Source organism: Miscanthus floridulus, chromosome 4, assembly GCF_019320115.1.
Source record: "Miscanthus floridulus cultivar M001 chromosome 4, ASM1932011v1, whole genome shotgun sequence".
NCBI classification, from domain to species: domain Eukaryota; kingdom Viridiplantae; phylum Streptophyta; class Magnoliopsida; order Poales; family Poaceae; genus Miscanthus; species Miscanthus floridulus.
The window spans coordinates 48,955,989-49,027,330 of NC_089583.1; the positions used below are offsets into that span (position 1 = coordinate 48,955,989).

At 44.7% G+C, this 71,342-nt stretch overlaps 4 protein-coding genes across 7 annotated transcripts; 3 read left to right on the forward strand and 1 right to left on the reverse strand.

Annotated features, from left to right (window-relative positions):
• The first annotated feature begins 24,734 nt into the window (after positions 1–24,734).
• On the forward strand, positions 24,735–31,346 carry LOC136549689 (triacylglycerol lipase 1-like). Of its 2 annotated transcripts, XM_066541067.1 has the most exons (9): positions 24,736–25,006; positions 26,178–26,288; positions 26,459–26,599; positions 26,887–26,997; positions 27,069–27,212; positions 27,293–27,333; positions 27,423–27,502; positions 30,392–30,487; positions 30,746–31,346. In XM_066541067.1, the coding sequence occupies exons 1-9, from the start codon at positions 24,815–24,817 to the stop codon at positions 31,069–31,071; spliced, it is 1,242 nt and encodes a 413-aa protein (XP_066397164.1). In that variant the 5' UTR covers positions 24,736–24,814; the 3' UTR covers positions 31,072–31,346. The 2 variants fall into 2 exon arrangements, with proteins under 2 accessions (XP_066397166.1, XP_066397164.1); XM_066541069.1 differs by lacking the exon at positions 30,392–30,487 and having other exon boundaries at positions 24,735–25,006.
• Positions 31,347–31,694: 348 nt separating this feature from the next.
• On the forward strand, positions 31,695–34,842 carry LOC136551497 (RNA pseudouridine synthase 4, mitochondrial-like). 2 transcript variants are annotated; one of them, XM_066543045.1, is made up of 5 exons: positions 31,695–32,044; positions 32,327–32,398; positions 34,097–34,237; positions 34,321–34,370; positions 34,459–34,842. In XM_066543045.1, exons 1-5 carry the CDS (start codon positions 31,712–31,714, stop codon positions 34,508–34,510), a joined length of 648 nt encoding a protein of 215 aa, XP_066399142.1. In that variant the 5' UTR covers positions 31,695–31,711; the 3' UTR covers positions 34,511–34,842. The 2 variants fall into 2 exon arrangements, with proteins under 2 accessions (XP_066399142.1, XP_066399141.1); XM_066543044.1 differs by having other exon boundaries at positions 34,454–34,840.
• Positions 34,843–35,080: 238 nt separating this feature from the next.
• Positions 35,081–38,320, reverse strand: LOC136551496 (pre-mRNA-splicing factor 38-like). Its single transcript, XM_066543043.1, has 6 exons — positions 37,860–38,320; positions 37,606–37,727; positions 37,350–37,440; positions 37,079–37,205; positions 36,917–36,996; positions 35,081–35,678 (listed from the first exon to the last, which is right to left on the reverse strand). The coding sequence occupies exons 1-6, from the start codon at positions 38,147–38,149 to the stop codon at positions 35,216–35,218; spliced, it is 1,173 nt and encodes a 390-aa protein (XP_066399140.1). The 5' UTR covers positions 38,150–38,320; the 3' UTR covers positions 35,081–35,215.
• A 15,915-nt stretch (positions 38,321–54,235) lies between these two features.
• Positions 54,236–56,933, forward strand: LOC136551498 (CAX-interacting protein 4-like). Of its 2 annotated transcripts, none has more exons than XM_066543046.1 (2): positions 54,236–55,552; positions 56,555–56,933. In XM_066543046.1, the coding sequence occupies exon 1, from the start codon at positions 54,414–54,416 to the stop codon at positions 55,533–55,535; it is 1,122 nt and encodes a 373-aa protein (XP_066399143.1). In that variant the 5' UTR covers positions 54,236–54,413; the 3' UTR covers positions 55,536–55,552; positions 56,555–56,933. The 2 variants fall into 2 exon arrangements, with proteins under 2 accessions (XP_066399143.1, XP_066399144.1); XM_066543047.1 differs by having other exon boundaries at positions 56,666–56,933.
• The last annotated feature ends 14,409 nt before the right edge of the window (positions 56,934–71,342 follow it).

Genomic DNA, 71,342 nt, shown 5'->3' on the forward strand with positions numbered 1-71,342 from the left:
TACCCAACGAAGAATGCAATTGTTTCCAAAAGTTGGAGACAAACTGTGTACCCCTATCTGACACAATAGTCTTGGGTACTCCATGGAGACTCATGATTCTTGCTAAGTATATTTTGGCATATTGGATCGTAGGATATATTGTCTTGGCTGGAAGAAAATGCGCTGACTTAGTGAGTCGATCTACAATAACCTAAACTGAGTCAAATCCCTTTGATGTCTTGGGTAGACCAACAATAAAGTCCATACTTATGTCCTCCCACTTCCAAGAGGGAATAGGTAATGGTTGTAATTCACCAGCAGACCTCAAATGTATAGCTTTCACCTTTTGACAAGTATCACACTTTGCTATATATCTAGCAATCTCTATTTTCATTTTAGTCCACCAAAATCTTTGCTTCAAGTCATGGTACATCCTGTTGCTTCCCGGATGGATTGATAACCTAGTAGCATGTGCCTCATCTAGAATTGACTGCCACAACTCAAGAACTTTTGGTACCACCAAGCGATCCTTGAACCACAACACATCTTCATTGTCAATACTAAAGCATTCCGCTTTTCCATTCTTGACTCTTTCCTTGATATGGGCTATACCCTTGTTTTCCTTCTGAGCAGCAATAACTTGATCTCAAATAGTGGCTTCAACAATTATGTTGGTCAAACTTCCTTGTTGAACTACTTCTACATTCAACCTTTCCATTTCTTGACATAAATTCAAACCCATTGTTCTCACTGTCAGACAATTACAATAACTTTTGCGACTGAGGGCATCTGCAACTACATTTGCTTTACCAGGGTGATAATGTACTTCCAAATCATAATCCTTAATCGGTTCTAACCATCTTCTTTGTCGCATGTTCAACTCTGATTGAGTAAAGATATACTTTAGGCTTTTGTGGTCTGTATACATATGACACGTATTACCAAGTAGGTAATGCCGCCAAATCTTTAGAGCATGAACCACAGCTGCTAACTCCAAGTCATGAGTTGGATAATGTTCTTCATGTTGCTTAAGTTGCCTAGATGCATAGGCAATGACTCGGCCTTCTTGCATCAACACACATCCAATACCAATACCTGAAGCATCACAATAAACATCAAACGGCTTCTCGATATCAGGTTGGGCTAATACTGGTGCCGTGGTTAACAGTCTCTTCAAAGTCTGGAAAGCCTCTTCATAATCTGATGACCAGACAAACTTAACTTGGTTCTTCAACAATTCAGTTATGGACTTTGATATCTTTGAGAAATCTGGAATAAACCGACGGTAATATCCCGCCAAACCCAGAAAACTCCGAACTTGATGAACGGTGGTTGGCGGTTTCCAATCAAGCACATCCTTCACTTTGCTTGGATCAACTGCAACTCCTTCGGCTGACAAGACATGTCCAAGAAATTGCACTTCCTTAAGCCAAAAATCACACTTGCTAAACTTGGCATATAGTTGATGTTCTCTCAAACTGGGTTAGAATAATTCTGAGATGTTCTGCATGTTCTTTCTTATTCTTGGAACATACTAAAATGTCATCAATAAACACTACTACAAACTTGTCTAGTTCAGGCATGAATACTGAGTTTATTAGATACATGAAATGAGCTGGAGCATTTGTCAAACCAAAAGACATTACCAAGTATTCATATAATCCATATCTTGTGGTAAATGCCGTTTTGGGAATATCCTCAGGTTTTATCTTGATTTGATGATATCCTGATCTAAAATCTATCTTGGAGAAAACTTTGGCTCCGGCCAGTTGATCAAAAAGTAGATCTATCCGAGGTAATGGATACTTATTCTTGATGGTCACTTCATTCAATGGACGATAGTCAACACATAACCTCAGGGTCTCATCTTTCTTTTTCACAAAAATTGCCGGACATCCCTAAGGTGAAGAACTAGGTTGGATAAACCCTTTCTCAATCAATTCTTATAACTGAGTTTTCAACTCGGCCAATTCCTTAGGTGGCATCCTATAAGCTCTCGGAGAAATCGGAGCTGTTCTAGGTTGTAATTCTATATTGAACTGTACATCCCTATCAGGTGGTAGACCGGGTAAATCTTCAGGAAACACATCTAGAAATTCACACACTACCGGAATATCTCTAATCTCTTTGACAACAGTTGCACAAATCTTGCTCACTGATCTTCTTAGGGTTAGAAGTTGGATAAGAAGTTGAGAATTACTATCAGACAAATTCACTCGTAAGGTCCTATTCAAAGCATCTATAATAGCCTTATGCTGATACATCCAATTCATTCCCAAAATTACATCTATATCCTGATCCTTAAGGATAATCATGGTAGTAGGAAAAATATGCCCACCCAGGTTTACGGGTACCTAGTATACCATTTCCTTAGTAAATAGACGTCCCTCGGGTGACTGTATAAAGAAACTTTCCTTTGTTGTCCCAATCGAGATTTCATGCTTCACGACAAATGTTCTATTGATGAATGAATGCGATGCGCCAGAATCAAAAAGTATAACTGCAGGGTGATTGGCAACAGGAAACATACCCATCATCACTGGCTCCCCTTCCAGAATTTCTCCAGCTTGAATATAGAACACCCGTCCTGTCTTCCTCTCATCTTTGCCCTTTTGAGCATTCTGATTGTTGTTCTTGTTTGGTGCCTGACCCTGTTGTTGATTGGCAGGAGCCTTCTGATAATTTTGATTAGTCTGCCTAGGATATGGACATTCCCTGGAGAAATGACCAGTCCTTCCACAATTATAGCATGGATAGTTGTGACCCTAGGATGTTGGAGCATTGCCACTAGAAGCATTGGTTGACTTTGAACTCGGATAGGTTATAGCAGGACGGACATTTGACTGTTGCCTGGCTTGGAACGGCGGCGGATGATAAGGAGGACAATTATGATGTACTGGATGATAAATCACCCTCTACCTCTTCTGATTTCCCCCCAAAAGATCCAGACGGTACACTCTTTTTCTTTTTGAGCTCCTTATGCTGTCGATACTTTGATTCTGAAGCAATTGCAATATTTACTGCCTCATGGTAAGTGACATTGGTGCAAGTGGTCATCATAGTCTGCAACTTGGTATTCAGGCCTCTCATAAACCACCTCTTCTTCTTGGCATCAGTATTGACATGTTCGGATGCATATTGGGATAGATGATTAAATCTTCCCACATACTGCATCACGCTTTGATCTCCTTGTTTCAAAGCAAGGAATTCATCTAACTTCATAGCCATCACTCCTTCAGGAATATAATGGGCTCTGAAGGCTGTACGGAACTCAGCCCAAGTTATTGAAATGCCAGCTGGCTGCATAGCCACTAAGTTTGCCCACCAAGCACTTGCTGCTCCTCTAAGTTGTTGGGCGGCAAACGTAGGTTTCTGATACTCCATGCATGGGATAAGGTCAAATTTCTGCTCCATGGTTCGAAGCCAGTCATCAGCCTCCAATGGTTCATCTGCCTTGGTGAACACCGGGGGTCTTGTGTCTGTAAAATCAACATATGTAGCCTCCTGTCGGTTATGGTGGCGTCCACGGTTTCCGTACATCTGATTCTGATTACTCTGAGCCATCTCATGAAGCAAACGAGAATTTTTAGCCGTCACATTGACAAGTGTAGTTATAGCATCAGCTAAATTGATTGGAACTGGTGGTGGATCTGGAATACCGTCCTCATCTTGTGAAGTTCCCGGAATAAACGAACCCCGTGTACGACGCATCTGCTCATAACAAACCAAACTTTATTCACATGTCTTTATTGAATTGTACCAAAGCTTACTCTAGACACCTTACATAGAGTTTACTAATGTACAAACAAACCCATGAGTACGAAAACAGAACTACATAGCTTAACTAGAGCTACTACTATACAACTCTACTCTTCTCCTCAATTTCTTCAAACTTCAGGCTCGGTATCTATTCCGGAATTATTACCGCCTTCATCATCACTTTCATCAATCATTACTAATTCTTTAGGATCTTCTTCTTCTTCCTCTCCCGATTCATCATCATCGGCAAGGATGACACCGGGGTCCATGGCATCAGCTTGAGGCTCATGATTCGGATTTAATAGATTGCTAAGCCTATGAACTTCCTCATGTAGATATGTGTTATGTTCTTCTAAATCTTCTACATAGAATTCTAGCTGATGAGTTCTAGCTCTAGCTACATTTTCCCTGTGCCAAGCTTCATTTCTTCCTTCCACCGTATGAACTAACATACTTTCGCAGTTCCTATGCGCTGTGGTGAGCTGCCTCAATTGACCCTGTAATTCTCCTATTTGTATAACATCCAAAGCCCTATCTCTAGTAGATTGTGCTAACTCCATAGAAACCCTCAGTATCTCTGCCTGGGGATCAGGCCTAGAGCTGCTACTGCTAGCACCATCATTTCTCAGGGGCAAGTTGGTGACGAGGAACTCCTTTGGGTCCAGTTGACTTACGGGGCGTCATCTTGGCACAAGCCATACTGTAGGAAGCCAGTTTAATCCAAGTAAGCCCATTTGATCAAAATCCAAAGAGTAGCTAAGATGGATTACATTCCTCCAACCAGACTCACTACTTAATTCCAGACTAAGAGGTGAAGGAAGTAACAAGTGAATTATTCCTGATGCATGAATCGTTCTTACGAACAAAAACATCAAAGTTTATAATGCACATAAACAACATTTATTTTTATATAGGGCATAGTATGATTACTACTCCACCACACAAAAACCTTTTAATCAAATAGGGAATGGTGAGAAAGAAATAAGATAAGTCAGAAGCAATTTGGACTAAATTACCAAGTTAAATTTAGTCATCCAAATCATTTTGAAGTTTTTGTAAAATAATACAACAAAAACCTTGTAACGATGGCTTCGATACCATTCTGTGGCAGAACCTCCTAAGTTATAGGGCCCACATGCACCTGTCACTGTCCGACGACCTTTGACATTTATGCATATGTTTCCATTAACTTAAAAAGACTGTCGGGTGTCCTCGGGGAACCCCGAATCATCCATGATTTCCGAGCAGGATCACATTACAGAGTCATTGCAGTATTACAACATTTATTCAAATATCAAAACCAGAGTAAAAACAGCGGAAGTCTTACGATAACATAGCTTACAAACCAGTTGTTCAAACCTTACAAACTAAGTTCGATAATTATTACAAACCATAGTAGTAGTGGAGTGGCATAATTAATATACACATAGCACACAAAATAAACATCCTGCCCAAGGATCACACATTTACTTCTCATCGTCAGAACGAACGATAGTCATGCAGCACGATCCAAAACAGATCTGCTCATGAGGCTCACCTGCAACAAGGGGTCAATGAACCCTGAGTACAAAAGTACTCAACAAGACTTATCCGAAATATTAACTGATAAACTCAGGAATGCAGGCTCAGGGATTCAAGGTATAGCTTTAACAATGATCAAAGTTCTTTTGCGTAAAAGCTCTTTTAACAACATTCTTTATATAGAAAACTTCTCAAGAATTATATACAAAGCTGACACGATCCGCACTGAGATCATGAAACTTCATATCCAACACCTTCACAAGCCTTATTCAAGTTCCGGTTATTAATTCTACGATGATGAACAGTGAGTTGAGTCTCCTTAACCGAGGAGCAACGACGATTCGAACCGATTAAACCCAGCTGGGGATTCCAGACCACACGACATATGCAGGTCCCTGACCTACATATACCAACCTATCCTCGGATTCCCTAAAACAAGAACAGGTTCGCGCCACCTGAGAACACAGTACTCCACCATTCCAGCCCATGGCCATGTGGGTATACGCTATTCCCGCCATCTCTCCGCTCCCAGTGCGCGAGTAGCCATTCTCGTAATAGAATTGCCAAGTTCAGGCTTACCGAAGTATGTGGTTAGTACTACAAATTCTCACCTCATACAATTCAACAACGGACGTGCCTTAATCGACACAGGCGGAAAGAACCCGCTCACAAGACCTCCATGTCTTGTGGCTCACACACACCGAGTCCGCCCGGTCTAGATTTATTACTCCACATTCCCATATCACATGCTAACATAATTAACCAATGTTCCATTTAAAACTTGCAGGTGGCAGGTAGTCACCCGACTTTCATCGTTCTACGCATAGCTAAGCAAGACTAGGCATATACGAGTTTAAACTGGTAATATGGTAAACATGGAATAACAAGGGTGGTGATGCAACAATTAGGCTTTTACTTAACTCCTAATCACTTAATGCAGTAACGGAAAGCAAAAGCGAAATTAATTTATAAAACACAAGGTAGGGTTGTATGCATCCGGGGCTTGCCTTCGTTGACGGAAAAGTCCGGTACCTGTGACGTTACACAAGTATTCGATCCGACCTCAACAGACGGATTAACCTCTTCAACAGCTTGATTAACTACCACGTTTTCACCTTCGTTCACTACACGTAATAACAATGCCATGTTTAACATGATGCGGAATACGAAATATGATGCTCGATGATGGATGCAAAATTAATAATTTGAATACAACTTTCCTTCGCGGTACAGTTGCAAGTCAAACAAACTAAACCTTTTTCGTAACACATATATCAACTAGCCAAGGATCATTAACAACAAATGACCCGAGGTCATCACTCAATCCAAAAGTCCAAACAAAAACCTAAATCATTAAAGGTTACTATTTGCTTTTATGAATTAATTATTTAATTCAAAATTATGAATTAAATCAACTTATTCTGATTGAGCTCAAAATTTTAGTACATGTTCATTACATGTTAACTAAGTGGCAAAACAAATTTCATAATTTTTGGATAAATAAATAAGCCTAGAAAAATCATGGAAATCCAATTTATGAATAAATTGAGCAATTTTTATCACATTTAAAAATTATTGAAAAACATTATTTCATATTTTTCTTAAATACTATACCTCATAGAGAAGTGCACTCAAAAATTTTCATAATTTTTGGAGCTCTAAATAAATCTACACAAAAATAACAAAAACAAACACTATTCATTCAAATCTGAAAATAGAAAAATCCATTTGAACGCTGAGTCACTGACAACGGGTCCCACATGTCATCTTCAACCTCCGACGTTGACCACGGTAGCGATGGCTCTGATCAGAGATAACTCGCCGACGGTGAGTCCAATGGCGATGGCCAAGGTACCAAAACGTTCACCAAGACTAGGCGCATCTATTGACGTCCCTACTTGATCCGATAACGGTCCTATGCTAGCTCAACGTCGGCCATGGCGGATGCGGTGGCACAGGCAGTGCTACGCCGGCAAAACGAAGCCGAAAACAGGGAAACAGAGGGCATGGGAAGGTCTAGTAGCTCACCACGAACACGTTCAAGCAAGAATTAAGGCCGGAGAAGCAACGGTGAAGCGGGGCGGTGTTCACAGCGATCACGGCGGTGCGAGCAATGGCGACGGCGGTGTTCTAGTGGCTGTGGTAGACAAAACGAGCAATCAACAAGATATTAAGCACCACGGCATCACGGAGAAGCTGAAACAATGCTTCCCGAGATCAGAAGCTCACCGTAGAGTACTGGCCACGACGGCGCTCGCTCGACGGGGACTCTGCCGGCCGCGAGGAAGAAGAGCGTGGTCAGCGAGTTCCCGGTGAAATTAGCCAAATTGGTGGGTCAGATGGACGCGCAAGGTTCAGGCGGAGCTGGGACTAGCTTATCAGCGATGGTGGAGCATGACAACGACGGCACGGGCTCACCGGAGATGGAGCAGCAGCGACGGGAAAAACAGAGAACGAAGAAAGAAGAACGACGGCGGCTCCAGAGCTTTATAGGGTAGCCAAGGAAGCACAAGGAAGCCACGACGAAGCCTTCAGCGCGCCAACGTGATGCCCAGACGGCCACGCACGCGACTGGAAGCAAGCCAAAGCTCGCCGGCGGTGTAGCGCAAGCGGTGAACACTGTTCACAGTAATTACAAGTTTGCCATTCGCCAAATTTCACAAATTACTCTCAAATTTTCATAACAACTCAAAAATCTCCAAAAACAAAAGTTGTTCAAAATCAAAAGTTCTACAACTTTGCTTCTATAACCATCTCCTAATTCGGTCTAGATTTTGAAATGAACTTTTGGATTTGAATAGGGAAATTTAACGAATTACGCCTTTTTGAATTACTCAAAATTTTCCTAAATAACTTGAAAAACTCCAAAAACAAACTTTGTATAACTTGCCAAGCTCTACACTTTTTCTTTTGGGCCCAACCCCAAAATATGCTTAGATTTTGAAATGGATTTTTAGGGTAGGATTTAAATGTCGAGAGGCGGGGTTTTCTGGAAAAAAAAATTCAAAATCCATACAAATATTGAACTTGAGTCAAACAATACAATTCAACATTCATTATACAAATGTAAACTTGTTTTAGTAAATGCACGTCAAAGTTTTCACCAAATGCCAAATGCTTTGCAATGCATATGATGACATGTCAAATTTTACTATTTAAACACCCGAGGTGTTACAAAGCCAACTCCACTCTTGTCACCAAAGTTTCTTTGAGTCTTCAACATATGCTCAAAGGTGACTTGAGAGTTGTAGTACCTCTCTAACTTGTTGCTCAATTTCTTCACTTGTTCATTTAGCTCATTGTTCTCCTTCAAAAGGTTAGTCTCACAAGACATAGAAGTAGAACAAGCATCTATATGTGAAGAGCATGGCATATCTAATAAATCATCACAATAGGTGGATACATGCTTCTTGCCTACATCACAAGGGTTAGCAATAATATGTGATTGATCAATTGACCCATGTGATGAACTCTTATTATTTTTAAGTTTCTTGGTAAACATTTTAATAAGAGAAGCATGTTGTTCTAATAATTCATCATGAGATGCAAGTAGTGTCTCATGATTCAATTTAAGCTCATCATGTGAAGATTTATAAGCATCAAGTAAGTCTTTATGTTCTTCACAAGAGTTCTTTAGAAATGAGTTTTCATTTTCTAATTTCAATGTTTTAGCTTTCTCATTTTCTAAAGACATGGTCATGCTAGCAAGTCTACTAACAAGCTCATCATATGAATCAACATGATCAACCACATTATTATTTGTTACCTTGGTGTCACCTTGTGACATGAAGCAATGTGATAATGTAGTTGGAGAGCTTTTAGTAGCATCTTCATCATGGCTTGAGCATGAACCATCATCACCATCAAGTGTGCATGGGGTAGCATCATCACTTGCAACACTTGTGGCATCATCATCAACCTTGTCAAGTGAATTTGTAGTAGATCAATCATCATCATCATCACTTGACCATGAGGTGGAGCAATCTTCCACAATCACCAAATTGTGGTTATACTCAACACACTCATGCACCTCCTTCTTGGGCTCATCCTCCTTCTTGAATTTGCCATCATCCCATGTGGAGGAATCACCGAAGGTTTCCTTGATGGACTCCCATATCTCACGAGCGGTTCCCTTCATGTTTACTTGTTTCATCAAATCAAAGCTTAAAGCATCCATTAGAAAACAACAAGCATATGCATCAAATTCATAGAGAACTCTTTGAGCTTTGGTGAGATTTCTATGGTCCAAGATATGGGTGAGACCACTTATGACAACCCACCAAAATTTAGGTCCCTTTGCATGAAAATGATTAAGCATGTGATTTTTCCAAAGTGCAAAGTTTGTGCCATAAAAATGTGTGCCTCATAAACATCTAGCCCATTAGACGCCTATCCTCTCAGGTCGGTGAAGACCACAAATGAGAGACCTAGCTCTGATACCAATTGAAAGGGTCGAGATGGCGACTAGAGGGGGGGTGAATAGTCCTTTTTAAAATTAATCGTGTAGGCTAACCGAAACAAGTGCAGAATTAGAACTATCAGTCTAGCTAAGACTATACCCCTCTATCTATATTCTCTAGCACCTTCCAAAGATACTAATCAAGCAACTAAGGTGCCTGAGCTAGCTAGAGCTCACTTAACCAATTCTAGGAGCAAGGTCAGACAAACCTATGTCACTAGTACTTTAAGCAACAAGGGAGCTTCTACACAAGCTAGTAAGCAAAAGCATAAAGCCACCTAAGCTCACTAGCAATGCTCAATAACAAGGCAACCAATGCCAAATTAGAGAGCGCAATTACTTAGCTACACAAACTAAGCAATGTGACTAACAAGGTTATACAAACAAAATTAGCCACGCAAGGGAGCTACTTCTATGCTACACAAGCAAGAAGGTAACTAGCAAGCTACACAAGCTAACTAATTACAAAAGCAACAACACAAGTTCAATGTATATGAAAGTAATCGCAAGCTTGTGTAACAGGGATGCAAACCAACGGGAAGAACAAGGTTGACATGATGATTTTTCTCCCGAGGTTCACGTGTTTGCCAACACTGCTAGTCCCCGTTATGTCGATCGCTCACTTGGTGGTTTCGGCAGCTAATTGACATCACCCGCCAAGCCCACACGTCGGGCGCCGCAAGAACCTACCCCGGAAGTGAGGGTAGCTCAATAACACACTTTACTAGAGTTGCTCTTCGCGGCTCCTGCGGGGCGAGCACAATGCCCCTCACAAAGCACTTCTCCGGAGCGCCGCATAAGCTTCTTGCAGGCTTTAATGGAGACCACCACCAAGCCATCTAGGAGGTGGCAACCTCCAAGAGTAACAAGCACCACTAGCTTGCAACTCGATCACCTAGTGCCACTCGATGCAACCTCACGATTGAATCGCACTAGAATCGCTCTCTCACATAATCGAATGATCACTATCAAGTATATGTGAGATGGAGGGCTCCCAAGCACTACTACACAAGCCACCAAGGCTCTAGTGTGCTCAGCTACCGGCCTAAGGCTAATCATGGCTTCTATTTATAACCCCATGAATAAATAGAGTCGTTACCCCTTCACTGGGAAAAAGTTAGGACGACCGAACGCTCCTGGTCCGATCGATCGGACGCTGGCCCTCAGTGTCTGGTCATGCGATGCACGCCACATGTTCTCTTCTTCAAATGCTGTTCACTAGATCTCAACTGATCATCTGTCGACCAGACGCTCCAGCTTGAACTGGACCGGACGCAGCAACCCCTAGCGTCTAGTCGTTTCCAGTAAGGTATGGGACAAGACCGAACGTGTCCGGTCGGTCGTGATCGGACATAGCACTAGCGTCCGGTCACTTCCAGCAACACTTCTCTGCCTGCATCATCACACGTCACCTTGACCGGACACACCCTGTCAGCGTTCGGTCACTTCTAGCGCTAGTGTCCGATCAAAGACCGACGCTAGCCCGCTGACTGCCACTACTGACCGGACACTAGAACCTAGCGTCCGATCACTACGTGACCAGTGTCTGGTCCACTCTATGAGACCCTATCTTTTTGGAACAGGGCACCGGTGGCACCGTCGGACTGTCCGCACTCTATGGGCGGACACTCCGCCGGTGGAGTTCCAAACCCTTCTCACCTCCGTTCCATCGCCGAGTTGATCCACATCAACTCCAACTTCATCTCCTTTGTAAATGTGCCAACACCACCAAGTGTACACGACCATATGTATGTGTGTTAACATTTTCACAATCATTTTTCAAAGGATTAGCCACTCAACTTGCCACGCCACTCAATCCTAGCGACAATGCAAAGTTAGATCACTTGAGTGGCACTAGATGACCGATATGCAAACAAGTTTGTCCCTCTTGATAGTATGGCCATCTATCCTAAATCCGGTCATAAACTTCTCTACACACCTATAACCGGTGAAATGAAATGCCCTAGGTTATACCTTTGCCTTGCGCATTCCATTCCATCTCCTCCAATGGTGATGCAACACATGCACCAACATGATCAACAATGATATGATCCACTTCATATCATCACGTGATCATATTGGTTCATTGATCTTGACATCACATTGCTTTTCACCGTTGCCTTCGTCCATCGGCGCCAAGTCTTACTCAAGCTTCACGGCCACGTGGTCCTATCGCTCCAAAGCCTCCGACTTGCCCTTCACGCTTGTAACCTGATCCATCAAGCCAAGTCTTGTCTTGATCTTCTCCACCTTGATCACATGACTCAATGTCATGTCTCATGTCTAATGAGCTCCTTCATCATCACATGTGTGAGCTTTGTAACATCTCCAAGCCATTTTCACCTTCATGGCATATGTTGCTCACACATATGTACCTGTGGACTAATCACCTGTGTATCTTACATAAACACAATTAGTCCACCTAGGTTGTCACTCAATTACGAAAACCACACATGAACCTTTCACCATGTCACCGCCGGATGGTGGCCGGCCAATGGTGAGCCCTACCCAATGCCGCATACCGACGAAGCCAGTTGTATTTGAAGATTATTTCTGGCGTGGTTAGGATTTCCCATTCATCCTTTCTTGCGAGATCTGTTGGAGTTCTGGGGAGTGAGTCTGTGCAATATCCATCCAAACACTATCTTGCACATCTCTATTTTTATCCATTTCTATGAAGCGTATCTCAGAATTCTCCCCCACTTCAACCTCTTCTGACACCTATTCTGGCTGAAGAAGAAGGGCGGTGGTGGTTCTAGAGTGGTCGGCGCCATGTATCTACAACTCTACGACGGGATGGCGGTTGAGTGCATCACTGTACCACTGAACACCTCACTGAAGGGGTGGAATGCTAGGTGGTTCTACATGAAGCAGAGCCATCTTGCCATCCGCTGTGACGTCAACCACATTCTAGAGAACTAGAAGAGCTAGTTAGAGAAGTCGAGCAGTGCTGATATGGATCAAGTGAGGGAGCTCCTCAGCCTGATAAAGGGTGTAAAGATGAATGACGGATTGGTGGCGGACACTAATGGGGGTTTTGACTTCAAGGGGGACACTAACGGCACCCGAGAGAGGACGGAGAGGCTATCGAGGGACGCTGTAATACGCCGAGCAGCTGAACTATTCGCTCCAAATGCCTCATTCAGCGTGTTTGGGCAGATGAGAGCCTTCAACTACATGAACCCACCTCCTCAGGTAAAAGTCTCAACATCTTGTTCCTGATGCTTTTTATCCTGTATTGTTGCCAAGCAGTGAGTTGATTCATTTATGGAAAGCTCCATTCGTAGGAATGAGTGGCATACTTCTCGGGTGTGCCGAGGAGTGATTGGCCGAAGATAGTGGATGCATGGCCAACTACTCAGTGGGAGGAAGGTGCCATCAACGCCTTGTCGGAGTCTGGAGGTGCAGGCACTAGTCGGACAGAGAGTCCCCCCACCCCTGATGTCGGGGAAAGTCCAGGGAAAAGGGCAGCGATAGATGAGCTAGCCCAGAAGAAGAGGAAGACGATAGGTGTGGCTCCCGCAAGCCGGGTGGCATCTCACTCGGCGGTGATCAGACCACTCGAACGCATGTCGGACGACAATGGGGCTCCAGTAGCTCCTCCTCCAAGCGCTGAGGCACCGCCGTGCAACATGCACATGGAGGTGTCATGGAAAGGAGGGGAGGGAGTCCTCGAGCAACAAGAGAAGGAAGTCCTCGAGCAGTAGGTGAAGGGAGTCCCCGAGCGATAGGTGGAGGAGAGGCCAACGGTGGGGGCCATGAGACCTTCAGCCTAAGGCACACGGGTTGACCCTAGAGCCATGCCTAGGGGCTCGAGGAGGTAGCACTAGTTTAGAACTATGTACTGGGAGGCCGACGTATAAGTATCCTTGCCTTGGATTCATTTTGCTATTAGATCCTTATAGTTGCGGTGTTTGACGAGCTAATCTGATGCAAAGCGAGGCGTACAAAGGATCTGAATCTATCCGCCTAGACTAGCGAGTAGCCGAGGGCTGGTCCTAGCATGGAGGCAATGCTGGTAGACCTCGTCCTAGAGTCCTCGGGCGCTCGGTGGCCTATGAAGGAGTTGACCACCACTGCGAATGGACTTGGCAGCAGAGAACAGTTGGCAACGACAGTGGATGAGTCAGCGACGATGCCCGGGGCAATGGCAAGAGCCGTCGGGTCTTCAAAGGCGGATGCTGGAGTTGTCGACGCCGCGCCGAAGTCTGGGGCAGGGAAGCCAGGTGGTGCTAGAGGAGCAGGCGGCATTCCTGGAGACATTAGAGGGCATGGTCGGACACGCTGTGTAGCCACTGAGCCCCTAGGTGACTGCCACTAGCTATAGAGGAAGAGGACGAGATGGAAGAGATTGACCGTGAGGAAGCACGACCTCAAGCTGTCTGGATCCTCCACAAGCAGGGGTGATGAAGTGGTGGTCATGGAAGAGGAGGACACCACCAGGGAGGTGAGAAGTCTAGAGTCCACCCTTTCCATATCCATGAAGCAAATCAAGGTTAGTATTGCATCATCAATGTTCATCTTTGACATTGGAGATTGGAGTTCTTCATAATCTTGGTGCTTTTGCAGGGCATAGCATGAACTACCAAACAATGACGGCATCTGATCAAGAGGATGGAGCCCCTCACCTGAGGACAACACAAAGCTAAATGAGGCAGTGAAGTTTATGGAGAAAAATGTCTAGAGAGCCCAGCGCGAGCGGGATCTTGCCGAATCTAACGCGTGGGATCTAGAATACCAAAAGGGGGCTTTGTTCGAGCAACTAGCGACTATGTTCGAGTAGTTGCAGGGTAGCTTTGAGTAGCTAGAACATAGCTCCAAGTAGCTAAGAAGCCTCTCCGAGTAGAAAAAAGGTACTATGGATCGGTGGACTTGTTCTGAATTACTGAATAGCTTTAATGTTGCTGACGATCGTCACTTTTGTAGAGCAAGATGTGAAGCTCAGCCAGTTGCGTCAGGTCATCAGTCAGCTCTAGGAGGAGAAGGGGAAGGTGTCTGGGCGAGCAAAGAAACTGGTTGAGGATCTGAAAGGTTAGTAGTTCATGGTCGGAGTTATAGCCAAAGTGATTTCTTCATTTGACTGGATCCTTTTGGTGCCTGTAGAATACCATCGAAGGACCAAGGCGCAATTCGATGTGCTGGAGCTAGAGGCACAAACCTAGAGGTGAAAGCTTGACACCATGGTGGCCTGGAGTTAGGCTAGTGCTTGACTGCATTGACATGGAGGCAGCTCCTCAGCTCGATGATAGGCCACCTCGTCCGGACACCATCATCGATAGATGTAAGGCGACGTGGGAGAACTTCAAGAGCTTCAACTGAGATGCCATTGTCTCTGCCATGACCCATGCCCTGGCAATGGTTAGTTGGAGAGGATAATTAAATGCACGAGGGCGTAAACAAACATTTATGTCTGTGTATAAATGTTGTAAAGTGACATGTGCATGTTTATGTAGTTTGCCAGTTTTTTGGTGAAAAATAGATGTAGTGTTAACCCTAACGCAATTATACATGGTATAAGTAGCGTCCGAGTAGTTAGTTCATTACTGGGCTCTTAGCCTTGGCTAGCCCATATTCCATAACATTGAGCGCAGAGCCCGTGCATGTGTAGGAGGAACATGCATGACCAAGGATCCATAGCCGACCACCCATAACGCAGAGTGCAAAACCCATAGCATGTGTAGGGAGAGATCGGAGACTAGGTATTCTCCAAAGAACACAAAGCAGAACATGTGTTGTTCGATGGTTGGCGAAATATCTTGGAGATATGGAGAAACATGGCGGAACGTTTATGGAGATCACATATTGGAGTTTGTTAAGGAGTAGCTTAGAGCTGGTGATCGCAAATGGAGATTAAACCATAATGGAGAAATAATAGAGACAAATTATGGCGACAAAAACTTCATTTATTATGGAGTGGAGAATACATATCTGGAGCATTTCAAGGATAGAAACGTATAAGGTGCTCGATGTGCCATGAATTGGGGATATCAATTCCAGTCCAAGTCACATAGCCAGTAAGACCCTAGTTGGGTAACTTCTTTGACCACGTAAGGCCCTTCCCAGGGGGAGGAGAGCTTGTACATCCCTTCGGTTTTCTATTTTCTACGGCAAACGAGGTCGCCGACAGCAAATGAATGACATTTGATGTTGCAGTTGTAGTATCTTCACAAGCCTTCTAGGTATTTGGCTGTGCGGATGCAAGTGATCAGGTGTTCTTCTTCGGCCCTATCAACGTCCTTTGTCTGAATAGCTATAGCTTGCTCTTCATTATAATGTTCCACCCTAGGTGCTTGGAAGGCAATGTCCGCTGAAAGTATGGCTTCTGAGCCGTAGACCAAGAAATATGGAGACACATCAGGTGCTGTGACTAGCTTAAGTGCGCAATCCCTAGACCACAGCTAGGAGCTCTTTGAGTCATCTGCCCTGGATGCTTTTCCTATTTCTAATATAGCCTCTTTTTGAGGACATCAAGGATCATGTTGTTCACCCATTCGACCTGGCCATTGGCTCTAGGATGGGCAACATAGACGTATTTGACATAGATGCATCGGTCTTCACAGAAGTCCCAAAAATGATGACCAGTGAATGTAGTTCCGAGGTCGGTGATAATGCTGTTTGGGAGACCAAATCTATGGATGATATCTTCGAAGAGCTCGACTGCCTTCTTTGCAGTAGCTGAAATAAGTGGTTTGTATTTGATCCACTTGGAAAACTTGTCAATGGCAACGTACATGTACCGGAAACCACTTGGCACTGGCTTGAAAGGCCCGATTATATCCAATCCCCAGCATGCGAAAGGCCAAGAAACTAGGATGGTCTGCAACTCCTGCGCTGGCACGTGTATTTGCTTGGCAAAAAATTGGCATCCTTCACAATGTTGGATGAGGTCTTCTACATCAGTAATGGTCGTGGGCCAGTAAAAACCAGCTCAAAAAGCTTTGCTGTCCAGGTTTCTCGAGGCCGCATGATTGCCACAGGAACCAGAGTGAATTTCGAGAAGTAGTTTCACTCCCTCTTCTTAGGTGATGCATTTCGACAGTATCCCTTCCTTAGCAGTTTTCCTCATCAAGTTCCTATCTACCAGCATGTAATGCTTGCTACGACGGATTAGGCATTCAGTTTTGGTCTTGTCGGTGGGTACATCGGCGCTGGTGAGGTACATGATGAACTGTTCACTCCAATCGACGGTCCACGAGGGTACTGCAAGTACCAGCTACTCGACGGGGGGATTTCTTGAACTTCCTTCTCTTCCTTAATAGACGGTGTAAATAGGTCTTGAACAAAGACCCCAGGTGGAACATGGCACGAGAAGAGCCTATCTTAGATAGGTGGTCGATGAGCTGATTTTGATCTCATACCACGTGGTGGTACTCGATACCGTAGAACTTCCCTTCGAGTTTCCTGATTTTGACACAATATGCGTCCATCTTCTCACTGGAACAGGACCAGTCTTTGTTGAGCTGATTGATGACCAGCACGGAGTCTCCATATACCATGAGGCATTTGATGTCGAGCTCGACAGCTATACGGAGTCCGTGGAGACATGCTTCATATTTGACGGCGTTGTTGGAGGCTAAAAAATGAATTCGGAGAACGTATTGGAGCTTGTCCTTGGTCGGCGTAATGAATAAAATGCAAGCACCAGCACCGTTGATGTTGAGGGCGCCATTGAAGTACATCACCCAGTGCTCAGGGCAAGTAGCAGGGATGGGCTCTTGGATCTCAGTCCACTCAGCAACGAAGTCAGCGAGCGCCTATGACTTGATGGTAGGCCTGCTTCTGAATTTGATGGAGTAAGTGCCGAGCTCGATAGCCCACTTGATGATGCGGCCATTGGCCTCTTTATTATGGAGGATGTCCCCTAGAGGGAACACAGTGACCACAGCGATCTTGTAATACTTGAAGTAATGGCGGAGCTTGTGCGACATGACCAGAATAGCATATAGCAGTTTTTGAACTTGAGGATAATGAGTTCTGGACTCATTAAGGACCTCGCTAGTGAAGTAGACTGGACGTTGTACCTTATAGGCATGTCTGGCTTCCTCGCGCTCGATGACGATAGCTGTGTTAATGACACGAGAAGTGGTGGTGATGTAGATTAGTAGGGTTTCGTCTGGTTGAGGCGCCGTCATGATCAGAGGCTTCATTAGAAACAACTTGAGCTGTTCAAAAGTTGTATCTACCTCCTCTGACTAAGAAAAGTGCTCGGAGGCCTTGAGGAGTTTGAAGAACGGTAGTCCCTTTTCACCGAGGCACGATATAAAGCGGCTAAGAGCAGCCATGCAACCTATAAGCTTATGTATGTCCTTTACGCAGGTTGGTCATTTCATGTTGGTGATGGTGGTGACATTGTTGGGGTTGGGCTCGATGCTAGGTCACTGACGATGTAGCCTAGGAGTATGTCGATGGAACTCCAAAGATGCACTTTGAAGGGTTCAACTTCTATTTGTATCTTTTCAAGTTGGTGAACGTTTCTTCGAGGTCGGTGATAAGATTGTTGGGGGGTTTTGGATTTGATGACCACATCATCGATGTAAGCTTCAATGTTGTGGCCTATCTATTGGTCAAGGCACATCTAGATGGCCCTTTGGTAGGTCACCTCGGCATTCTTGAGTCTGAAGGACATGGTGGTATAGCAATACGCACCGAAAGGTGTGATGAATGACGTCTTGATCTAGTCGTCCTCCTTAAGGGATATCTGGTGATAGCCGGAGTAATAGTCGAGGAAGGAGAGTAGTTCATAGCCGGTGGTGGAGTCTATAACCTCGTCTATCAGAGGTAGACCGAAAGGGTCTTTAGGGCAGTGCTTGTTGAGATCAGTGTAATCAACGCACATTCTCCATTCTTTATTCTTTTTTTGAACAAGAACAGGGTTTGCTAACCACTCAGGATGATACACTTCTTTAATAAATCCGGTAGCTAGGAGCCATTTTATTTCTACCCTAATAGCCTCCTTCTTGTTTGGCATGAATCGTCGGAGTTTTTGCTTGATCAGTTTGGCGGTCGGTGAGACATTCAAGGAGGGCTCGAGCTTATCTCATGGTACCCCTGTCATGTCTGTAGGTTTCCAAGCAAACATGTCAACATTGGCACGTAGGAAGGAGACGAGCGCGCTTTCCTATTTGGGGTCGAGGTGAGCCCCAATCTTGATGGTCTTGGAGGGGTCGTCGAGGCCAAGGCCGACCTCCTTGGTTTCCTTGGACTTGGCGAAGGCACGTGGAGGCTCCAGTGCTAGGATCTCCAGGTCATTAGCTGCACCGTCTTAGCATCGGTGACCATGCTAGCCATCTAGATGGAGAGGTCAGTGGCTTCGGTGAGGGCGAGACTCTCTATCTCGCAGGCGTAGGCGATGGAGAGGTTGGCCCATAGGGCCAGCACTCCTACAGGCGAAGGCATCTTCAACACCAGATAGGCATAGTGCGGTATGGCTATGAACTTGGCCAGAGCTAGCCAGCCAAGTATGGCATGGTAGGTGGTGTTGAAGTCGGCAACGTAGAAGTTGATGTGCTTAACACGGTAGTTGCTAGCCGTGCCGAACTGTATTGGGAGGGAGATCTCTCCAAGCGGTTTAGATGCCCTGCCAGGTACCACACCCTAGAAGGAGGAGTCAGAGAGTGTGAGGTCTCCTATCCTAAGGCCTAGCTCCTTTAGGGCTCCGACAAAGAGGAGGTTCAGAGCACTTCCGCCATCGATAAGTACTTTCTTAAAAAGCACTTTCCTAATGGTTACATCAAGAACGAGGGGGAACACCCTATGTAAGGGATGTCCGCCCACTGGTTGGCCCTGTTGAAGGTGATGGGGACCTCAGACTAGGGGTGATAGCTAGGGTTGGCGATGGCGTCTTCCGTGTTGACGGTGAGCACCCGATGGCGATGAGCTTTCGACCTCTTCTGCTCTCAGTGGTGGCAAGGCCCCCGAAGATGGTGGCGACTACTTTGTCGTGATCCTAGAAGGTGTTGTTGTTGTCCCTAGGTGGTCGGTGGCCTCTGGCTCCATCGTTGTTGTCGTTGGCCAGCTTTTTAGCCTAGAACTCCTTAGCCAAGCCGAGGCAGTCCTTCATCTTGTACTTACTATTCTTGTGGAGAGGGCATGGGCCTTCGAGGGATCTTCTTGTACTACTCATGGTAGTTACACTTGGCACGAGGTTCATCAATGGCGGTGACGATGTGGTCTGGTCGGCGACGGCGATATTGACCAGATTTGGATCCTTCTGGCCGATCACAACTACTGTCCCAATGGTGACTATGGTTGTCATAGCAACGGCTAATGTGGCATCGGTTGTCGGGTCGCTCGTCACTACGGCGAGTTGGGCGATGAGTGCCTGCATCCTTATTGAAGCGTACTTCGGCCTCTTCGGCGTCGACGTACTGATCGGTGGTCGTAATCATCTCACCAATCCCCTTAGGTGGCTTGCGATTAAACTCAGAGCGGAGGTCATGGTGATGGAGTCCTCGGACGAAGGCGGTGATGACCTCTACTTTCATGATGTTGGGAATAGAATTCCTCACCTCGAAAAAATGTTTGATGTAGTTATGGAGGAGCTCGAACGGTTTCTAGTAGATGCGATTCAGATCGTGCTTGGTGCTCAGCCGAGTGCACGTAGCCATGTAGTTATCAGTAAAGACTTTCTTCAGCTCTTCCTAGGATCCGATGGAGTCCGGGGCAAGGCTTGTGAACCAGTTCATCATAGTTAGCATGAGCATGATAGGAAGATAGTTCGCCATAACGTTGGTATCTCCCCCGGCGGTGCGCACAACAGTGGCGTAAGCCTGTAGCCACTATGTGGGGTTCATCCATCCCTCGTAGGGCTTGACCCTAGTAATTTTGAAACCACAGGGCCACTAGAGTGTCCAAAGTGCCTCGTGAATGCTCGGGGCCCTTCGGGATCGTCGTCGTCATGATCTGCGACGTTGCCGATGCTAAGTGGCTGGAGGGCAGCATCTGGATTTCTAAATTCTTGCTCGTACTCTTGATGCCGGCATACTTCTTCTTCATGGCGAGAGAAACAGCGCCCGTCGATATGACGTCGCGTGTCTCGGAGATTGTTGATGTGCGCTTGGACATCTTGTTCGACTTCTTGGTCGTGTTGGTGAGGGTAGCCGATGCGGTCCCCCCTAGCTCCCCCTAGAGGGGTTGTCCATCATCACGATTCTAGTTGGTGAAATGACTTCTGCTGGGGTGGCGATTAGATCTTGGGGCGACAGATTGGCGAATCAAGCTCGTCTAGTATGAAGGTCTCTGATCTTGGCGGATCTCGTTGACCTGGCCGTGCACCGCTTTAAGCATGGCAGCGACCTTGGCGACCTCTGGTGTTTGCGAGAGCCGGGCGAGCTCATTGGCGGCCATGGCCAAGTTGGCGCTTGGGGTCTTGTAGATGTCGTGGCCGTCAACACAGACAAATTCATCATCGAGGTTGCGTTGGGTGGGCATGGCCTTCCTTGCGAGTTGAACTGATCATTGCGAGCAGCCTCGGCTAACACAAGGGCAGCCTCATTTGCTCGACGCTGCGCACGGTTGACGTTCCTATTGACACGAGCGGCTGAAAGCTCTAGTTTGGTTTTGGTGAATTGATGAAACCCTCAGTGCTAACCTAGTTTATCAAGTGATCATGACATAGGTAGCACACTTCAAGTAGAAGAAGCTAATGAAGATCATAGCATGACAATGGTGATGGCATGGCGATGATCAAGGGCTTAAACTTGAAATGAAGAAAGAGAAAAACAAAAAGCTCAAGGCAAAGGTATAAACCATAGGAGCTATTTTGTTTTGGTGATCAAGACACTTAGAGAGTGTGATCACATTTAGGTTTGATAGCCATACTATTAAGAGGGGTGAAACTCGTATCGGAATGCGGTTATCAAAGTGCCACTAGATGCTCTAACTTATTGCATATGCATTTAGGATCTAGTGGAGTGCTAACACCCTTGATAACATTTGTGAAAATATGCTAACACATGTGCACAAGGTGTTTGCAGGGTTGAGATGGGTTTAGGTCCCTCTCTCCCTCCCGCCGAGCTTGCGAGGCGGGATTCGGCGCTTTTTGGGAAAATGAAATGTCTATTTTCTATTGCGCCGAATGCAAAATTCTTGGTGATTGGCTCATTGGAGCAAAGGTGAAGAAGTTAGAAGTGAAAACGAGTTGGTCGCAAAGATGCCAGCGTCGGTCAACTGACCGGACGCTGGATCTGAATGCACCGGACGCTGGCAGGCTGCGTCCGGTCGCGCTGACGTACAGTGACACAGTAGCTGGAATGTGACCGGACGCTGGCTGCGTCCGATCGCATTCGACCGGACGCGTCCAGTCATGCTCGGGAGCTTACTGGAAACGACCGGACGCTGGGCCTTCAGCGTCCGGTCAGTTTATACCGGAGCGTCCGGTCAGGTCAAGTGACCGTTGGAATCAGGACACGTGGTCGTCTGCGAGCGACCGGACGCTGGGGTCCAGCGTCCGGTCAACACGACTGGAGCGTCCGGTCAGAACGCGTTTTGCCCAGTGAAGGGGTATAACGGCTCTATTTGATGGGGGCTCTATTTATAGCCCCATGGCCAGCTCAAGGGAGAGCTCTTGCACATTTTCATTGACATAGCAACCTTGTGAGCCTAGCCAAAGGACTCCCACTCATCTACATCATTGATTCATCATCATAGTGAGATTGGGAGTGATCCAAGTGCATTGCTTGAGTGATTGCATCTAGAGGCACTTGGTGTTCGTGTTTTGCTGCGGATTTCTCTTGTTACTCTTGGTGGTTGCCGCCACCTAGACGGCTTGGAGCAGCGAGGATCGTCGAGCGGAGGTGGTGATTGTCTCCGGCTCCGATCGTGGTGATTGTGAGGGGTTCTTGACCTTTCCCCGGCGGAGCACCAAAAGGTACTCTAGTGGATTGCTCGTGGCTTGTGTGATCCTCATCTTGTGTTGGTTGTGCGGCACCCTATTGAGGGTTTGGCGTGTGAAGCCAATTAGCGCGTGAACCTCCAAGTGAGTGAATCGCCACAACGAGGACTAGCTTGCCGGCAAGCAAGTGAACCTCGGTAAAAAATCATTGTCTTCATTATTGATTCCGAGGTGATTGGTCATCATTGTTATTCATCTTCGTGATTGATTGGTTCATTCATCTACACGGCGGTATAACCCTCTTAATCACTCTCTTTACTTTACCGCAAACTAGTTGACAAGCTCTTTAGTGTAGCTAGTTGTGAGAGCTTGCATGCTTGGTTGGTGTGGCTCTTTAGTTAGCCTTTGAGAGCACACTAACATAGGGTAGTGTCATTGCTCTTGTGTGAATTGACACTATCTAAACTAGAATTGTGGTAGGTGGCTTGCATTTTGAGTAGGCTAGCGCAACACTCGCTTCGCCTCATAATTGTCTAACCATTTGGTTAAGTGGTGTTGTAGAAATTTTTATTAGGCTATTTACCCCCCCTCTAGCCATTAGGACCTTTCAGCGGCGCGGTCCTCCTCGGTTTCCCTGTCCTGTGGGGGGCTATCGATGCTGACATTGAAAATTTTGCCTCCACGGAAGGGTGGGAATGGAGGTTGTACGGCGGTGGTTTCGGCAATAGTCTCCATAGAGCCCTAAGACTCGGAGTCTGGATTTTCCTCCAGGATGGTTTGGAAGGATGCTTCGGGCGTCGGTCGACGTGTAGCATGTTGACAGTCGGCGAGAGCTGGTCGGCGATCTGGTCGATGAGAGAATGGATATCTAGAAACCTGGTCGGCGAATTTGCCCCTTAGAGCATCTTGATAGGTGGCAACGACACTGGTGAGCCCAAAGGGCAGGGCCGTAACCCTTGACATCTTCTGATCAGCCTCCAATAGATCTGAATCGGAGGGTGGTCGGTGCTGAACCAGAGTGATCAGAGCCGATTCTGTGATGGAGAGGTAATCGGCGAGCTTCTAGCCAGCCTGATCGATGGATGCGATCAGATCATTGTAGTTGATTTGCCTCCTCGGGTAGCGGGGGAGCGGGTGACGAATTGTCGATGAAGACGACCTCAGAGGCGGTTACGAGATCGGATCTGCAGTCGCAGGTGTTGGGGTGATCGACGTAGAATCAATCTGCACCGGCTCGATGAGCTCTCTGACTTTGTCAGCGTTGATAATCTTAGAGATTGATCCAACCATGAAGATCTGGCTAGGCAGTGGAAGGGACGAAGAGCCTTTAAATCGTACCATCTTGTTCGACATGGAAACAGCACGCACACCCCTACCTGGCGCGCCAACTGTCGACAGAATATCGTCGGCAGTCCTCCGAGGGGTATCCCACGAAGGTAGATTGGTCGGTAGAGATGCGTGTAATCGAGAACAAGAAGGCAACAGAGACACAAGAGTTAGACAGGTTCGGGCCGTTAGCGCGACGTAATACCCTACTCCTGTGGTCTATTGGATTGTATTGGCTATCGTATGATATTGCGTGTGTTTTGATGGGGTCCCTACCCGCCTTATATAGTCTGGGGGGCAGGGTTATAAGTCGGTTAGATCTAGAAGATAACCGGAAAGTAATAACAGATTACAGGAATCATGTGATTAGACATATCCTAACAGATCTCGTAGTATCTTCAGGATATCTTTCCGGTGTCTTGCGGGGCGCGTCGAGCAGCGCCGTGCTCCGCAAGGCTTCGTCTTGTGGGCTGGACCACCCCTGGGGCGCAGCCCATGTAGTCTGTCGTAGGTATCCGAGGTCGTATCCCCCACATTGTCCTTCTCTATCTATAGAAATAATTGTAAATTGTTAATCATCTTTGTGCTAACACAATTAGATTTTGTCGGGTCTGTGATTTTATCTAACTTCTTTTTATTCTCATGTTCGAAAACTACATATTATGCCTACATAAGTTGTAATGAATTAAAACCGAGTATAAAATATATACAATAATCGTCATCTAATTATAATCTAGCACCTGAACTTTAGCAAGTTCTTTTTAAAAAATATATAAACCAGAAATCAATGAAGTCACTATTCAACCCGAGCCGCACCCAACGGAGGTTACGGGCTATATCCGGTATCCATCCGGTTGCGTTGCGTCTGGTCGGACGGGTGCATAAATCCGAATCCCCCCGCTCTTGTTCAGAGGGGAGTAAAGCAAACAGCGGCGGACATGGTGGGCCCAGGAGGAGCGCTCGCCGCGGCCCCGCGCCTGCTCGTGCTCGTGTTCCTCTGCTTCCTCGCCGGTGGAGCCCGCCCATCTCCGGCCACAGACGCACTGCGCCGCGTCTCCCTGCGCGCTGCCGCCGGCGGCCTCTGCCAGCAGCTGCTCCTGCCGCAGGGCTACCCGTGCACCGAGCACACCGTACGTACGCCATTCCCGCTGCCTGTTCTTGATCTTCTTCTCTCTTGCAGCCGAAAATTAATTCTTTGTTACTTTGTGCTCTTCTGTTCGGGACCGAATTGTTAGCGTCGCAACCAGGATCGGTTGGTTGGGTATGATTAGTTTGCTGGATTGATTGCATTAAGGCATCGAGTTGTTCTTGTCTCTATCGTTTGAGTGCCCAACCAAAGGGGGGAGGGGAATGGTGTTCCAGTAGCCATCTGGAAATCGTTTCCCTGTATCTATCTCTGAATAATGAGCCCAACCAGACGCCCGGAGGGAAGACTGGAAGAGTCAATATTTGTTCCAGTTCCAATTGGAGTTACCGTAAAACCACTGGACTCTGTGTCTCAGGTCCCTTTCCGAGAAGTGGAAAACAAAGCCAACATTTAATGGCCTGTCTCAATTGGATAAGAGGCTTCCATTAGTAATTTCTCTACAGCCTACGGCTCTAGGTTAATCAGAGCAAAGTGGCTTCTATCCTTGCTTTCCACTCCAAGCAAAGGAGAAACTTTCTGACAGACACAGACTTTGCTTATACTTCTGTAACTTGAGTGTTGAGGCCCGGTCCCAAAGAACATAAGGCTTGTCACGGCACCACTATGTGCCATGTGAACTGTGAACCATGAACTAAACGTTTGTCAAATTCATCTCCTATGAGCTTGCAAAAATGCCTTCTTTTAGTTCTCCTGTGTGTCAAATACCTTTGATGGTTTTCTGTTGCTTATTGCTTTAACCTTTATCGCAAACAGTGTACCCCTGCCAACTAAAGGGTTCATTACTAATAGTCATGTTAAACCATAAAGTGAACCCATTGGAATTGCTAAACATCTGTTGCTATCACGCAATGGTTTTTTTTTCTGATCTTGAACTGCAAACCCATTCTGGCAATTTGTTTTTCATGGGGAAAAGGACTCACATATAAGCTTGTAACTGATCAGAAATAATAAATTGTTATTGAAACTTAGCTTATTTTTCTTCGATGAAATTGGTCTGGAACCTTAATATTTCCAAACATCTTCATGCATTTTACCTTTTTCTGTCTAAGTTCATAAAGTAACAAGTATGAGCTGTAACTGAAAATTATTCTGTTACTACTTTTGTTGAGTTTGCTGCTCTTTTTCATAGGGATCTTAGCATACCTTTGTTGCAGGTTCAAACGGATGATGGCTTCCTTTTGTCTCTTCAGCATATACCACATGGCAAAAATGGAATAGCAGATAATGCTGGATCTCCAGTTTTTCTTCAGCATGGTCTTTTTCAGGTTTTTCCTTAGAACTATATGCATGTTTTTTACTTAGACCTTCTCATATCAAGATTGTGGTCACTTTGATATTTCTAGATGTTTTTTTTTGGATAATGCACTTCATAGCTTCATTTACATTAATGGATTTTCATTCTTCAATTGCGTTACTTTATTCAAATCCTGCACAGGGTGGAGATACATGGTTCATAAACTCCAATGAACAATCACTTGGATATATCCTTGCTGATAATGGTTTTGATGTTTGGATTGGAAATGTCCGTGGCACACGTTGGAGTAAAGGTCACTCTACTCTTTCTGTTCATGATAAGGTAAATGAATCCCATAGGAAGTTACACTGTAAAAATCTCCGTAAACAAAAACCTATGAGATATCCACAATAAGTCTTCTGTCATTTCCACTCCCTGAATTGCATTGCTTACAAAAATGTGATTGGAAGATTGAAGCCATTAAAGAAAAACAGATCTGCTTGTTATAACTTTGATGAGATTGTATAGAGTGCCTGCCTATTGTGACTTAAGCAGCAAATGAAGTGTTTTCTAGCTGTGATCCTATGGTTTATTGTTGATTTAACTGAATCCTGTGGTAACTTTTGCAGCTTTTCTGGGAATGGAGTTGGCAAGACCTTGCTGAATACGATGTTTTGGCAATGTTAAGCTATGTATATACAATTACACAGTCCAAAATTTCATATGTGGGACATTCACAGGTAGCCTGTTGCTGGGTTTGATTGAGTCAAGACCTTGCCATTGTATTACTAACGAGTATATGGCTTTGTAGGGAACTATCATGGGTCTGGCTGCGTTTACAATGCCTGAAATAGTAAAAATGATAAGCTCTGCTGCGCTTCTTTGTCCCATTTCTTACCTTGATCACGTCAGTGCTAGTTTTGTTCTTAGAGCAGTTGCCATGCATCTTGACCAGGTAATATAACATGCCTAAACAAATCTACCAAATAAATGTCAATAACTTCTGAATCAACGTATGGTGCCCTTTTGCCACAGATGCTTGTTGCTATGGGCATCCATCAGTTGAACTTCCGGAGGTATGACCATATGACACTTCTTTGCCTGACTTCCCTTTTTTTTTTCCCTTGGGTGTGATTATAATAGTTTTAAGTTACTCCTTGAGCAGCGATATAGGTGTCCAGATTTTAGATTCGCTGTGTGATGATGAACATTTGGACTGCAACGATCTGTTATCTTCAATAACAGGTATGCAATGCCACAGAAATTTCTTTTTTGTTACTTTCTGTATTCTCCATAAAAGAAAATTTAGATGTCCAAGCATGTTCTTCTGTTCTACCTAGTTGTGTTGGTGTTGACTGAGTGCATGTGTTTGCGTGTGTATGTTGGGTGGGGTGGGGGATTGTTTGTGTTCTCGTACCCTTTTTGCTTCTTAATACAAAGATACATAGCTCTCCTGTGTGTTTGAGAAAAAAAGATGAGATGTCCATGGTTCAAATCTGAGTTTCAGGTGAACTCTGAATTTTGTATTGATCGAGTGACCTGCTGTTTATGTTTAAATAACTATGCACACTACAATGTTAACCAGTAAATCAAGAAACTAGAACATCATATGCTATGAGGTACAGTAAAAGGAACAAAAAAGATATTAGCATAACCTGTCTGTGAATTCTATCATTCTATGAAAGACACCATGATGATGTTTTGCAGCATCACATAAATTCCAATAATTTTTATGGCATTCGAAGCTATACTTGTTACCATTCCTGTTTCCATAGTAATGTATTGATAAACCAATGCGTTTAGTGGAAACATCATTAGTTTTTAGAGGCATGCTGAAGGGGTGATGTAAACAAGGAAGTTCTTGATAACCTCTGTAATAGAGGTATATGCTGTACTGCAATGAATGAGGAGTGAACCCTGAATTCTGCCAATTTGCTCCACTTTATGAGCCATGGTTAAATGGTACACTACTTTATACTCCTATTTCAGAAGATGCGCTGCATGTGTAAAGTGTTTCCCAACCTATACATTTGCAGCTGCACTGGTATGTAGGTACATGCATGAATGCATGATGCATGTGTGATTCTGAACTTGACCAGTCTCTGTGTTTTGTTGACAGCAAATGCACAAAACCACAAACATCCTTTCTCACCTTAGCTTCACCTTTTGATAAATTCTACATGTGTAGTTGCATAAAAGTTGTGTCCAGATCATCCAGGCAGTTCAAAGGCACTATAGACTTTAGCCTATGGCCTTTCAACTTAGTTAAACTGCATCTTCCTGTTTTCTCCCTAAAAGGTTATCTTAATGTCCTCTCAAACTTTCACCTCTAGTTAGTAGTTACTCCCTCCGGTTCTCTAAAGTAAGTCGTTTTGAGGTTGTCTTAAGTCAAACATTTTAAACTTTGACTACAAATAACTTCTTTTGAGTTGAGTTTGAAAATATGAAAGTGATGTAAGTAGATTCATCTCGAAATGTAGTTTCATAAAAGTATATATTGACTATATTTTATAAATATTTTATAGCAAAAAGTAGCGGTCAAAGTCGTTTCTTAAAGACCGTGTCGATGTATTTTTGTCATGGAGGAGTACTTGCTTTAGAGAACCGGAGGAGTACTTGTCATGGAGCCATGCAACTTTACATACTGCATAAGAAGCAAATAATCTACTTCATATACACATGAGATGGGATACATCATACAATTTAAAGCTTGTACAATTGTGTGGTCGTGGTAAAGTTGAAGTACTTCAGCATAGTGTCAGCTTGTCAGGCACACTTCTTGTTGTATTTTTGACCTTGCACACAAAGAACAACCAAAGTGTACTTCGAAGGATGGTGGGAGGAGGAATATATTTCCTTTCTTAGGAAGGGGGGCTGTGCTTTAAGCAGCTGGCAGCATTTTTTGCTGAACAGCTACTATGCATGTGGACCTTGCTAAAAGGTATATGACATTTCAGGGCAAGTAGCTAGTTTACTGTGCAAAACATAGAATTAATTTCCTAGTAAGCTTGCTCTTCAGTATCAACAACAACAAAGCCTTTAAGTCCCAAACAAGTTGGGGTAGGCTAGAGTTGAAACCCAGCAGAAGCAATCAATGTTCAGGCACGTGAATAGTTGTCTTCCAATCACTCCTATCTAAGGCTAAGTCTTTGGGTATATTCCATCCTTTCAAGTCTTATTTTATTGCCTCTACCCAAGTCAACTTCGGTCTTCCTCTGCCTCTCTTCACGTTACTATCCTGGCCTAGGATTCCACTACGCACCGGTGCCTCTGGAGGTCTCCGTTGGACATGTCCAAACCATCTCAACCGGTATTGGACAAGCTTCTCTTCAATTGGTGCTACCCCTAATCTATCACGTATATCATCGTTCCGAACTCGATCCCTTCTTGTATGACCGCAAATCCAACGCAATATACGCATTTCCGCGACACTTATCTGTTGAACATGTCGTCTTTTCATAGACCAACATTCTACACCATACAACATAGCAGGTCTAATCGCCGTCCTATAAAACATGTCGTCTCTTCAGTATGATAGAACAAAAAAAAAAGGGCAGACCCAGTGCCGGAGGCTCTCACATGAGTGGGGTCTAGGGAAGGGATAAACCGAGACAAGCCTTTCCTCCGCAAAATCTGCGGAGAGGCTGCTTCGAACCCACGACCTGGTGACTTAGTGAGACAGCTCTCACCACTGCACCAGGCCTGCCCTTCTTCAGTATGATAGAACAAATGACTAATTTTGGATAGTTCGCTTAGGTTGCACCATAACTTGGCCACATACTTTCACGATTTCATATGAAAACTTGTCTTGATTTTGGTCCAAATATCAAATAGATATTTCTACAAACAATAAGCTCCTGGCCATATTAGGAATCTGGAAATGTTGTTCGAGTTGTATGGCACAATAGATGAAAATTTACTTTTCTTTTTCAGCATTTGTTATATGGTGTCACACGGATTAACTTCTAAGAAAAAAAAGAGTCAACCGTCTATTTCAAATTGTCAATGTTTCTCTATTGAAAAGCTACTAGAATGTTATTGCCCATGCAAAAGTCCAAATTGATCACATCAGATAGATAAATGATGAATTATGTGCTGTGGTTAGTATAGTATAATTTACACCCTTTCTTCCAGGTCAAAACTGTTGTTTCAATTCATCTCGGATTGACTATTATTTGGAGTATGAACCCCATCCGTTATCAACAAAAAATTTGCGGCATCTTTTCCAGAGTATGTTTTCTCTCCTCTAATTCTTAACCTTGTTTACACATATGATCTTGGAATATTATTTCAAATTTTTCGGTCAAGGTCACAACACAATGCCCACATGTACTTCCAGTCCCAGGTTTTCAAGCCTTTTTGAATGCACTGTGTATTAGTAGCTCAGTATTCTTGCTTTCTGGGGACAACCATTTCTCCTGAAGCTTATTTGCCACATGGCTTGTGTAGACATTCTATCCGAAATGATTTTGTTGCTCCGACATGCAGTGATCAGGAAAGGCAGTTTCGCAAAGTATGACTATGGATGGTGGGGAAACCTAAGGCGCTACGGCCATCTGCATCCTCCCTCATTCGATCTAAGCAGCATACCGGAATCACTGCCAATATGGATGGGCTATGGAGGCCTTGATGCACTGGCTGACGTAACAGATGTTGAGCGCACCATCAAAGAGTTGAGGTCCACGCCAGAGCTGCTGTACATTGGTGACTATGGCCACATTGATTTCATCGTGAGCGTGAAGGCAAAGGACGATGTTTATGTTGACTTAATGAGGTTTCTCAGAGCCCAGCAGGGAATGCACAGTAGCTATTAGGACGCATCGTACGCCTTTCATTAAATGTTTAATATACTATGATGACAGTACGACTATGTAAATACGTACATAGCATAGCTTGTATCGGCCGGCGACAAGCCCAAACAGTCAATTGCATTGCATGTGTGTGGTGTGTGTGGATTGTTCTCCATTTGATGCACTGCTTTCTAAGTACAGTACATGTACATGTGTATATGACGAAAATGTAGCACAAGCAATTTGGCTTATTTCGTGCCAATTGCGTGCTTGTATATAAGACTGTTGCAGGACCTGTATATTCATTGGCTCTTTTCTTGAAAGGTTACATTACATTGTTGATCCTCATTTCAAGGTGGACGTTTGATAACCTAGTCGTAGAAGCACAGAAAGAAATTTCGTTTCTGCTGTATCGCATGTGCCTTTTGCGTCTGCGCCGCGATGCTCTTTGGGTTGTTTGGAGCTAAGAATTTGTTTTTTTTTTTTTTGTGAGTGGAAGAATTTGGGTTAATTGAGCTTATGCATCCAGAAACACTGGTTTGTTTGGCTAGGCCCAATCCCGGCCCACTACGTGGATGGACATGAATTTCCCTTGTCCGGCTCATTTTCGTGATCCAACGGCTAGGAAAAGCGAGAGAGGGCTGGAAAGGCCGAGCGAGGCTCGATGGCGATCAGGACGGCAGCGCTCCTCTTCCGCCGCCAGGCCGCCGCCGCAGCTCCAAAGCCGCTACAACAGTACTTCGCTAGTCTGTCCACCGCAGTGGGGCACGTTACTCTAGACGACAGCGGTCACATTGGCGGTGGGGAGGAGAACAAGAAGCGGTGGGTGGAGCTCCCTCCCTTCGCACCGCTCGACGCCAACGCCGCCGCTCGAGTCATCTCTCGGGGAGATGGCGGGCAAGGAGCATGCTCCAATGCCACGGCTATCAGGTGGGTCCGGCGCTGCTGCCCACACCTGCCGGCGTCGCTGGTGCAGAAGCTGTTCCGCCTCCGCAAGGTGCGCGCACCACCTTCTCGACCAAATGCTCCACCCTCAGTTCATACCTTAGAAAGTGAAACAAGATAAAAATCCATGTTTAGCATTGCGGAGTGTATGTTAGAAATATAATTGTATGTTTAAAAAAAGTTGTTTTTGGAATATCCAATTTTCTCTCCCTCCCCCCTTAACTTTTGAGCAACTGTATAGTATTTTTCTTTTATCCCTTGAGTTCTGCTCCACAAAGTACAGATTTTTCTCCTCTAAGAAGATATTTCTTTCCCTATGTATTCACTGTTGCAGGTGAAGAAGAATCTTGTGACTGCAGATACCTCTTCAACAGACAGTATTGCTCAGCAACTCCGGTTGAGAAGGGTAATGAATGATGAGTCAATCAGAAATACCTGACATTCTGAGTTCTAATTTTCCCTTTATTATATGCTTTTACATAACATTTTTTTGTATATGTACTAGTTTCGAAATTGGGATACATCATACTTTGCTGGCATATCCACAGTTTTAAGAAAATATGTGAAGGATGATATTCTTTGAAATAAAGTAAATCTGTTATCTTAGTGAACTATAACTTTTAGGGGTGTGCTTCTGCAATGATTTCTTAAAATGTTTTATGATCTTAAAGCAAAGTGATTAACATTAAGGTGCAGCAATATGTGTTCCCTACACACGAATTTCTGCTCTTCACGTGAAAAAAATAGTAATTAGATAAAAGATGTGCTTTCGTAGTATAGAAACCTACATGTGTATGTAGCCATCAGCTTGATTTAGGGCCATTTGTGGTGGTTGTGCTGTGCTGCACTAGTGCACTATGCTCAGGATCTTTATTAATGCTAGTAAGATTTTTCTGTCACGGATCCTAAAAAGATGCTCATAACCAACTGTCACAGGCAGATCTAGAAAGGAATAAGTACTTCTGAAAAGGCCACCGCAATGCTAAACGGATCCTTGGGTGTGTTTGGTTGCCTGGCTAAGGGCCTAGCCAGGCTTCCCTAATGCATTTTCCAAATTGTTGATCACCTGTATGATTAGAGTTGCCATTTCTGTTTGCAAATAACTCACTCAGAAAGCGTTAAGGACAATGGGCAAAAAACATGTCTGAGGGAGGTAAGATCACCGCTGTAGGGAGGGGTGAAGCCAAGGAAACAGAAGAAGAGGGAACCAAACACGCCAAGTTCTGCCGGGCCAATGCAGTTCGGGGCTAACACAGCCAACCAAACGAAAACCAAGCCAAGCTTAGCTAGCCCAGTCAACCAACCAAACAGACCCACCTTGCATTGCAGTAACCAGGCAAAGCCCACCCAGGCTACCTGTAGCTAGCCAGGCCAGGGAAGCCCAGGCAACCAAACACACCCAGAGTTGCTCCGCAAGCATTGAATTTTGTGGAATTTGCACTCTATCTTTGCACTTGATAGTTTGACACTTGATGTATCATGGGTATTTGGTTCATGGGGCCACATGTTAGCAAAACAATTGATTAGTCAATCATCACATCCTTGTTCCCTTCAATTATGACCTATCTTCCCATGTTACTATTACTTAAAAGAGGAACTTGGTAACTTGTCATCATGGTTTATGATTTTGAAAGGCACAGTATCAATCACTGACCAAATAATGACATGGATTGGTGATATTAGCAGCAAACTTTCAATGTAATGCTTCAGTTTTTCAGAAACTTTCATTTAAATTTTAGCAATTATCAGTATTTTCTTTGTCATTTGGGGAAGTTTGTCGAGCCACAAATCTTTCACATTGTTTTCTTCTTTTTTTTTTGTTCCTGTGACTTTGTGCCTCCAGTATTTTTTTCATGGAAAACATATTTTATCATCCCATATCACTAGCCTTGTTCTTTTATACTGCATCCTGCATACATGTATCATGTTTTGATGTAGTTATTGGTCTATTGCCAAAGAAAAGATTTGCATGGATGAAGAATGGTCAATTGTATTATAAAGTGAGAGTTTTCAGTTGTAGTCTAATGAGGTTATAGAGCACAATGTTTTACTAGTAACTAAGTCCTCTTTTGCAGTATGTGACCTTGTTTTAACCGCTTCAAAGGTTTCAGCAAAAGATGAACTTGTGCCTGGTGATATTCTCTTTCTACCTGTTAACATTCAAGAATCTTCTGTTACTGAGAAGACGAAGAAATTTGGTAACAAGAATGAGATTGGTTTTCTACGTGGCCTTGAGATCTACAAGGTGCCAATCTATATTTGTTTTTCAAAGATATATTGATTAGCTTGGATGGTAAATGATCTCATTGGCATCTGTACTTTTTTCAGGATAGGGCCATCATCGTTTTGGTTTTCTACGTGGCCTTGAGATCTACAAGGTGTCAATCTATATTTGTTTTTCAAAGATATATTGATTAGCTTGGATGGTAAATGATCTCATTGGCATCTGTACTTTTTTCAGGATAGGGCCATCATCGTGCTCAACAAACCACCTGGAATGCCAGTGCAAGTAAAGTAATCAATGAGCAATGATACAAGTTCATGGATTCGATTAATCTGAGCCAGCCTCTGGTGCACTGCAGCCGCAGGGGCGAAATGACCCTCTGCTGCGGTGAAAGCTTTCCTTGGCCGTTTTCCTAACGTGTGTGCGTTTTGAGTATTTAATTTTGACAGCAAAACAGCCAATGTTGAATTAGCAACTCCGGTGCGCATTTTTGTGCGTTCTTCTATGTTTTGGTGCTTCTTGATATTTGTATTTGCAACATTTTTTTTCCTCTGGTTAACATTTTTTTCCTCTGGTTAGCAGATTTGGGCCAAAGCCAGTACTAAGGCCTGGGACATTCAACCTACTGAACCATCTTGCAACAAATTCGCGTCACGTACAGTGCAGCAATAAGATGTGCCAATATATTTCACAAACAATGACACGAAGAAAATAACAGTGTCATCGTTACGGCATCCCACTCTTTTACCTTCCTGATGACTCAGTTTGGCATTACCCTGTTCGATTCCATGACGACAGTTGCCTCAATAGTTCTACTTTAACTTAGGCTACAGCAATGCCACTGGATAAAATATCACATTGCAATGCAGACAGAAATAATAGCCCTGATGCATATAATAACTACATCAATTAATACAACAATTTAATTACATCAAACTGAAAAAAGTCCAGCACAAAAAAAGGTTGGATGCACGTCCAGTTTAACATTTCTGGTTTAAACTACTTCAGTGGTTTCAATCCGAGTGAGGCTCGTAGCTTGTTCATTTCTATGATCTCAGGGTCATTCGGGTCCGGAGCATTTCCTCCACCCTTCTTCTCTTTCTTTTCCTTCTTCCTCTTTGGTTCCTCTCTTGGGCCACCATCCTCACCACGTCCTCGAGGACTCGCACTTCCACGACCACGCCTCCTGCGGTACTCTCCATCTTCCCGGTCTCTGTCCCGTCGATCTCTGCTCCTTGAGCGGCTCCTGTGCCTGCCACGGTCTCTGTCCCGGCGCTCCCTTTCCCTACCGTCCCTCTCCCTGTCTCGATCCCTGTCACGACTGTAGTCGTCATCTCGCAAGCGGTGACGGTCTCGATCCCTATCCCGGTTTCTGTCTCTTTCACGATCTCTATCTCGGTCTCTTTCCCGCCCTCTCCCATAATCCCTATCATAATCCCGATCTCTATCATAATCTCTGTCCCTGCAAAATAGACATAAAAGTGCATGCAGTTATTATCTACAGGTGTTTAAACATCAAGAGTCAATCACACGGGACCAAAAATCCCAAATTAAATTAATTCAAGATATCAAAATCCCCATGCCAAAAGAATAAATAGTCCTCATCATCCGCCAGTGGATGTACAGCCAAATAACTAAATCTGCTTTACATGATAATCAAATGGAACAAGTTTGATTAACAAGATAAATGGTGTCATACTGTCTAAAGTGGTCAGATTCAAGATTATATTCTAGTTTTAACGATGCCTTGGACTTCTGATCCATTAACTTATCAGCACCTGACCATTATTGTTAGTTAAATATTAAGTAGTTTTTAACTACGTGCCCAGAAACTACAAAAGAAGATTATTCATATTCTACTTGATAAAAATCCAGCCTCCTAAAGTTACTGTACCAGAAACATTGTCACACATGATAATTTTTATCCTTAACAGCCATGCTTTACTAAAAGCAAACAAAATCATTGGTATAACCATCGTTTAGCTGGTCACTAGAAACATGAAATAATCAATAAGACTCTACACAGTATACACTTTTATACATAAACAGATGTAGTTTAGCATTTCATAGAAACAAAAAAAAAACTAAGCTTTCATGATAGCAAACAAGCTTATTACTTCTCAAAGCCTGAAATGGTCACCGACAGAAGCTGGAAAACATGCAAAACAAAGGAAAAGAAAAGAAATGCAATGGACTCAAAATGTGAACTAAAACAAGAGCAATGAAATTCAATAAGCAAGATATTCTATTCAAGATTATTTATGACTATGTATCTGTTTGACGCATCATACTTCTCACTGCACACTATCAGTGCAGAGAAACCTGGCAGAGCCATGATTTTCACTGTCGGAAGTGGTATACCTACCAATGGCTCTTGATATTAACATGCCATGGCAGTAACACTGATATACAGCACTGCAATGATGCAGCAACAGCTTCCGGTATATGATATATCAAGAATAAGAATCAAAAGCATCTAGACTAGACTTCACAAATTAAGAATGATATTTTGATACATCATCAGAACATCGTTGCAATTTCAGCTTCTTTAAAACCAAAACAAGCAGCTATCCTTAGGTTCACATATTGAATGCATGATGCAATATTGATGCTAGACACATTAAGCAGTTGAAGAAACAGTCAGAATAATTCAACAGGAAACTCGGTATATGAGTGCTGTGCAGTTCATGAGGAGCATACCTGTGATGCCTTTCGTGTTTCCTGTCACGGTCCCGGTCCCTATCCCGTTCCCTTGCAGGGCTCCTTCCACGATGGTTATCCTGAAAAGATGATAAAAGCCGATTCAGCATGCCATTAATAAACTGGGTAGATTCACTACAGATTCACTTCTAAAGTGCTCACATTTTCACGACCGTTTGGTTCATCAATTTCCATAGGCTGTTCCTCCTTGTCTTCCTCTTCTTCCTCAAAATCATCCTCAAGTGCACTTCTTCTCGGTTCCAGAGTTCCAGACGCTTCAAGAACCCATCTGTTCAAACAATCCAGAAAATGCCATACATGAGACAAAACTGAGCGTTCAAGATTTTTTTTAATACGAGTATGCCAATGTAAAATGCCACAACCAAAATAATTTTCAAGAGCACGGCTTTGACTCACTGAACTAAAAACAAACCTTTTCTGTATGCGAGGCAGGGCTGTATCACAGGAGTAATCCTTGGTCAGCAACTCATCAATGAACTCATCAACATGGGTAAGTGTGAACCCTGAAATGAAAATGGGATACCCATGTAAATGCAGGCCCAAATACTTGCACCTAGTTTCAATTATATTATAACTGTCAGTGTGAAAAACATCAGACTTTTGAGGAGGAAAAAAAACTGTAAATAGTTTCAAAAAAAACTGTAAATTCAGGGGACACTGGATCATACGTCCATCGCTGAGCTTGTGCCTGATCTTGCGGTAGTCATTGTAGAGCGGCTCAAGGTACTGGTAGACGTCAGCAATGGTGCCAGTGAGGCGCAGGTAGAAGGCCCCGAGAACACGAACATACCTACAAGAAAACGCAGAACAGCAACATCGATGCTGTGTCAGTTAAAAAGCAAAGGAAGTCTTAAGTTATTCGAATGGATTAAAAACACAGTACAGGAACCAATTTCCTACAATGTTAAGGAAGAGAGCGTACTTGTAATCCTCGTTCTTGATGAACTCGACTACGATGTCCTTGTCTGGTTGGATCTGCAGCATCTTGAGCGCGAGGCAGAGGAAAGGGGTGGGCTTGCGGTTGCCGCCGTAGGTTCCGCCGGTGTGGTCGAGCTCCATGGCCTTGTCGACCAGCGTCTCCGCGGTGAGGCCGAAGCATTGCTCCTTCCAGTAGGTGCTCTGGTAGATCTTGGTGCGCACGATCTTCTCCACCAGGTTTTGTGGGTTCGTCCCGTGGATGCTCTTCGCGAGGGGGTCCGTGCGGTTCGCCATCGCTTAAGCGCCCGCGCCCGCGGCGCGCTTCGGTAGCGGCGACCAAAGGTGGCGGTGGCGGTGACGGTGACGGCGACGGCGGCGGCGGCGGATGTGGCTGGGGATTGGATTGGGGTTTGCAAACAAAACCCTAGGAGCTAGCCGGCAGTGCGTGCGGCACGCGAAGCTAAGGCCCTGTTTAAGGTGGTGTTTGGATCACTCGTCCGACCACTAAAGTTTAGCCTTTAAAATTTAAAATTGAGTTCCTAGACTCTGCTGGCCTATTTGATTTATGGGTTAAACTTTAATTACCTAATCTATAATAACTGATTTATTCTCATTTAATTATTCATACACAATCATACATGTGAGCGGCAAGAGGTATGAGGCGTTCCGTGTCCGTCCCAAGAAAGTTTAGCCCAGTCTAGGGTCTTTTTGGGAGGAAAAGATTTTAGTCCAGTTTTTAACCATTTGGTTACTTTTAGCCCCCCTATTTGATCCCTATGGAAAAAAAAAACTAAAAGTGCAGGGCTAAAGTTTTGCCATGAAATTCAAACAGGGCTCAAACATCAGGTGTCACATGGAGGTATCGCATAGAGTGTTCGGATACTAATAAAAACAAATTACAAAATCTATTCGTAATCTACGAGACGAATTTATTAAGTCTAATTAATCCATCATTAGCACACGTGTTATTGTAGCACCACATTGTCAAATCATGGACTAATTAGGCTTGAAAATTTTGTCTCGCAAATTAGTCGTAAACTGTGCAATTAGTTATTTTTTAGTCTATATTTAATATTCCATACATGTGTCTGAGCATTTGATGAGATAGAGAGTAAATTTTAGGAAGACGAAATAAACAAGGCCTAAACAAAAAAAAAAGAGAAGAATACTCAAAAGAGAAACCGGCCTTGTCGCAGCCCGAAGTCGGTTGGGTTCAACCACAGCCGAGAGTCCGACCGTTCGCCGATTCGGCGCCATTTGAAAACTTCTGTATTGTGTGTTTTTTTGTAAAAAAAAGCTTCTGTATTCGGTATCACAGCTTTATATAAAAAATATATATTTATTCAGTTTCCAAAAATATAATAGTTGGCTCAGAAACAAAAAAAAAGATGTGTGCTTCTAAAATAAAACTTGAAGCTAAATTATAGAACAAGATTTTAAGCCGGTTTTCAAATATAAGAGCAATATACAATGCAAGGTGTGAATGCAATGGGAACTAACTCCAGCCCGCTCATGGACGGAGTTAGAGCAACTCTACGAGACTCTCTATATTTTTACTAGTAATTGTTAGGAATATAAATTCTGGTAAAAAAATCATCCAAGGACTTATTTAATTTGATATTTGAATATAGTTATCCTTTATTTTGGATTTATCACTGGCTAAAATTTAGAGCGAGGTGACTAATGCAAGCTAGGAGTAGTCCTGGTCCATCAAATAATTTTTAGTGGTAAGGCAAATCGTCTATTCGTTGTAAATGATTTTTAGCTTGCTAATTTTTAGACATGCTTAGTCCTGGTCCATACACTTAGTTGAAAGCTTGACTACGATGTACGTCTTTTCCTCTACTTCATATATAACATCACTTAGCAAATAGACGATTTTTATTACCACTAATAATAGATCATACATCTTAGAGCATCTCCAAGAGTTCTCTAAATATTTCTCCTACAAAGTCTATGTTTACCAACTCCTAAAAAGGTTTTAGGAGGAAAAAAAGAAGTTCATCTCCAATAGTTCCTAATATTTTACTTCTAAAAAATCAAATGCTGGTCCTATTTGACGAGAGATAATCGATGATCCTTACATTGGGTTGCGAGCAATGCCGAAGAATTCCTACGCCGGCGGCTGCGAGATCCAAGCTAGCGGCATCAACTACCGCATCACCGTCTCCAGCCGACCACACCCTCCTCTCAAGGTCTGGAGCAGGTCAGACAACGACGTCCATGTCCAAGACCACCACATCGTCCGCCATGTGCTCAAGGACGTCTCCTACCGTGCGCGCCCCGGCGAGTTGCTTGCCATCGTTGGCCCCAGCAGCGCCGGCAAGTCCACCCTGCTTGAGATCCTCGTTGGCTGCCTCTCCCTGTCCCCGCGGCATGACCTCCTCCTCCTCGACGGCGCCGCCGCCCACAGCGCCAACCTCCGCCGCATCTCCGGCTACGTCACCCAACAGGACGTACTCTTCCCCGTTGCTCACCGTGCACGAGACGCTGCTCTTCAGCGCGCGCCTCTGCCTAGGCGCGCGCCTGCCGACAACAGCAACGCCACCTCCAAGAAGCGCCCCCTCGGGAAACCGCGCCGCCGTCAGGAAGTACCGTGAGAAGAAGAAGGCCCACACGAGGAGGTGGTCCACCTCCGGGCGCTCAACCAGCAGCTCATGAAGAAGCTCCAGAGCCACGCCGCGCTCGAGGCCGAGGTGGCCAGGCTTCGCTGCATGCTCGTCGACATCAGGGGTAGGATCGAGGGGGAGATTGGCGCGTTTCCCTATCAGAGGCCAGCGAGAAGAAGGACTCCGTGGAACGGCGTCTCCGCGCGTGGCTTCGATCGCGTAAAGTTACGCGGAAGGGGGAGGAATTTCCCAAGTCCTAAAAGATTAGAAGTTGTTGGAAATTGTTTTTTTCCTATTTTCCTAATGAAAGGACCTAGGATGCCGCCTAGAGGGGGGTGAATAGGCGTTTCTGAAAATTAACACCTTTAAATGCGGAAACGATAAGTAAAGAGAGTTTCCAAAATGGAAACTCCAAATAACGAGTAGTACCACCCCTCACAAGTTAGCCACAGAGTATATAAAAGATACTAAAAGAATTTAGGAGCTAAACACCTGCAACCAAAAAGTTAGAACACAATACAATTCAGTTTGGCGCAGGGGCTAATACCGGACGTGTCCGGTAGGTATACCGGACGTGTCCGGTATTCACGACTTCAATGGAACAGCCCCGAATTTGCTCCTTTTGATTTCTATCTTCAATCCAAACTGCAGGAAACTATTAGAGATAGTAATACACACAGAGTATTTGCAGAATAGCTAAAGCAACACAAATATCAAATGAAATGCGAATTGAGACACGATATTTGTTTTACCGAAGTTCGGACTCATTTGAGTCATACTCTCCGTTGAGGGGGCTGCGGGCGACCTAGCGAAGGTCAGCCCTAGAGGATACCACGAAGGTCACTCTAGCCGGAGTCTTTTCCAACTCTTTTTCCTCCTTCCACTAATTTGATTCTGAGGCGGCGGAATCGACCGTTACAAACTTTCCGAAGCAACCACAATCTCTCGGTTGCTCTCCGGCGACGCCTAGCCGTCTAGGACCGAAGAGTCCAAGAGTAACAAATGCGAATCACGAGATTGACAATATGCATAAGTGCTCAAGTGGTGGCTTGCTCTCTTTTTCAAATTCTCTCTTAACCCACAAATTGATTTTGCAATTTGGATCACACACTCACTAAGAGATGGTTTAGGAGAGTTGGCAAGGCTCAAAAACATGTGTCTATCTCAGCAGAATCAGCAACCTCTAAAGGTGGAGGCTTGGGGGTATTTATAGCTGAAAGGTCCTTGTTTGGTTTTGGTAATTGAGTGACAACTTAGGTGGACTAATTGTGTTTATGTGAGATACACAGGTGATTAGTCCACAGGTACATGTGTGTGAGCAACATATGCCATGAAGGTGAAAATGGCTTGGAGATGTTGCAAAGCTCACACATGTGATGATGAAGGAGCTTAAATGCACATGAGACATGACATTGAGTCATGTGATCAAGGTGGAGAAGATCAAGACAAGACTTGGCTTGATGGACCGGTTGCAAGCGTGAAGGGCAAGTCGAAGGCTTTGGAGTGATGGACCGTGTGGCGGTGAAGCTTGAGCAAGACTTGGCGCCGATGGACGATGGCAACGGTGAAGAGCAAGTAGAGTCAAGATCGATGAACCAATATGATCATGTGATGATATGAAGTGGATCATATCATTATTGATCGTGTTGGTGCATGTGTTGCATCGACATTGGAGGAGATGGAATGGAATGCACAAGGCAAAAGTATAACCTAGGGCATTTCATTTCACCGGTCATAGGTGTGTAGAGAAGTTTATGACCGGGTTTAGGATAGATGGCCGTACTATCAAGAGGGGCAAACTTGTTTGCATATCGGTCATCTAGTGCCACTCGAGTGATCTAATTTTGCATTGTCGCTAGGATCGAGTGGCGTGGCAAGTTGAGTGGCTAACATCCTTTGGGAAATGATTGTGAAAATGCTAACACACTTACACATGGTGGTGTACACTTGGTGGTGTTGGCACATTTACAAAGGCGGTGGTGTTTGTAGGGTTGAGATGGGTTTGGGTCCCTCTCTCCCTCCCGCTGAGCTTGCTCGGCGGGATTCGGTGCTTTCGAGAAAATGGAATGTCCATTTTCTATTGTGCCGGATGCAAATTCTTGTGGTTAGCACACTTGAGCAAGGGTGAAGAGAATGGAGAAGATGCTGGCGTCGGTCAACTGACCGGACGCTGGATCTGAATGCACCGGACGCTGGCAGGCTGCGTCCGGTCGTGCTGACGTGGAGTGTAGCAGTCGCTGGAGTGTGACCGGACGCTGGCTGCGTCCGATCGCGTTCGACCGGATGCATCCGGTCATGCTCGGGAGCTTACTGGAAACGACCGGACGCTGGGGGTTCAGCGTCTGGTCAGTTGAGTGCTGCTGCGTCCGGTCAGGTCAAGTGACCGTTGGAACCGGGACACGTGGTCGTCTGTGGGCGATCGGACGCTGAGGTCCAGCGTCCGGTCAACACGACCGGAGCGTCCGGTCGACCCGACCGTTGCCCAATGAAGGGGTAATGGCTAGTTTAGCCCCTAGGGCTATAAATAGAAGTGGCCCTCGGCCATGGCTGGTGTGGAGCACCTCAAGGGACTTAGTGTCCATGCTTGTGAGTGCTTGGGAGCCCTCCATCACACATATACTTGATAGTGATCATTCGATTGTGTGAGTGAGCGATTCTAGTGCGATTGCATCGTGAGGTTGCATCGAGTGGCACTAGGTGATCGAGTTGCAAGCCGGTGATGCTTGTTACTCTTGGAGGTTGCCACCTCCTAGACGGCTTGGTGGTGGTCTCTGTCGAAGCGCGCAAGAAGCTTGTGCGGCGCTCCGGAGAAGTGCTTGTGAGGGGCATTGTGCTCGCCCCGCGGGAGCCGCGAAGAGCAACTACTAGTAAAGCGTGTCATTGAGCTACCCTCACTTCTGGGGTAGGTTCTTGCGGCGCCCGACGTGCGGGCTTAGCGGGTGATGCTAATTAGCCGCCAAACCACCAAGTGAGCGGTCGACATAACGGGGACTAGCGTGTTGGCAAACACGTGAACCTCGGGAGAAAAATCATCGTGTCAACCTTATTCTTCCCATTGGTTTGCATCCCCGTTACACAAGCTTGCAATTACTTTTATACATATTAAGCTTGTGTAGTTGCTCTTGTAATTAGATAGCTTGTGTAGCTTGCTAATTACCTTCTTGCTTGTGTAGCATAGAAGTAGCTCCCTTGCGTGGCTAATTTGGTTTTAGTAACCTTGTTAGTCACATTGCTTAGTTTGTGTAGCTAAGTATTTGAGCTCTCTAATTAGGCATTGGTTGCCTTGTTATTGAGCATTGCTAGTGAGCTTTGTTAGCTTTGTGCTTTTGCTTACTAGCATGTGTAGGAGCTCCCTTGTTGTTTAAAGTACTAGTGGCATAGGTTTGTGTAACCTTGCTCCTAGAATTGTTTAAGAGAGCTCGAACTAGCCTGGCACCTTTGTTGCATATTTGTTATCTTTGCAAGGTGCTAGTGAACATATTTAGTGGGGTATAGTCTTGGCTAGACCGATAGTTTTAATTCCGCATTTGTATCGGTTAGCCGACGCGATCAAGTTTTAGAAAAGACTATTCACCCCCCTCTAGTCGCCATCTCGACCCTTCAATAGCCCCCAAGGAAAACTAGCCGTTTTATAGCCATTGCAATACCAGACACGTCCGGTATGACTCATACTGCGCCAACGGTAAGTAAGTTACAGTGAAGTTGTGAGGCGTCGGAACTCCCGAAGAACGCCGGGACTTCCGACCGTCGGAACTCCTGACTCAAGTCGGAACCCCCGACCCTCAGTAATTTTGAAAAACATGTAACCGAGTTAAAGTTAGTGAGGTGTCGGAACTCCCGACATATGTCGGAACTCCCGACCGTCGGAACTCCCGACTTACGTCGGAACTCCCGACTTACGTTGGAACTCCCGACCCTCACGGCTTTTGAAAACTAGCCGTTGGCTTCTGGTCATCCATACCAGACACGTCCGGTATGAATACCGGACACGTGCGGTATGACCAGGACAGTGAACCCTCCAAGTTGGTCGAAGTGCGACACGTCGGAACTCCCGACCCATGCCGGGACTCCCGACCGTCGGAACTCCCGACCTATGTCGGAACTTCCGACGAACCAACCCGAGAACAACAGTTTTACTGCTGCTGGACAAATACCGGACACGTCCGGTATGAATACCGGACACGTCCGGTATTGCCAGACCAGCAAAAAATCAGTTAGCACTTTTGTCGCTCAAATACTCAAAACTCACATGGGTTGGCTTGAGCACTTATGAAACATTATCTATCAACATGATGCATCCCTCTTAATAGTACGGCATACCTATTAAACTCAAGATAAATGGAAATATGAATTTGTACCACTTGAGTTGTTCTTTTTGAATTGATGCCGTCCCTTCCAATCTTCATCAAGTAAGGGTGCTAACATGTTGATGTTGATCTTTTCACTTGAGCATAGCCATCTTGAGCATGTGACTTGATTCCATTCATCAAGTTTGAATAATCCCAAATGTATCAAGTCACTTCCATCAAATACTTCATCATAGATTTGATCCTTCACATCAATATGACCATCTTAGCTTGATTAGTACCTTAACTAAATGCAAGTACTTTCTTCTTCACCCTAGCTAGGTTCTTCGGCCGCCAAGCTGTCGCTTGCCCTTCACCCTTGCTTAGTACCTCGAAGCCTTTCCTTGCTATCTTCACCATCTCAAGCCATCAAGTCACATCTTGTGTTGAATCATCCATTCATATGTATTGTTATCTTTTTCATTTTAATTTAGCAAGCTTCAAATATGAGACCATTCCATATGCAATCCCTCATGTCTCATTAACTAATAATCACGAGCTTGCTTTCACATAGTACATGGAAATCCCATAAGAAATAAGCCTTCAATGAATTCCATTTGCATTGTTGTCTTGTGCTTGAACTAGATTGTTTATACAACAACACATCATTTTGGCTTTCATTAAGTGCCTGTGAGATAATCTATTACCTGTTCACACTTAGCAAACGGGTTAGTCCTTTAATCACGTTGTCATTCAATCATCCAAAACCCACTAAAGGGCTAGATGCACTTTCAATCTCCCCCTTTTTGGTGATTGATGACAACTTGATTAAAGCTTACAAAATGATATAAACATTTAAACTTTTGGGTTTAATGATTTATGAGAGGCTCCCCCTTAATATGTGCTTATGATTAGAATCCACAAAATGACCTCAAATGTCAATTGCACATACTAAAACAAATAGGAGACTCCTCCTAAATCATTGCATCCGTGGAGTGCATGTGTGTGTGACAAAGAGAAACCGTGATGCATATGACAAGATATATCATACAAGAATAAATATAAAGGCATCACATCAAATATTTTCATTCTAGCATGCATAGTCCTTATGAAAATAAATATGACACATGTAATTCACACATAGCACTCATTACAAATTTTCTCAAGTCCAGAAACCACTGATATATATAGATAAAGATCATGTCTCAAGAGATACATAGATAAAGCATAAGTAAGTCTCATCTCTCACATGATACAATCTATCTCAAATCCAAGATACATCAATGAAGCTCAGAAACAAACTACAGCCTGCAGTACATATCTTCAGGTATAAAGATAAGCAAATGAAACTATCCTAAAGCTTTAATCAGTCTCTCTCCCCCTTTGTCATCTATCACCACAAAGGTCCAACAATGACATACTAAGGACAAAGGGGCTACAAGCTGTCACGGAAAGCTGAGATCACTCATCATCATCATCTCGACCAGCATCCTCATCATCTGAGCGGGTAACACCAGCCGGACGAGAACCACCGGCACCAGATGGGTCGTAGCCACCAGAGCCGTAGTAGCTGCCACCACCTGTCAAGTCACTCCACCAATCTGTAGCATAGTTGTCTGTAGTGCTGGGACATGATTGAGAGTGAGTAGGCACACGAGCCTGAAGTGGTAGAGTGTCAGGGTGCACAGGTGCCTACTGCTGCTGCAGTCGCTGTATGAACTCAACATACTCTCTATCATATCTAGCCTGCTGCTGCTCCTCAGTCTCAGGCTCACTAGCTGCCTCATCTGATAGAGGAGACCTAGGAGGATCAAGCTCAAGATTAGAAGCAATTTGCTTCAAAGTCCGAGTGTCCTTCCTCCTAGCCTCCCTCTCCTTCTGCTGCCTAGTCTGGATGTCACGGCACATCCCAAATATGGAGCTGAAAAGCCTGTGGATAGACGAAGGAGGACTGCCACTGCGTGAAGTAGAACATGAAGGTGCACGTGGTGAAGGTGAAGCTCCTGCTGGTGCACCACTCCCAGGTACATCTACCTCTAGTGCTGCTGCTGCTCCTCCTGGTCCTGCTGGAGGTAACCCTGTCTCAGGCAAATCTGCAATAATCTTCAGGGCCTTGTGAATCTTATCATACTCAAATGTGTGCCCTATCACCTGCTTAATCATATGAATGATATAAGGAGCAAAACCATAGCCCTTGAGGGGCCTCTCTCCAATACTCCTGATCTCGGACCAAATAAAGTCAAACACGCTGAAGGGCCGAGCATCAGGTGCCATCCTGTGGAGTAGGTTCCTGGAGTAATCAGCAATGGTGCCCTTGTCTCCACCCTTGCAGTCAATAGTCTTCCTGAACATCCTGTCCAGGTACCTGTAGGTAGGGTGAAGACCTAGAACCTTCCCCACAGCTCCTCTCTCACCACCAGGAGGATACATATATGCGAGCTGCTCAGGGGGTAACACCTGCTCGGTGTGGATCCTGTCCCTCTAGAGATCATCCTTAGAGAAGCCAAGGTGGGCGGCAAATACATCATAGTCAACACTGTACCACTGGCCCTCAAGCATCCAGTGCATCCGCCTCTCATCCTCCTCAACGAACAGAGTAGCATAGAACTGAGCTACTACCTCTGTGTTCTAGTCATGCTAGAACTCCATGATCTCATAAACTCCTATGCTCTGGCAGATGGCAATAGCATGATCAACTGAGGCCTTCTACAACTCTCTCATATATTGCCAGTCAATCCACTGAGACCTGGCAATCACTAGGTTCCTGGTAAGAATCACACTGGAGTAGAAGTCCAAGTGAAAGGCTGTCTGGAAGCGGTGATCGTACTGAACCTTAGGTAAGCTCCTCGGATCAACCCTTCGCTCATCTCTAGCCTTCCTGGTCATACCCTTTCCCCTGTAGTCAACTCTGGGAACATAGGAGGGCACATTGGGCAGACGTGTCTCAAGAAGACCATAATGCATCCCCTGACCAGGCTGATGCTGAACTGGAGGAACTGGCTCCTCCTCCTCAATCTCCTGCTCCTCATCTGAGCTGTCACCATCTGATCCTCTGTTAGTGCTCTTCCTCTTTCTTTCATCTCTAGACTCCACTCTAAACTCATCAGTGTCTGTGTCAGAAGAAGAGCTCCTGGACCCCTCTGCATACTGAGCTGCTGCACTAGAGGCAGCCCTGGTGGACCTCCTGCTGGTCGGCTGAAATCCAGGATGCATATCCTGTCTCGCCTTCTTGTACTTCTCAAGTGCTAGATCATGCCTGTGCTTGGACCTCGGCTCCTGTCGTCCACTCATGGCAGCTGTCCTGTATCCAAAGATTTCCAAAGAATTTTAGATACATGCCCATAGTTTATTCTTGAATTGTAATTTAGACATAGATTCTTTTATCCAAGGTTTTACAATCACCTCGACACACCATTGTTACAAGGTTTGCAAAACATAGATACAGAAGAAACTGTGCCTAATATACAATTCTAGGATGGCATTGAATCAAAGGAAGCAGACAGCCTGCTCTGCTGGGTCATACCGGACACGTCCGGTAGCATACCGGACACGTCCGGTATGGGCGACCAGCAACCCTAACCAGGGTTCCTTGATTCAAACCAACATGGATTAATACCAAACTTTGGGCATTGCTTCTCCATCACCAATGCAGCATATTTACCGAAGGAATTTTCAAATCATGCATTGACCATGTAGATCGGACGAGGTCTGTGATTAGGGTACCTTGAGAGGAGAGAAGAGAGAGCGATGTGAAATCCAAATCCACGGGCCTTCAATCCTTGATCCAAGCCTTCTCCAATGCAATCTTCCTCTCTCTCTTTTCCTTGGTGAAATCCTTGGTCGCCCTAGGTGGGAAGAAGGGCGTCGGCTAGTTTGTTTAGAAGGAGACAGACAAGTCTGGGCCAAAGGGGTACTTCTGTTTTTATAGTCCCGCTCATACCAGACACATCCGGTAGCATACCGGACACGTCCGGTATTCACGGGCTGGCCCAAATTATTCCAAAATGTGTTTTTGTCTCTTCCAATCCCTTTCTCTATTGTTGCTCAGTCCAAAAAGGTGTATGATCTTGATCCAAACCGAGTACTATCACTTTTCTTATCGAATGCCATCAATTTATTTTCTCTCTTCCAAATATATGGCATAATCAATAATTTGCTTGCTTGAGAGAGATAAAGTAAGACAAAGTAGATTGTGGACTTAAGAAGACCATGTCATGTGTGATTAGCAGATCAAACAATCAAGGAGAGCTATAATCACCACATGATAGGGTTAGGTCGCAAAGACCAAGATTCAAATAGTTTTTCAAATTCACACCACCTACACATGCTAGTTATGGGTTTTGAAAAACATCTCTCCTATGTCACACAAATGCACATTCTAACATGTAAAGGGCCTTAGATGCACTTACAATACATGTATGTAAAAACATACCTTTGCCTTGAGCCCACAAGAATACCACTAAGAAGACACATGGCATGATAATCTTTATGTTGACCTTGATTGCCAAGTAATCATGCTTGATACAAATTCAATTTTTCATCCAAAGGACTACAAAGAGTGCTAGATAAATTTGTTAGTCCACAATGGTGCAAAATAGAAATTTAGCTCCCCCTAAATAAGTGCTTCAAGTATTTTGAATGACTTTCAACAAGCACTTTTATTCTGATAAGAAATTGAGAGCCAATTTTCATTTTGACCATGAACCAAATAAGATTGCCATATTTAAAAGTGAGTTTAAGAGATGCTCACAATCCACTTAGATTTGATAAAACACAAGCTTCTGAGTATGTTAGGGATATATGAAAAATGTATGGATCGAATACTCAGTTGCAACACAATTAGTGTTCTGGTCCATGCAATACCGGGCATGTCCGGTAGTATACCGGGCACGTCCGGAATACACAGAACAGAAACACTGACTTTCTATCCCTGGCCATACCGGACACGTCCGGAAGTAATACCGGACACGTCCGATAGGTGCAGGACAGAACCAATTAATTCACTGCATGTAATTTTAGCTCTAGTATTTATTGTAAACTTGCATCTCAACAAATGAATTGCTTTACTAGAGAGCCGTTAAAAGCATCATATGGCAAAGTAGAATTCCTTTTAATTGAATCTTATTAGCCACTTTCATTATTTCACAAATGTACCTATTTGTGAACTATAGAACATGAAACGAACAAAGTGGCTATCCTACAAGGTTTAGGTACTTGTTACCAATGGTGAGGATGAAATATATGAGATGTTCATTGAATTTTCTTCGGGTCAACCATATAAGAGATTATGATAAGAATTGGTTGATAGATTGAGTGAATATAGTCAAATTTCTTGCTCAACCACCCCGAAGCATTCATCCCATCACCAAGTATCTACATCATTAACCTAAGCACACTTTGGTACCCAACTCTTGTTGGGTCCTTTTGGGTTAGTCCACAAGTGCTTAGGCACCCAAATGGCCTTAGTATTAGTTTGTGGTGAACACATCACCTTGCTAGTGCTAATTCCATTTGTGGTCTTCCTAAGCATATTATCATAAACAAGTGTGTTCGGCTTAGGGATGTTACCATTTGGGCAATCATAGTTTAGATGCCCCTTTCTTCTACAAGCATAGCATATGCGGCCTTTGTGTGCTCTATGCTTGCTTTGCTTGTATGGACATCTATCAACCTTGTGGCCCATCTCATTGCACCCATAGCATCTTCTAGTTGCAACTTGGGCTTCCTTTCTTGCTTCTTTGTACATTGGGCATTTCTTGGTAGAAGCCTTTTGATTGGTGGCTTCAACCTTGTTGGCCCAACTCTTGTGTGGACACATAGCCCACTCATGTCCATACAATCCACAACCATAGCATATCCTTTTTCCATGTTTCTTGCTCTTGGTTGTGTTGGCCTTGCTTAAGATGTGATACTTTTGTTGGGCTTTGGAGGAAGCAAGGTTTGAACCCTTCTCAAGCTTCTTCACCATGTTATCACGATTATCTTGAGAAGGTTGTGCTTTCTCCTTACCCTTCAACCGAATCACATCTTTCTTTAATCTTTGCACTTCTTCTTTGAGCTCTATGTTTTCTATAAGATTTAGCTCAATCGAAGATTGGCTTGCTTGAGTAGCACATTCATTAGTACAAGAAATATTTAATTGAGATGGTGTACTAGTGAGCGGATGTATGAGAGGTTGAGAGAATTTTACCGATGTAATCACAACCTCATGAGCCACCTCAAGCATGATGCTTGATTCTACTACTTCCTCATGAGAGCACTTTAGATGAACATAATTTGCTTGTAGCTCATTATACTTGCTTGATAGTTCATCTAGCCTTGCCTTGAGCTCAAAGTTTTCCTTCTCTAGTTGTGAAACACTAGAAGAGGAGTTAGTAACTAAAGCATGCTCAATTGACAATTTTTCATACCTCTCATTTATTGCCTTTAGCTCTTGCAATTTAGAGATGAGAAACTTTTCTTGATTTTAAAGCGATTGCTCTTGCTTCTCAATCTCTTCTTCAAGCTCATCATTCTTTTCAACTATCTTCATGATGATGAACTTGTCTTTATGGTTGAGATGATCAAGGTTGTAGTTGTCTTCAACTTCAACATCACTCTTATCTTGATCATCTACTTGTGCTTTCTCCTTTTCTTGATCTTTCTTGTTATTCTTCTTCTTGCTTTTCTTGGCCATGAGACACAAGTGATGAGTATCATGAGATATTGAGGTTGGCTCATCACTTGTTCGCCGCCGGGCTTGAGCATCGTTGCAAACAGCAGCTTGCTGGTCTGCTGCCTCGGCCATACCGGACACATCCGGTAGGAATACCGGACACGTCCGGTATGTGCAGGCAGACAGCTGGTCATGCGCTGCTTGCACTTCTTGCTCCGGCTCGGCGCTCTTGAGGTCTTGTGAGGCTTCTTCGCTGTATGATGACACAATGGACATACTTTCCATTGACTCAATCTCAAGTGCATCATCACATTTGGATTTTCCATACAAATCAAAAAGTTTAGTCCAAATGAGATGAGCACTCTCCGGAGGTGGTTGTCCATTGAAGATTGCCTCATTTTGAACCTCTACACTCAATGTACTCAAAATAATATTAATAGCTCGAGCATTGAGTTGCACGCATATCTCTTCCTCTTTTGACAAATTTTTGTAGTTGCTCCAATCAACTATAGAAAGATGTATGCTTGCATCCACAATATGCTCAACAAGAGGACTAATATCTCTAAAAGCATTGAGTACATGTATTGACCAAGGTAGAAAGTTTAAACCATCATTTTGGAGAAGCACCGGCTCCGACTTGATAGGCGTTGACATCCTTTTCTCACGGCGGTGAAGCTTTAGGTGAGAACCTCGCTCTGATACCAATTGAAAGGACCTAGGATGCCGCCTAGAGGGGGGGGGGGTGAATAGGCGTTTCTAAAAATTAACACCTTTAAATGCGGAAACGATAAGTAAAGAGAGTTTCCAAAATGGAAACTCCGAATAACGAGTAGTACCACCCCTCACAAGTTAGCCACAGAGTATATAAAAGATACTAAAAGAATCTAGGAGCCAAACACCTGCAACTAAAAAGTTAGAACACAATACAATTCAGTTTGGCGCAGGGGCTAATACCGGACGTGTCCGGTAGGTATACCGAACGTGTCCGGTATTCACGACTTCAGTGGAACAGCCCCGAATTTGCTCCTTTTGATTTTTATCTTCAATCCAAACTGCAGGAAACTATTAGAGATAGTAATACACACAGAGTATCTATAGAATAGCTAAAGCAACACAAATATCAAATAAAATGCGAATTGAGACACGATATTTGTTTTACCGAAGTTCGGACTCGTTTGAGTCCTACTCTCCGTTGAGGGGGCTGCGGGCGACCCAGCGAAGGTCAGCCCTAGAGGATACCACGAAGGTCACTCTAGCCGGAGTCTTTTCCAACTCCTTTTCCTCCTTCCACTAATTTGATTCCGAGGCGGCGGAATCGACCGTTACAAACTTTCCGAAGCAACCACAATCTCTCGGTTGCTCTCCGGTGACGCCTAGCCGTCTAGGACCGAAGAGTCCAAGAGTAACAAATGCGAATCATGAGATTGACAATATGCACAAGTGCTCAAGTGGTGGCTTGCTCTCTTTTTCAAATTCTCTCTTAACCCACAAATTGATTTTGCAATTTGGATCACACACTCACTAAGAGAGGGTTTAGGAGAGTTGGCAAGGCTCAAAAACGTGTGTCTATCTCAGCAGAATCAGCAGCCTCTAAAGGTGGAGGCTTGGGGGTATTTATAGCCCCCAAGGAAAACTAGCCGTTTTATAGCCGTTGCAATACCGGACACGTCCGGTATTCATACCGGACACGTCCGGTATGACTCATATTGCGCCAACGGTAACTAAGTTACAGTGAAGTTATGAGGCGTCGGAACTCCCGAAGAACGCCGGGACTTCCGACCGTCGGAACTCCTGACTCAAGTCGGAACCCTCGACCCTCAGTAATTTTGAAAAACATGTAACCGAGTTAAAGTTAGTGAGGTGTCGGAACTCCCGACATATGTTGGAACTCCCGACCGTCGGAACTCCCGACTTACGTCGGAACTCCCGACCCTCACGGCTTTTGAAAACTAGCCGTTGGCTTCTGGTCATCCATACCGGACACGTCCGGTATGAATACTGGACACGTGCGGTATGACCAGGACAATGAACCCTCCAAGTCGGTCGAAGTGCGACACGTCGGAACTCCCGACCCATGCCGGGACTCCCGACCGTCGGAACTCCCGACCTATGTCGGAACTTCCGACGAACCAACCCGAGAACAACAGTTTTACTGCTGCTGGACAAATACCGGACACGTCCGGTATGAATACCGGACACGTCCGGTATTGCCAGACCAGCAAAAAATCAGTTAGCACTTTTGTCGCTTAAATACTCAACTCACATGGGTTGGCTTGAGCACTTATGAAACATTATCTATCAACATGATGCATCCCTCTTAATAGTACGGCATACCTATTAAACTCAAGATAAATGGAAATATGAATTTGTACCACTTGAGTTATTCTTTTTGAATTGATGCCGTCCCTTCCAATCTTCATCAAGTAAGGGTGCTAACATGTTGATGTTGATCTTTTCACTTGAGCATAGCCAACTTGAGCATGTGACTTGATTCCATTCATTAAGTTTGAATAATCCCAAATGTATCAAGTCACTTACATCAAATACTTCATCATAGATTTGATCCTTCACATCAATATGACCATCTTAGCTTGATTAGTACCTCAACTAAATGCAAGTACTTTCTTCTTCACCCTAGCTAGGTTCTTCGGCCGCCAAGCTAGGTTCTTCAACTAAATGCAAGTAATTTTGGGTCTCTTGGTATCTATTTTGGTTTTTTTTAAGACAGTTTCAGTAGAGACTCCGAAAGTTCACTATTATTTTTTTTTTCTGTGGTAACGATCTTGGCAGCTGGCCGCCTCTCCCACATACAGCAGCCACACGGGCCCGACTTCACGCCGCCGACTTGAGAGCTCTTCTGTATTTCCGGTCGCGGCTACGCTTTTCCCCATTCGACGCGTTCCCCAATCGAGCCGAAATCAATCCCAGATCCCAATTAATCCTCCCCTCCCTCCAAACCCTAACTCTACCCCTCGTCCTCCCCCGAGCGCAACCGGCGGCGATCCAAGATGCCGGCGACAGCGGGGCGCGTTCGCATGCCCGCGAACAACCGCGTGCACAGCAGTGCGGCGTTGCAGACGCACGGCATCTGGCAGAGCGCCATCGGATACGACCCCTACGCGCCCGAGAACAACAAGCAACAGCCGGGCCGCCCCTCCTCCTCCGTCTCCGCCAACGCCGCCGCCGCGGTCGCCAACGACGCCAACGCGGCCGCCAGCGCCGCCGCAGCTTCCGGATCCGGCTCGGGCGATGGCAACGCCTACACCAGCTTCCAGGGCCTCCTCGCGCTCGCCCGCATCACCGGCTCCAACTCCGACGAGACGCGCGGCGCCTGCAAGAAGTGCGGCCGCGTTGGCCACCTCACCTTCCAGTGCCGCAACTTCCTCTCCGTCAAGGACCTGGACCTGGACGACGCCGACGCCCAGGCGGCCGCGCAGGCCAAGTTCGACGAGATAAAAAAGAAGGCTGCTGCCGGTGGGGATGCAGATGAGGTTTCTGATGATGTGGAAGAGGAGGACGAGGACAGCGATTCCTCTGATTCAGACATCGACCCTGAGCTGGAGAAGATAATTGCTCAGCGCGAGCGCGCCAGGAATGGGGGAAGGAGGCCCAGGCAGGAAGAGAAGTCGTCGAGCCACCGCCATAGGAGCAGCAGCAGCAAGAGGAAATCAAAGCACACGAGGAGTAGGAGTGATGATAGTGAGGATGGAGAGGGGGAAGGCAGAAGAGGTAGAGACAGGAAGAAGCGGTCCAGCAGATCGAAGAAGCATGAAAGATCAGATGTGGATAGCAGCGATGACAGTGACTCAGATAGGCACAGGCACAGGAAGAGCAGGAAGGACAGGAAGAGGAGGAGGAGCCACCGCAGGAGCGACGACTCTTTGGATGAGAAGGATGTGTCTGGAGGTGAAGAAAGGAAGCATCGACGTCACCGCAAGCGGAGCCATCACCGGAGGGATGCATCTGACTGTGACAATGGAGGCAGTGATTCTGCAGATGACAAGAAGCAATCCAGCAGGCGGAGGAGGCACCACCGGTCAGAAAACAGTGGGTCGGATGAGGATGAGCGACATGATCATCGGGGAGCAAAGCGATCTGGGGAGAAGAACAGGGACCGCAAGAGGAACTAAAGAGGAGCATTGGATTGGTAATTTCCTATTCGATGATGTTATTGAGTTCCTCTATTTATCAGTCGGTCCGTTGCCTTGTCATAAGTTTGAAACATTTGAAGCATGATGCTTAATATGTGTAACAATATAACATGTTGGTGTATTACTCTATGTCTGTCTGAACTATACTTCGACTCTATTATGCGTTCATGATTCGATAATTGATATATTGTCAAGGATTTTTAATATGATGCATTCAGTTAGCCTCCCCCCTCAGTAACACTGCATGAGGTAATTAACATTAGAACATTTTTCCTACATTGATGGAGCCAGCTAGCTGCCAATTTTATCGAGATGGACCTTGTAAAAAATGGAAGTATGTCATTTAGGAACTGCTTATATTATGAAGAGGCATGTTTTTTGTTTGTGGAGTGATGGCTTATATTGGTTATAGCATATTGTGCTATTGATTTTCCATGTCAATTAATTCAATTCTATGCAAATTATGCTAGGTTCTGCTATTGAGGTATTTGTAAAACTTTGAACAATCGGCTTTTGGGACAGTTATTTTGTTCTTATATGAGAACTTTTTAGGTGACATTGTGTCGTTACAGGCTGCATGTGTTGTGGTGTTTGCTGAGTTTAATGATCAACATAATAAGGTGCTTGTAGTGTGAATTTCTTTCCGACTCTGCTCAGTGCACACATTAGTATGTATGAGGATGCTTGTATAGCATGATTAGGACCTTTGTTAGGATTTTGACGTGTCTAGGATGGCTTTCCGAAGTCTCCTATTGAGCTGCTAACGGATAGTAATCCACTAACCCCTCTTGTTCATAAATGAACCTGGAACATATTACAACACTTCATGCTGCATTCAATCTTGATTTAGGGGCTGCAAGGCAGGACAGGTTGGCCAGTTGGCCCCTTGGCCCCTTCTGCCACAATTTTAGCTACCAAAAAAAGGACTGGTCATGCATTCATGCTCCCAATACATGCTATGTTCTCATGAAATGTTTCTCATCTTTGCCTCTTTTTAGCTATGTTTACACCAAAATCTAGAAAGAAGAAAACGGGAACTCGAAGCTTCTAAGATTTTATCATCAAGGAATCGATCAGATGTGAATCGATATCGGTTGGTTTTGATGCAGTGTCGGAATCAGCTATTTTATAGATGACGTCAGCAGACGACGTCAATGGACTACGTACGGATGGCATCGGGAAAAAAATATGTCGAACTCTACAAAAAGAAAAAGATTAGAGTTCAAGTTACTTTTAAGTTATGAAAGTTTTCTTTTGTTTCAAGAATTGTAATGAGTCGTATTTGAGTAGGATTCATGTTTAGGTTCCGGATATAAATATTGGACCCCGGTTATTGTAAAGACACGAACAACCAACCAATACAATTACTTTTATCGACTTCACGCCAACCCTTAGGAGTAGGAGGACTGTAGATCTCGACGAGTTCTTCAACAAGTAGGGCTTCATCGATTGATCGACCTCTGGCTTGTCTGTGAGTACCGTCATGACTTATATTATGCTTGTAAAGCTGCATTAGCCGATTGATCTTCTACTAGTATAGTATAAGTTAGTTATTGATCTGTATTATTATTCGCAAGACTGTATCAGCTGATTGATCTCTTACGGATCATAATATAGATCAAAGTTATCGATCTTGTGTTAAATAACTTGCTGTTTAATACAATATCACCAGTTATCGAATCTTCTAAGATTAGTAAGATTTTTCTGACTGTTTTTGGTTGATTCACTAGTTATCGATTTTATTATAATTAATGTTTCATTAATCATAACAAATCATTTGATTGAGATAGAGATAGATCGGCATCATATCATAATAATTGGTTATCTTCTAGTCTGTTCACACTTTAAATCTCATAATTGATGGCTTAATTATGTTAGATCGGCTGTTTTACCTCTATTCCAATCAAACATAGTATGTATTCAAAGACATGTTTTTGATCTTGGATGAACTCACTAGTTAATGAGATCTAATCTAATGACACCACCATAGCTGCATCGATCCAGTCCAACCTCACTGGTAAGACTTTAGATTATAGATTATCGATTAGTGGTTTTGTTCGTAATCAAGATATGTGTTCTGTTTGTTTGATATGCATGCATCGGCTATTTTAGTTGATTCGCTTGTGCCTTCACACATATAGCATGTTTTTTCATGAACCTGTCAATATATAGACGGTTTTATGAATTCTTTAGCTTTAGTTTGTATTATTATCATAGTTGTATCGATCCGGTCGAACTTCACTGTTGATGGTAACAGATTAGATTCAGAGCGTTTGTAGATTCGTTTGTACTAGATAGTCGATTTATTCGCATGTTATACCTTTCCTCGTTAAATTTATTGGCTCAATGCTTTACACTGGTTATATACATCTAGCTGATGATGTTATTTATATCTAGGTGCATTGTATTTGTTATCATAAATCAATCACAACCCACGAACATCACAGTCCTTGAAAGGATCAAGATGCCCAAGAGGGGGTTGAATTGGGCTAATTTTAACTTTCTTTACAATAATTAAACTCTACGGTTAGCCCAATTAACCCTTTGTGCCTAGAAAGTGTTTTTATTGATCTAACGTATAAAAGTTTAGCACCTTAAGTTCTAATCCTACTCTAGCATGGCAACTCTAGGAATGTAAATAACAAGAATTGAATTGCTCAAAGTAAAGTGAGAAGGAGAAACGCGGCAATGTTTTACTGAGGTATCGGAGAGTCGTCACTCCTCACTAGTCCTCGTTAGAGCACCCGTGCAAGGGTGTAGCTCCCCCCTTGATTCGTGTAAGGATCAAGTGCTCTCTACGGGTTGATTCTTCAACACTCCATCGCGGTGAATCACCCACAACCTCTCACAACTTGAGTTGGGTTATCCACAAGCTCCGTCGGATGATCGCCAAGCTCTCCAATCACCACCAAGCCGTCTAGGTGATGGCGATCACCAAGAGTAACAAGCACGAACTCTCACTTGACCATGACAAGCCTAATGAGAAGGGTGGATGCACACTTTGCTACTCTTGATCTCACTAATGAGGGCTCTCTTTGGGATTCTTAAATCTCAATCACCTCACTAGGACCTTGCTCTTCTTGGTACTCTCAAAGATGTTTTTCAGCTGTTGGAATGAGTAAAAGTACCCCCACACACGAATGGAGGAAGTATTTATAACATGGGCTGAAAAACGATCCGTTATGTGCCTCTGCGGGGTGACCGGACGCTCCGATCATGTTGACCGGACGCGCCGGTCAGTTCACCCCGAACTCCAGTGTTTACAGTGTGACTAGACGCTGTCCAGTGTCCGGTCAGCACTGACCGGACGCGTTCGGTCGAGATTTTCCCTCTCTGGAAGCTTACTGGAGTCGACCGAACGCTAGCCTTCAGCGGCCGGTCACTTGACCTCTCAGCGTTCGGTCGCACCAGACGAAAACACCTCGGTCAAATGAACTGATCGGACCCTAAGCCAGCGTCCGGTCACACCGGAGCCAGCATCCGGTAAGTATTTGACCCTCCATTCACTTCTAACTCTCGATCATACGTGAATGAAGTTTGCTCCATTGGATCTAAGGGCTATTTTGGAGCTACCTAGTGCTAGATTTAGCAAGTGTGCATCACACCTAACTCACTAGACTCACATAGGTCAAGCTACCCATCCATACTCTCCTTAATAGTACGGCCAAAGGAAAAACAAAGTCCTAAACTACTCTAAGTGTCTCTTCAACTCCAAATGACACTTAGAACTAGTCCATCCTTAACCTTGTCGTCCATCCTTTGAAAACCAAAACGATTTCGATCGTAGGGGCATGACCACCATGATTGCCCAATCGATCTCCATTACCGTGACCTAACTTAATTATCTCTACAAACATACGTTAGTCATAGTAATCACGTATTGTCATTAATCACCGAAACCCAGATAGGGGCCTAGATGCTTTCAATCTCCCTCTTTTTGGTGATTGATGACAATACTACCTCGAGTATATGAAAGAGATAAGGTTTTTAACATACTTGGTTCATATAAGCTTTTGGCAATAAGAACAAAAGTTAGGCAAACTTATATGACCCAAGCCAACATGATGTACTCAAAAGATATGAAATAAGCATGAGTATAAGTAACAAAGCTCATTCGCATCGGAGTAAAACGCGGAAGCAAGAGCAAATGAGCTTAGCACAACTGATATGATATGTAAATAATTCAAAGTAGAGAGCACACATGTCATATATCACAATCACGTAGATGTCACTATCACATAAAAAGTTTAATGCATAAAAGTAAACACACGACGAATGCATAATAGTGTATCACACATAAAAACAAAATATAATAGATAGTCTAAGTAAACTAAGCTCCCCCTAAGTCGCTCCCCCTAAGTCTAGCATACTCGATTCCTCTCCCCCTTTGGCGTCAAACACCAAAACCTAAGGGTCGGTCGACGGGGCTACAACGGACGAGTCGGGCGCTGAGGTACGAGGAGCAAGCTGGAACTGAGTGTCATCATCATCTGAACCAGAACTCTGAGCTGTCTGACCCTCTGTAGCTAGAAGCGATGCTGAAGCGGTCTGGGTCGGATCAACAACTGGAGCTGCTATAGACTATGCATGTATGACTGGAGCAGCTGGCTCTGATGATGCCACTGACGAAGGGAGCGTCTTTGTAGTCCTGGTAATAGGTGCAACGATAGAAGGACCTGGGACATACAAATATGGTGGAGTAGGCTGCCCTGTCAACTCACTGAAGGATGCAACAAGGCTCCTGGACACTGTAGTCTCTGGCACTAGCAGCGAAGAAGTCTGAGCTGGTGTAAAGCCCGTCTGGAGAGGTGTGAACTACGAGGCTATCTGGGCGAAGCAAACCACTGGGACACCTGCTCTATAGATGAAGCAAACTGTGCTGGTGGCTGTCTCTGACTCTAAAGCCCACTGGACTGTAACGCTAGAGTCATAGAAGTAGTGGTAGGCTGACAAAGCTGGGGTGAGGACTGTGGCGGTGGAACCCCAATAGCTGTCACTACATGCTGCATAAATCCAAGGAGCTACTGCTGCATGAGGAGCTACTGCTGATGCATGGCCTACTGCTGCTGCTGTATGGCCTGCCGCTGCCGCTGAAACTCATCCTGTCGAGCCTAGAACTGTGCAAAGGTAGCGGTGGTCTTCTGAGCTTGGCGAGCCTGATCTTGCCTAATCCGCTCAAGTATGGCAAGTAGAGCGAGGTCTATCTGCGGTGCAGATGGAGCTGAACTGGAGCTATCGGCCTCATGATCATGTCGTCGTGGAGGCATCTGAGGAATATCGTGATAGTCCTCATCTGAGCTGTCACTGGGGTCGCTCTCAACCATCCCCTCCTACTGAGCATCCAACTGCTCCTCTATAGCTGCTATGCCCCTAATAGTATCATCCTGTTGGGTTGTAGTCTCTGGCACCTCTAGACGACGACGCGGCTGGCTAGGTGCAGTCGGTGTACTATAGCGGATCATCTGAGTCAGGTTATATGCAGGGAACTCTATCGTAGCACCACTATACTCAGCTAGCATCTTAGGTGGCCTCACTGTAACTGCTCTGTGAATAAGAAACGTGATCCAGTGGGCATAGGGCAACTGTCGGTGACCTCTGAACCCCTCAGCAATAGTGTCCTCCATCTCTGATAGAAGGAGATCCTAAATATCAAACACTGTCTGCTGCATCAGACAGTTCAGTAGCCACAACTGTATGCGAGTCAAGCCCTCGTGATACCCCATCCTCAGAAGTAGTGTCCTCCTCATAATGACATCAAGCACTCTAGTAGTGGGAGTAAGATCACTGGGTGTCCTACTAGAACCCCTCACCGAATGGCTCTGTGAAGCAGTGGCGGACTAGATCAGTAGGGGGCACCATCCCGCCATGAGGACGTCTGGGGGGTGAAAGGTCCTAATATGGCTAGAGGGGGGGGGGGTGAATAGCCTATTTAAGACTCTACAAATCAACTAGAGCAATTTGATTAGTATGACAAATAGCGTAATGCAAACTTGCTCTAGCTCTACAAGGGTTGCAAGCCACCTATCCAACAATTCTAGTTGCAATGATTACTTAGGCACACAAACTTGCTATGTAATAACTCACTAAGAGCTCTCAACCTTGCTACTCTAAAGAGCTCAACTAGATGAATGTAAATAATAAAGCAAGCTCTCAATTCTAATTACACTAAAGAGCTTATATCAACTAGTTTGCAAGAATGTAAATGAGTAAGTAGAGTGATTATACCGACGTGTAGGGGATGAACCAATCACAAGATGAATGTATAGCCAATCACCGGGAGAATGCCAAAGACAAGAGACAATCGATTTTCTCCCGAGGTTCACGTGCTTGCCAATACGCTACATCCCCGTTGTGTCGACCAACACTTGGTGGTTCGGTGGCTAAGAGGTGTTTCATAAACCTCGTCCACATGATTGGACACCGCAAGAACCGACCCACAAGTGAGGTAACTCAATGACACGAGCAATTTACTAGAGTTACCTTCGGCGCTCCACCGGGGAAGGTACAACTCCCCTCAATCACCGGAGACGGCCACGAACAATCACCAACTCGTGCCGATCCTCCCACCGCTGCACCGAGCCGTCTAGGTGGTGGCAACCACCAAGAGTAACAAGCGAAATCCGCAGCGCAACACGAATACCAAGTGCATCTAGATGCAATCACTCAAGAAATGCACTTGGATTCTCTTCCAATCTCACAAAGATGATGAATCAATGATAGAGATGAGTGGGAGGACTTTGGCTAAGCTCACAAGGTTGTTATGTCAATGAAACTATGCAAGAGAGCTCCCTTGAGCCGGCCATGGGGCTATAAATAGAGCCCCCATCAAATAGAGCCGTTATACCTCTTCACTGGGCAAAACGCGCTCTGACCGGACGCTTCCGGTCTACTGACCGGACGCTGGCCCTCAGCGTCCGGTCGCCCGAATGGACACCACGCGTCACCAGCTTCAAAACGCTGTTCGTCAGATTTCAACGGCTACGAAGCTGACCGGACGCTCCGGTAAAACTGACCGGACGCTAAAGCCCCAGCATTCGGTCGTTTCCAGTAAGCTCCCCGAGGCATATTTTTTTTCGACCGGGCGCGTCCGGTCCACCTTGACCGAACACAGACCAGCGTCCGGTTGCAATACCCTCGGTACTGTGCAGACCCGTCAGTTTGACCGGAGCAGAAGAAACCAGCGTCCGGTGCTTTCAGACCCAGCGTCCGGTCAGTTGACCGACGCCAACGTCTTCGCGATCAACTCGTTTTCACTTCTAACTTCTTCACCCTTGAACCAATGTGCCAACCACAAGAATTTGCATCCGGCACAATAGAAAATAGGCATTTCATTTTCCCGAAAGCGCCGAATCCCACCGAGCTACGGCTATCTATCCTAAATGCGATCACACTCACTAAGTGTCTTGATCAGTAAAATAAAATGGCTCCTACATTTTATACCTTTGCCTTGAGCCTTTTGTTTTTCTCTTTCTTCTTTTCCAAGTTTAAGCATTTGACCATCACCATGCCATCACCATTGTCATGATCTTCACCATTGCTTCATCACTTGGAGTAGTGCTACCTATCTCATAATCATCTTGATAAACTAGGTTAGCACTTAGGGTTTCATCAATTAACCAAAACCAAACTAGAGCTTTCAGGGGGCGCTGTCTATCCATAGCAAACCTCATATAGCTGGACGAGATGCCTCCTGAAGCCTGAGTATCTCTCTGACCCTAGTGCTCGTTAGCCTATAATCTCTGCCACCGAATGCAAAGTGTATGAATCTATGCCGCGGGTCAATCTAGAGAGAAGCATAGAACTGACAGACCCAAGATGGAACATACAATCCTATCCGTCCAAGTAAGTATGTCAACCCTGGCAGGTAAGAAAGGTAGGGGCAAATGTGCTCTCTAGCTGCTGCAACAATAGACTCTATGTTGCACACCCTCTGAGATATGAAAATAGCTCCACTATTAAGATATGCATTGTAGAAATCCTCCTGCAGTGGTGTGTAGAAGCCTTTGATGCACGCTCATCTCGCCTCGGCGGAAACCACTGGTCAAACTCCACAAATCTGAGTTGCTACACCTGCTTAGCCGTGGCGGCCCTCAGATCTAGATGAGTCACTAGAGGCGGACCCTGCGGTCTGGGCGGTGGACAAGAACCCCTCCGTTGGGTATATGCCCTCGGTGTGAATGGAGCATGAGTTACGACTAGAGCGGCAAAGCTGTGGCTGAGGTGCCTGCTCTATCTCCTGGGCCTACTGTCCCTCCTGAGTCTGCTCTGCTGCCTGTGGCTCCTGCTGTGACTCCCCCTGCGGCTTAACTCTCATCCCAAGACAAAATCGCTGTCCCGCAACCATGACGGTCCCAGCTGGACCACCATGACGGTGCTCAACCTGCTCAAGTGCTTCTATTGTCGCTGGTGAGCTGCTGATCTGCAATAACTACACCACGCGAGCACCTCCTCTCTCGGGCACGCTCTACGCCTCTTGCAACTACGTGCTTCTCTAGTTGTATCTGCATCTGGATACTTCCGCTTTTTTGTTGCAAGTTTCTTTTGTCGCCTTGCCTTTTGGATCTGTAGGCAAGCAAGGCGGACGCCTACGGATCCTCATCATACTGGACCACCTCCAACATTCTTGACACGAACCATCGGTTGGATCTGAAAAGAGCAACTACTTGCTGACAAGAAACAACTGCCAACTATCACTTTCGAGGCTAGGTCTCGATTCATACTCACGAGCTTGGCCCCGAGTTGACTGACAACTGCAAGTGGGACCTCAACGGCACCGACTCGCTGCACGATAGAATAGACGATATACAGATAATCTTAATTATTCATCTAGAGATACAAAAACCCTAAGAAAGCAAGCAATTAGATACAAAATTGAATCGAGGGCTTGCTACCTAACGAACAGGCGATCCGAAGAGACGAGATACGATACGCAGGGAACCACCGAATCGCTAGGGTTAAGGTTTACGATGCGCTAAATCGGCAGTGGAGATGCAATGGCCGGTGCTGGAGCAAGCTAGGGCACAAGCAAGCTAGGGCACGATGTGGGTGCCGGTGCTGGAGTGGGGCTTGAACGCGGTGGTGGCGTTGGCACGGGTATGGCGGCGCAGACAGGGCGCGGCGGTGCGTCAGAACAGCATAGGCACGCGGGGTGGCAGGGAGTGGAGGACGTGGAGGATGTGCTGGCAAGGAAAGGACGGGCGGCGGCGTTGTGGATCGCGGCGGGACTTGGGGGTGGTAGCGAGGAAGGAGAGTAGAAGCGAGATGGTGGGTGGCGGAGTATAGGTGAGAAAAGAGTGACGGAGCGGAGGGGGGATGGGGACTCCGGGGGAAGTGGGTCGGGTGAGACAATGGATTTTGGCAGCGGCTCGGGCAAAAGGAGACGATTAAGATTGGGACGGCGACTGTCGGCGTGTGGTACGGGAATAGGTCAAGCGGCGCGTGGCTTATATGGGGTCCCCCGTGGAGTAGAAAGGAAAAGAGAAAGAATCCGGGTCCCACACGTTTTCTACTATCGGACGCTCCGGTGGCAGCGACCAGACGCTGCCACCCAGCGTCCGATCGATTCCAGTAAAGGTCCAAAACCCCTGGAATCGCGACCGGACGCGTTCGGTGGACACCGTCCGGATGTAGCCAGAGTCCGGTGCAAGCTGTCTTCATCGTCTTTGATCGACGGACGTAGAGCCACCATCTGACCGGATGCTGGGAGAACACTGTTTCAGCGTTCGATCACTCCTTCACAGCAATAGTTCACCACCTGTGAACTGACCGAACGCTGGACATACAGAGTCCGGTGGCAAGCGTCCGGTCACGTCTTTTCCAGCGAATCTATAAAGTTATTCGTGCTGCCTGTTCCCCAATCAAGTCCCAACTCCAATAAGATCTAAATAAACACCAATTGGAACTGATGTGAGTGACCTCTTTCAAACCCTCATGTTTTTCAAAAATATTTTGCTTAGGCTATTATTCTTTTTATGAAAATAGGCAATAAGAGGGCAATTGAAGATGAACGATAAAACAACATTCATGCATATGCAATGCAATACTTGGAAGATAAATCTAGTTGCTTGTCAAGTTTGATCCAAGGTTAAGCTTCTTCACACGCTTTATGGCGGTTATCTTAACCATGTTAGACAAGCTCTATATGCATTACCAAAAATTAAACATGTTGTATATTACAATGCAATGCAAGAGACAACATACGCTCATCTTTTAGTAAAGTTGCTAAAATCAAGAACATTGAGCTCATTCCGCAATCTACAAAACATTGCCTCATCTAGCGGTTTAGTGAAGATATCCGCCAATTTATCCTTGGTCCTTACACCTTTTAATGATATATCATTTTATTAACATGATCTCTAAGAAAGTGATGGTAGATATCTATGTGCTTGGTGCGAGAGTGTTGAACTGGATTATTTGTAAGTTTTACCGCACTTTCATTGTCGCACAAAAGAGGTACTTTATCTAGAACTACACCATAGTCTAGCAAAGTATGTTTCATGTAAAGTATTTGTGCACAACAAGCATCCGTGGCAATGTATTCCGCTTCGGCGGTGGACAAAGCCACACTATTTTGCTTCTTGGAGGACCAAGACACAAGTGATCTACTAAGCAAATGGCACCCTCTGGATGTGCTTTTTCTATCAACTTTGCAACCGGCATAATCCGAATCGGAATAGCCAACTAACTTAAATATAGCTCCTTTGGGATACCAAAGGCCAATGCTTGGTGTGTGCTTAAGATATCTAAGAATTCTTTTTACGGTCAATTAAATGAGTTTTCCTTAGGATTAGCTTGAAATCTAGCACACATACACACACTAAACATGATGTTGGGCCTAGATGCGGTTAAATATAGCAAGCTACCAATCATAGAGCGGTAGAGAGTTTGATCAGCCGTGTTACCTCCCTCATCTAGGTCGAGATGTCCATTAGTTGGCATTGGTATTTTGATTGGCTTACATTCATCCATCTTGAATCTCTTGAGAAGATCATTTGTATATTTCTCTTGAGAGATGAAAATTCCTTCTCTCATTTGTTTGACTTGAAAACCAAGAAAGAATGTAAGCTCTCCAATCATTGATATCTCGAACTCCTTTGACATCAATTCACCAAACTCTTTGCAAGAATCTTCATTTGATGATCCAAAGATGATATCATCAACATACACTTGACAAATGAAGATGTGCTCATCAAGCTTCTTGGTGAATAGTGTGGTGTCGACCTTCCTGATGGTGAAGCCCTTCTCAATAAGGAAGTCCCAAAGACGCTCATACCAAGCTCTTGGAGCTTGCTTAAGCCCATATAATGCCTTGGACAACCTATAAACATGATTAGGATATCTGGGGTCTTCAAACCCAGGAGGTTGATCAACATAGACTAGTTCATTAATAAAGCCATTTAAAAATGCACTTTTCACATCCATTTAATATAGTTTCATTTCATGATGTGATGCATATGCAAGGAGGATACGAATGGCTTCTAGTCTTGCAACTGGTGCAAAGGTCTCTCCAAAATCCAATCCTTCAACTTGAGAGAACCCCTTTACAACTAGTCTTGCCTTGTTCCTCACAACTACGCCTTGATCATCTTGCTTGTTGCAGGAACATCCACTTTGTTCCAATTACTCTTGCTCCTTTTGGCCACTCTTCAAGAGTCTAAACTTCATTGCAGGTGAAGTTATTCAACTCTTCATGCATGGCATTTATCCAATCTGGATCTTGAAGAGCTTCTTCTACCTTGGTTGGCTCATAGCAAGAGATAAAAGAGTAATGAGCAATAAATGAAGCAAGTTTTTGTGAGCGAGTCATTACACCCTTTGATGGACTCCCTATGATGAGATCTTGTGGATGATCTTGTAGTAGAGGTGTATTTCTTCTATTGACCACTTGAGGAGGAGGTTGTGAAGCATCAACATCTTGTGCTTGTGCCATCATTTGATCATGGGAGACATGGGTGTCTTCATTTTCTACTCTCCCATCTTTATCATCATCTTGTGGCACACTTGATAAAGAAGGTAGATCAATTACTTATACATCATTTTCATCATTTTTAGGCTTGATGTCTCCAACCGGAATGTTCTTCATAGCTTCTCTCAATGGTTCATCACCTACATCATCAAGATTCTCATGTGCTCCTTGGGAGCCGTTAGATTCATCAAATTCCACATCATATGTTTCTTCAACCAAGCCGGTGGCATGATTAAATACTCTATATGCTTTGGACTTTGATGAGTAACCAACAAGAAAACCAATATCACAACATCTTTGAAACTTTCCTAGGTGTTGCCGCTTCTTGTAGATATAGCATTTGCAACCAAACACCCTAAAGAAGGAGACGCCTGACTTCTTCCTATTGAGCAACTCATAAGGTGTCTTGCTAAGGAACTTTTGAAGGAATATGCGGTTTGATGCATAGCATGCGGTGTTGATAGCTTCCGCCCATAGAGCTTCGGGGGTGTTGTACTCATCTAGCATTGTTCTTGCAAGTGTGATCAATGTCCGGATTTATTTCTCTCAACTACACTATTTTGTTGAGGAGTATATGTTGCGGAGACCTCATGCTTGATCCCAACTTCATCACAATATGCTTCTATGTTTGTGTTGTCAAATTCCTTCCCATTGTCACTTCTTATCTTCTTGAGCTTCACTTCAAACTCATTTTGTGCTCTCTTGGCAAACTTCTTGAAGCAAGATGCAACTTCGGATTTGTCATGAAGGAAGAATACCCATGTATATCTTGAATAGTCATCAACAATCATAAGACAATAAAGATTTTCTCCCAAACTCTTGTATGTTGTTGGTCCAAATAAGTCCATGTGAAGGAGTTCTAACACTCTTGTGGTTGACATGAAAGCTTTGGTTGGATGAGTATTTGCAACTTGCTTACCGGCTTGACATGCACTACAAAGCTTGTCCTTCTCAAACTTCACATCCTTCAACCCTCTCACCAAATCATTCTTCATTAGCTTCTTGGGTGAGCTCATTCCAACATGAGCAAGTCTTCTATGCCATAGTCACCCAAGTATTATTTTGGTGAATAGGCAAGTCTTCAAATTTACATCTTCGGAGGTGAAGTCCACTAGATATAGGTTGTTGTATTTAAATCCTTTGAATATCACTTGATCATCATCCTTCTTAGATACAACAACTTCCTTCTTGGTAAACAAGCATTGGAAGATAAGATCACACAATTGTCCGACGAATAGCAAGTTGAAGCTCAATGAAGCAACATATAGCACATTTGAGATAGAATGATCATTTGATATTGCCGCTTTGTCCAATCCTTTAACCTTGCCCTTTGAGTTATCTCCAAATGTGATTCTTTCTTGTCCATCTACTTCTTCATCTAGTGAGGTAAACATATGAGGATCACCGGTCATATGTTGTGTGCAACCACTATCAATAACCCAATAACTTCCACCGGTCTTGTAGTTCACCTACATACAAGAGATCAAGCTTTAGGAACCCAAACTTGTTGAGGCCCCTTCACCTTCTCAACAAGTGACTTAGCAACCTAAATTTTCTTAGGCCTATTCTTGTTGGGAGTCCTAAGAACATGACTTTTATCTTTTCACTAGAGTCCTTTTTAAGCATGTAGTGAGCATTGAAGGCAAAATGTCTAGCATGCTTGGGCAAGGGTTGTGGTGGTGGAGTTTGGCACTCATGAGCAAAGTGGCCTTCTTGTCCACACTCAAAACACTTCTTTGGCTTTGGCTTTTGTTCTTGTTGAGCTTGAGCATTCCTCTCTTTATTTGCCATGTACCCAATGCCACTTCTATCCATCTTTATGACAGTGTTCATTAGTAGCTCACTTTGAAGATACTTGCCTCTAGTGAACTTGCTCAATCTAATTTTGAGATGCTCTTTCTCTAACTTGAGCTTCTTGTTTTTTTCCTTAAGAGCATCATTGTTTTTCTCTTCCTTGAGCTTCTTGTTTTTTTCTTTGAGCTTCTCATTCTCAAGCACCAAATCACCATCATGATCAAGAGTTTCTAGCACAACGGACTTAGTGGTTTTGAGTTCTTCAAGATCTTTCTTGAGCTTTTCATTGTCATTCTTGAGCTTGACAAACTCATCATAATCATCGGCCTCAACCACTTGCTTGCCCTTGCTACTAGATCTTTGCTCAATGCTCTCAATGATCAAATCATCACATGATATAGCTATATCAATCTTAACAACGTTGTTAGTAGCATCATGTGGCTCATTGAATAAATATTCTTGAGCAATAACTAGATTATCATAATTAATCTTAAAAGTAGTATATTCATCTTTTAGCATATTATGGCTAGTGATGAGCTCTTTATGCATCCTCTCAAGTTTATCATGTTTATCTTTAAGCTCTTTCTTAGAAGATTTGAGCTCTTTGAGTTTGGATGACATAGCTTCATTTGCTTCTCTAAGCTCAACACTAGCCTTTTTGGCTATATCACATTTAACTAAAAGAGAATCATTCTTAACTTCTAAGCTTGTCATTCTTAGCTCTAGTCTTTATAATGATCTTGGAGTATTTATTTAGCAATTTAACAAGATCATCATAAGAGGGTGATTCATATTCATCATCATCACTATCGCTATCATCATTACTAGCATGTTCATCACCACTATTCTCATCATCATTTAATACCTTGCGTTCACCCTTGGCCATAAGGCATAGGTGTGTAGAGGATGATGGCGATGGTAGCGGTGAAGATGATGAAGAATCAATAATCAATGGTGGCCACCTTCTCATTGTCACTATCATTATCGATGAGCCACTAGATGAATCAATGTCCGTGAGCCAGTCACCGACGATGTATGCCTTTCCACTCTTCTTCTTCTTGTGGAAGTCCTTCTTGACATCTCTCTTCTTGTATGGCTTGTCTTTCTTCTTCTTATCTTCATCACTTGAGTCATCTTTCTTGCCCTTGTTCTTGTTCTTAAACTTGTCTTTCTTGGGCTTTGTGCATTGGTGAGCTAGATGACCAAGTTCTCCACAATTGTAGCAATCCATCTCGAAGATTGGCTTCCTTCTAGAGCTAGTGAAGAACTTCTTCTTGCCATCAAACTTGATGCCACTCTTGTTGAGTTTCTTTAGCATCTTGGCAGGTTTTTCTCACCATGAGAGCAAGGCTTGCACCCAATGGTAGGAGAGGATCACCGTGGCAAGCGCGCAGCAGAAGATCTCTCAGGGGAGGAGGTCCCGGTCAGCCAGCGACCCCGCCGCATGAGGTAAGACCGAACACTCCTGTCCATAGCAAGAATCATCCACTAATGCATTTGTAGGTTTGTCCTCAATGACATACTTCCTACTCCTCCCAAGGTCGGTGAGCCTTCTGCCGCCATGTCTGCTGCTGCCCGTGCCGGATTCGCCGTCAGGCTCCTTCGACTCCTATAACGGCGATGACGCCTAGCATTTCCTCTGGGAGTGGAGGGTGGCCCAGGACCGTTACTCCGAGGCAACTCAGGAGAACGATCAGCTTGAGATCCACCTCAGGGCCTCTCAAGCCTCCCTCCTCGTCGTTGAGGAAGAGGCCAACGCTGCTTAGGCGCGGTTGGCCGAGTCCAATGCCATGGTGCTGGGTAAGATGAACTCCAAGAAAACCCTTATTCCAATTTCCATTGTCCTTGTCTTGATAGCCCTTTTGTTTCTGTGATTGCCAGCCCAGACGGTGTAGTTGGAGAACCTCCAACTAGCGGCGAATGCAGCTACGACGACCGTCAACGCCCGAGGCCCTCTCCTCAACAACCGCCTGCATGACGTCCCAGCGTGTGTCTAGGAGATCGCCCTCCACGGTGTTCACCACGAT

Bases quoted from the DNA above. Each gene is read 5' to 3' on its own strand.
- LOC136549689 (XM_066541067.1), top strand. From the start codon at position 24,815: ATGGTGGGCCCAGGAGGAGCGCTCGCCGCGGCCCCGCGCCTGCTCGTG. The intron at 26,289-26,458 runs GTTTTTCCTTAG...AATCCTGCACAG, and splicing joins TTCAGCATGGTCTTTTTCAG to GGTGGAGATACATGGTTCAT. The intron at 27,503-30,391 runs GTATGCAATGCC...CCTTTCTTCCAG, and splicing joins TCTGTTATCTTCAATAACAG to GTCAAAACTGTTGTTTCAAT.
- LOC136551497 (XM_066543045.1), top strand. From the start codon at position 31,712: ATGGCGATCAGGACGGCAGCGCTCCTCTTCCGCCGCCAGGCCGCCGCC. The intron at 32,399-34,096 runs GTAATGAATGAT...ACCGCTTCAAAG, and splicing joins AGCAACTCCGGTTGAGAAGG to GTTTCAGCAAAAGATGAACT. The intron at 34,238-34,320 runs GTGCCAATCTAT...TACTTTTTTCAG, and splicing joins GTGGCCTTGAGATCTACAAG to GATAGGGCCATCATCGTTTT.
- LOC136551496 (XM_066543043.1), bottom strand. From the start codon at position 38,149: ATGGCGAACCGCACGGACCCCCTCGCGAAGAGCATCCACGGGACGAAC. The intron at 37,206-37,349 runs GTTTGTTTTTAG...TTGTTTGAACAG, and splicing joins CTGCCTCGCATACAGAAAAG to ATGGGTTCTTGAAGCGTCTG. The intron at 36,997-37,078 runs GTGAGCACTTTA...TCATCTTTTCAG, and splicing joins AACCAAACGGTCGTGAAAAT to GATAACCATCGTGGAAGGAG.
- LOC136551498 (XM_066543046.1), top strand. From the start codon at position 54,414: ATGCCGGCGACAGCGGGGCGCGTTCGCATGCCCGCGAACAACCGCGTG.